Source organism: Saccopteryx bilineata, chromosome 5 (genome assembly GCF_036850765.1).
Source record: "Saccopteryx bilineata isolate mSacBil1 chromosome 5, mSacBil1_pri_phased_curated, whole genome shotgun sequence".
NCBI lineage: Eukaryota > Metazoa > Chordata > Mammalia > Chiroptera > Emballonuridae > Saccopteryx > Saccopteryx bilineata.
The window spans coordinates 194517336-194578283 of record NC_089494.1 but is presented as its reverse complement, the minus strand read 5'-3'; the positions used below and the strand labels follow the sequence as shown (position 1 = coordinate 194578283).

Genomic DNA, 60948 nt, shown 5'->3' with positions numbered 1-60948 from the left:
GGGCATCGCTCTGTCATGACCAGAGCCACTCTAGCGCCTGGGGCAGAGGCCAAGGAGCCATCCCCAGCGCCCGGGCCATCCTTGCTCCAATGGAGCCTCGCTGCCGGAGGAGAAGAGAGAGACAGAGAGGAAGGAGAGGGGGAGGGGTGGAGAAGCAGATGGGCGCTTCTCCTGTGTGCCCTGGCCGGGAATCTAACCCAGGACTCCCGCATGCCAGGCCGACACTCTACCACTGAGCCAACTGGCCAGGGCCCAAAATAGACTTTAATACTAAGTTTATAACAAGGGACAGAGATATTTTATAATGATAGAGAGTCAATTCAACAAGATATAAGCCTTGTAAACATTTATGCACCCTCTCCCTTCCTGTCTGTCCCTAGCTGTCCTTCTCTATTGCTAAAAATAAAAACCCAGTAATACACCAATGTTAATTTCTTAGTTTTGACATGTACCATGGTATATAAAATGCCAAGATTAACAAAAGCTTCGCAAAGGGTATATAGGAACTTTGTACACTATTTTTGCAACTTTCCTGTAAGTGTAAAATTACTCTAAAATTATTAGAAGAGGGAGAGGGACTTTACTAAGGATATACTTATGCAAACAAAAACATAAAACGGAGCTGTAGTGATGTTCTGATAATAGCAACAGAGGGTAGTATACAAGCTTCAGTTCAAAACTAACTCGGAGAGAAGTGGGGAAGCAGTGACTGGGAGAGGGTGCGAGGGAGGCTGCTGCGCACTGTGACGTCTCCTCTTGACCTGGACTGCTGGATGCACGCGGGGTTCCTTTCATGATAATTCACCGAGCTGTACTTTTCCCTACATACCTTTCAATAAAAAAGAAGTTAAGGACCTGGCCGGTTGGCTCAGTGGTAGAGCGTCAGCCTGGCGTGCAGAGGTCCTGGGTTCGATTCCCAGCCAGGGCACACAGGAGAAGCGCCCATCTGCTTCTCCACCCCTCCCCCTCTCCTTCCTTTCTGTCTGTCTCTTCCCCTCCCACAGCGAGGCTCCATTGGAGCAAAGATGGCCCGGGCGCTGGGGATGGCTCCTTAGCCTCTGTCCCAGGCGCTAGAGTGGCTCTGGTCACAGCAAAGCCACGCCCCGGAGGGGCAGAGCATCGCCCCCTGGTGGGCAGAGCGTCGCCCCCTGGTGGGCGTGCCGGGTGGATCCCGGTTGGGCGCATGCGGGAGTCTGTCTGTCTCTCCCCGTTTCCGGCTTCAGAAAAATACAAAAAAAAAAAAAAAAAAAATTAAAAAATCACTTCCTTATTGCCCTGGCCAAATAGCTCATTTGGTTAGAGCATCATCCTGAAGCGCAGAGGTTGCCAGTTAGATTCCTGGTCAGGGCACATTCAGAAACTAATCAATGCTCTCTCCCTCCCTTCCTCACTCTAAAATCAATAAAAACAAAACAGAAAACCACTTCCCTATTACTAGTAAAGGTTAGAATGAAGATGTATAAATAAATGAGATGTGAGGAAAGAAAACCTGTGTAGGGCCTGTTATACCAGTTATTATATCATAAGTCTAAGACTTGTAGAGCTGGGAAGGGTCTTGGAAATTACCGGCTCCCGGCAGCTCTTTACGGAGGGGCCCTGGGGACAGTGATACATCAAGGTCTCACAGGGCCCAGAGAGCTGCATCTGAGGAAGGTTCCCAGGTGATTCTCATGCATGTAAACCACTGAACTACCCCAGGAAGAGTAATTCACCAGGTCCTGGCTCTACACCTACAGTCTGAAGGCCTGAACTTCTCTACAGAGAAATCTCAGTGAACCCTTCAAAACTTAACAAAGCTTTTTCTATCATAATGACTTTTCTTACCCAATAAATAACACTGGGATTTTCAAACATGTTGAGATTTCATATTCCCACTACAGCACCAATACATTTGTTATTTATTTAATAATGGCATATCATACATTCTTATTATACTGAGCTGATGAACAACTGACAAGTATTCAGCTTAAAGATGTACAAACTGCTAACAGATGCTAGTGACTTGTCACAAGTTTCTAGAATTCAACTTTTTTTTTTATTAAATTTAATGCAGTGACATTGATAAATCAGGGTACATGTTGAGAGAAAACATCTCCAGATTATTTTGACATTTGATTGTGCTGTATACCCCTCCCCCAAAGTCAAATTATCTTGTCACCTTCTATCTGGTTTTATTTGTGCCCCTCCTCTCCCCACGCCCTCTCTCCTTCTTCACCCCATCCCCCCTCCACCCACCCCCGTTGCCAATTCAATACTTTTTTAGGTCAAATAGTTAAACTAGATTTCTCTCATGTATGTACTGTCTGACTAGATCTAATAAAAAGTACATAATATCACTAGTATATGCCTTGGGTTTTTTCATTATTCAGATCATTGTGATTTTTTTTAAGTGGGGGGGAGGCAGAGAGACAGACTTCTGCATGTGCCCAACTGGGATCTACCCAGCAATCCCCCTACCATGTAATGCTCTACCCATTTGGGGCCACTGCTCCATTGCTCAGCAACTGAGCTATTTTAGTGCCTGAGGCAGAGGCCATGGAGCCATCCTCAGTGTCCAGAGCCAACTTGCTCAAACCATTCAAGCCATGGCTGTGGGAAGGGAAGAGAGAGAAAAGAGAGGAGGAAGGGTAGAGAAGCAGATGGGCAGTTCTTTTGTGTTCCCTGACCCAGAATCTTAACCGACACTTCCACATGCCTGGCTGACACTCTACCACATAGCCAACTGGCCAGGACCTCGTTGTGATTTCAGTGAAGGTTATGTTGAGAATAATTGTCACTGGACAATTGTATGATGGCAAATGAAAAGAACAACAAAATAACTTAATTGGACACTTGCATCAAGATGCTCCTTGTATGTATTGATAAATCATGTAAATTAGAAAGAGATTTAAGAAAAAAATTGAGATTTTATTTATTTTTAAAGGAGAGAGAAAGGTGGGGTGAGGAAGAGTAGGAAGCATCAACTCATAGTTGCTTCTCATATGTGCCTTGACCAGGCAAGCCCAGAGGCTCGAGCCAGTGACTCAGCATTCTAGGCCAATGCCTTATCCACTGGGCCACCACAGGTCAGGCTAAGAAAATTTTTTAAGAAATAACAATTTTAGGTAGGCAATTGTAAGGAAGAAAACAGTTATACAAGCCAGGGCTACATGATTCTTCCACAGGCCCCAAGATGAGAGGTCAACACCCTGGCTTATCAAGAAGTCTTCTCCAGTACATCTGAAATTCAACAGAAAAAGAATACGACTTAATTCTCAGCATCTGTCCAATTTGACTCAATATATTTGCTGTTTTTATAGAAGCCTATAGGTCACTGAGTTGGAAATAATTATATTTTCATATATAATAGGTAAAAGCCAACGAGTACTTACAATTCTGCTAGACACCATTTTAAGCAACCTACATGTAGCAGTTTAGTTAATCTTCATACAACTCAATGGGGGTGGATATTATATGCATTTAAAAGACGACAAGATTAATATTTAAGGAATTTGACCAAGCTCAGACTCACACTTTGAACTAAGTTGCTACCCTCTCCAGATTCATTTGGTTCCAAATCTATGAAACTACTTTCTCCAAAAGGCAGAAATGTTTATCAAGTAAATGTTCACTTACTCTTGAAGAGGAAAACCTCAGCTTTACCAGATGACATCTAAGACCCTTACAAATATGACCCAAGTTCTTTATAGAACTCTTTACCCACAGCCAGCCACACAAAAGAATGCAGACTAAGAATTCTAAAACCAGGAAAGAGGTGGCAGGACTTCCTGACAACTGCCCTTGGTCAGCTCCTGCACTGAGACTGGAATGGGCACGGCCGGTGCTCGGCTACAAGACCTCACCAGGTGGCCCAGGTGTCAGGGAGAGGCCTTGCTGGGAGCTGGAGAAGCACAGGATGGAGGAGCCCTGCCACGGGGAGATCAGCACCTGGTACTAAAGACAACTGGCACAGCCGCTTGTCTGGTACCATTTTTGTATTGCTCTTGAAATTTATCTCTTCCCCAAATAATTTAATACCTAGATCAAAAGAGAGTTGAGTGGGCAGGATAAACAACGCTCTTCATAGAGGTGCCCTGAGAACACAGCTGACCCTTGAACAATGCAGTGGTTAAAGTAGCTGACCATCACACACAATCCAAAAATCTATAACTTTTGACTCCTGCCAAAATTTAACTAACAATAGACCACTGTTGACCCAAAGAAGCCTTACTGATAACATAACAGTCAGTTAACACATTTTGTATGTTGTATATATTATATATGTTATTCTTGCAATAAAATAAGCTGGAAAATACAAAATATTAAGAAAATAATAAGGGGCCCCAGCCAGGTTGCTCAGTGGATGAAGTGTTATTCTGGCATGCTGGAGGTTGTGAGTTCGACCTCCCTGTTAGGGTACATAGGAGAAGTAATCAGTGAGCATACAACTAAAGGGAACAACTAAAGTAAAACGAGTTGATGACCCCCTTCATTCTCTCTTGCTCTCTCTCAAATCAATAAAAAAATTTAAAAAAATAAAATCATAAGGAAAAAATGCATGTGCAGTATTTATTGAAAATCATTTACATATAGCAGACCCACACATTTCAAACGTATTGTTCAAGAGCCAACTGTATTTCAAAATAGCAGTTTGTGTTTTATTCAGAATTATTTCTGTTCCACTTGAATTGTCATATTCTGTTCTACTTGAAGTGTCATAAGCATTTTCCTTTCTTTTATTAGTTTATGTATCAAAAATCAAACCATTATCAAAAATCATCAAAAAGGACAGTGTCAATTTTTAAAACAGCATCTTAATTTTATTAAAAGTCTGCATTTCTGTTTCATTGACGTTACTCAACAAAATGGGATTTTCTTCTCAGTTTATTGAAATATGTGTTTGTTTCTCCAGGGGAAACATTCTTTGATACCTAGTATTCCTTCCAAGTCATTTTAAAAAACTAAAACGAAAGCTGTGCAGACTTTGATGCCATGACGTCTCCTCAATGCAGGAGGAAGAGATAAGTGCCAGGACCATGCAGGAAACCGTTCCCAGCTTTCCCACTGCTGCTGCCCTTTCAGCTCATCCGACTGGCTGTGGGGTGGGCTCTCAGGAAGCCGTAAATGTATGCACCCTACACTTTACATAACGCACACAGTGCAGATACTCTCTAACTTTGCAAAAATATCAAAGCAGCTTCTCTGTCTGTCTCTTTAAAATCAATGGAAATTAAAGAAAAAAGAAAGAAAGAAAAGAAACATTTCTCCAATTTAAACACAATTTTGACTACAGTAGAATATCTAGGACTTGTACCCTACTTTCATATGCATTAGTGGACAACTCATTTTACAAATAAGGAAATTTAGGCTCAGAAAGTCGGTGTCCCTGAAAGGACTCATACCAGCTAAGCCCATTAGCCTTTCTATATCACACCACACAGTGAGCAAACCCATTTCAACAGTGAATGCAAACTTACATTGCAAAGCTACAGGTATTGTTTGCTGTTACATTGAGTCCCGGGCAGAAGTTTTGTCCCAAAAATTCATTATGCTCCAAAGCCTATAACACAAGGGAGGATTAGGAAAGTTAGCTTTTTAATTTCAAACACATTCCAAAGAATTATCACAATTATATCCTCTTAGTTTCATCTTCATTGTTATTTCTGAAAACCCACCAAGCTTCACAGCAACAGTCTGTCATACCAGAGCAACTAAAATATTGCTCCTGACAATCAAGAGGCCTCAGGTTAGGATTCGGACTTCTAATACAAAGGAAATAAGATATTTGGCTAAATGGGGAGACGACTGGTTATATTACTCCCCAGCACATTCTTCCTTTTCTCCCCAATGTTATAGCCTCATAAACACTGTGATTAAAAGGATATGATGCCCTGGCTGGTTGGCTCAGTGGTAGAGCATTGGCCTGCTGTGTGGCAGTCCCAGGTTTGATTCCCAGTCAGGGCACACAGGAGAAGTGCCCATTTGCTTCTCCACCCATCCCCTCTCCTTTCTCTCTATCTCTTTTCCCCTTTGTTAGCCAAGTTTCCATTGGAGCAAAAGTTGGCCCGTGCACTGAGGATGGCTCCATGGCCTCTGCCTCAGGTGGTAGAATGGCTCTGGTTGCAACAGAGCAATGCCCCAGATGGGCAGAAGATTGCCCCCTAGTGGGAATGCCGAGTGGATTCTGGTATAACGCATGTGTGAGTCTGTCTCTCTGCCTCCCCACTTCTCACTCTAGAAAAATACAAAAAAAGGGGGTATGATGATATTTCATGGAAGTTGTTTAATTCTGTAATAATCTTTTGGGAGTTAGAAACACTTCATAAGACATTGTTTGCATTGGAATTGATTAGAATCTATAGCCACTAGTAGCTGTGAATATTAAATAGTCTTCATTTTTCTTCTAACTTCCCTTTCAATATAAAACACATATTCTAACCTGACCAGGCAGTGGCAAAATAAGAGTGTCAGCCTGGGATGCTGAGGACCTAGGTTCAAAACCCTAATATCACCAGGTTGAGCTCAGGCTCATCAGCTTGAGCGCCTGGTCACCAGCTTGAGCATGGATCATTGACATGACCCTATGGTCACTGACTTGAGCAACGGGTCACTGGCTCGGCTAGGGCCTTCCAGTCAAGGCACATATGAGAAGCATCAATGAACTAAGGTGCCAGAGTTGATGCTTCTCATCTCTCCCTACCTGTCTGTCTGTCTTTTTCACATGTGCGCCAAAAAAAAAAAAAAAAAAAAAAATTCTAGGATCCCATCCTCTTAAGTATTATTTCCTTACTTAAACAACTGAAACACAACTACAGTGGTCCCTTGTCATTCACTGGGGTTAGGTTCCTTAACCTAAGATAGGTAAAAATCCGCAAAGTAGCAACCCTAATTTTATTTTTATATATTTATACAATATATATAATTTATATTTACTTAATACACCTGGCTTATATTTGTTTTATTATTTATATATATTCTATGGCTTTATAAACCCTCCCACACTCTTATAAACCTTTCCCACACTTATTTTGCTTATTTTACAACAAAAAATATTTAAAATATATAAAAATACCTATATCCTACAAAATCCCATGACATAGCGAAAAATCCATGATACAAAATTAGATATACACAATTTAAAAATCTGTGATACAGTGAGATCATGAAAATTGAACTGTGATATGGCGAGGAACTACTGCACTTTTTCTTTTTAACATCATTTAGTCACTATTTCTCCCTCATTAAGAGTTATCTCCCCAACCTTCACCTCCCTCGAACAACTGGGGAAAACCAAGTAATCATGATGGTGACCCAAGGCTTAACAGGAAACTCCTTCACTGCTCCTGAAAGGAAATTCTTGGGAGACCTCCGCAGCTCTTGTCTGGGGACCTGAGATACTCAGGCTCCATTTTGGTTTTTCTTGGCTTGGGAACAGTGAACTAGCCGCAGGGACAGAAAAGGAAAACTTACCACATTGCCATATAGAGCAATGCTGAAGTACTCAAGCCACGAGATCCAAGGCCCAATTGTTCTGAGATTGACCAACAGCCCTGCAAAAATCTACAAAAAGCAAATACCAACAGTCAGAACTGGTGGAGTGATTCCATGATACACTCTGGAGATCACCCTCTAAGTCCCCTACAACTTTGTAAACATTTCTGCTAAGGACAATTCTTTCTTGAAATTCCTTCCACTACTCCAAATGCTTACCATATTCTCCTTGCTTGTTTATTTCTCTACAACTAAGGCTATTTATGGTTTTAAAGGAATAACAGCAATCCATCTATATTTCATTTAATTAGAAGATCCTTAATTGTCAAGGCTTTTACTTTGTAACTGCACACAATGGAAGGTCCATAGTCCTGACTGTTCTAATGATACAACCACTACACATTCCCATGAACAGACACACCAGAACATGACCTGAGCACCTCATACCCCTCTATACTTCCACAACACAGCAAGTGTTGTTATTTACAAGGGTTTGCATTCTATCTCTGTATGACTTTAGGAATAATATGGGGGTTCAGAATGCATTCTTAAAATAATCCAAAGCCTAGAACAAGTACAGCATAATGTAAAGTGCAGCATAAAATATAATCAACAAAACTTCTACCTGGCACTTGCCATATAAGAAGAGGAATAACAACGGCAGTGATGCTGGTATAAATACATATTTTTCATCTTGATGGAGTCAAGTGCTAATTATAAATATAACATCTCTCAATAAAGTACAGTTTTATGAGTGGTTTTAAAATTTTTTCACATAGCTTGACCAGGTGCTGGTGCAGTGGATAGAGCATTGACCTGGGATGCTGAGGACCCAGGTTCAAACCCCAAGGTCGCTAGCTTGAGTGTGGGGTCACCAGCTTGAGTGAGGGTTCTCTGGCTCTGCTAGAGCCCCCTGGTGAAGGCACGTCTGAGAAGCAATAAATGAACAACCAGGAGTGCCGCAACTACAAGCTGATGTTTCTCATCTCTCTCCCTTCCTATCTGTGTCTCTGTCTCTCTTTTGCTTAAAAAAAGTGTGTAATAATCCATAAATAAATAATAAATCAAAGAATTCAACATATCAACAAAATATTTTATATAGTGAAGGACATTTTGTTTATTGAATGACTAAAAATATATACAAGATTTACCAGTTTTTAATTATATTTAGGTTGATGATTTTCAAGTTTAGAAATGAAAATATAAACTTTGGCAAGAGTTTGGGCTAATTACCAAATTTATTTATTTATGATTTTTTTACTTATTCATTTTGAGAGAGAGGGAGAGAGAGGAGAGGAGGATCAGGAAGCATCAGGACCCTATGTGTGCCTCGACCAGGTGAGCCAGGGTTTCAAACCAGCAACCTCAGCATCCCAGGTCGACATTTTTTTTAATTTATTTTTTTATTTACTTTTTTAGATTTTATTTATTCATTTTTATTAGAGAGAGAGGGGAAAGAGAGAGAGAGAGGGAGAGATAGAGAGAGAACAGGGGGAGGAGCAAGAAGCATCAACTCCCATATGTGCCTTGACCAGGCAAGCCCAGGGTTTTGGACTGACGACCTCAGCATTCCGGGTCAACACTTTATCCACTGCGCCACCACAGGTCAGGCCAGGTCGACATTTTATCTACTGCGCCACCACAGGTCAGCACTAATTACCAAATTTAAAAGACATCTACTCCTACTCTAGCAGAAAAGACAGGTGTATTAAGTAAATAGGCTAAGCATTCCTGTTAACTTGATGTAGTATGGGGAAATATATAACTGGTGCCCTTCATATGTTCATCATGTATGTCAGTTAAAAATTTAAGGTCGGGCCTGACCTGTGGTGGCGCAGTGGATAAAGCGTCGACCTGGAATGCTGAGGTCGCCGGTTCGAAACCCTGGGCTTGCCTGGTCAAGGCACATATGGGAGTTGATGCTTCCAGCTCCTCCTCCCTTCTCTCTCCTCTCTAAAATGAATAAATAAATAAATAAAAATTAAAAAAAAAAGTTTAAGGTCGGCCCTGGCCAGTTGGCTCAGCGGTAGAGCATCGACCTGGCATGTGGAAGTCCCAGGTTCAAATCCTGGTCAGGGCACACAGGAGAAGCGCCCATCTGCTTCTCCACCCCTCCCCCTCCCCTTTCTCTCTCTCTCTTCCCCTCCCACAGCCAAGGCTCCATTGGAGCAAAGTTGGCCCAGGTGCTGAGGATGGCTCCATGGCCTCTGCCTCAAGCACTAGAATGGCTCAGGTTGCATCAGAGCAATGCCCAGATGGGCAGAGCATCTCCCCCTAGTGGGCATGCCAGATGGATCCTGGTCAGGCTCATGTGGGAGTCTGTTTGCCCCCACCCCCACCATTTCTCACTTCAGAAAAATACAAAAAGAAAAAAAATTAAGGTCAAGCTCTGGCCAGATAGATCAGTTGGTCAGAACATTGTCCCAAAGTGCAGAGGCTGCTGGTTTGATCCCAGATCAGGTTACATACAGGAACAGGTCAAAGTTCTTGTCATTCTCTCTCTCCCTTCCTCTCGCTGATGTTAATAAATAACAATAATAATAAAAAAAATTTAGGGCATTTAGAAAGGAACTTAGTACTATATAGACTTTGGCATTGTTCAGTGTATTAAGAACACTCCTGCTAGAGTACAGGAGTGACCGGGGGTAGACCTTGCATGCCACAAACTGCTCGTTTCCTCATGAAGAGGGGAAAGCATTAACTCATTGTTCCACTCTAGTTGTGCCATTAATTACTTCTCAAATGTGCCCTGAGCAGGCTCAAACCTCGGGGTCGAGTCAGCACCTTCAGGATAAAACCGGTGGCCCTATGCTCCAACCAGAATCCTCGGCATTCTGATGCAGTGCTCTATCCACTGTGCCACCAGCTAGGGCTCATGGAGCCCAGCTTTTCCCTTGGAAAATAGTTGATCCAAGCAAACCATCTTAGCCGCTGGGTAAATAAGCCATCAGTTCTCTAACACCAGCGCAGAAGTCAGGCAATTAACCTGTCATTATGAGGGAATCTTCCAATTGAAATATTTGTTTTTAAGTTACCATTCATCAAGTCACCAAGAAGCATCTTTTCAACTCTCACTTGTAACAACATGTTAACTAAAGTCTTAGTAACTTGCCCTGGCAGGATAGCTCGGTTGATTAGAGCATCATCTGGAAGCGCAAAAGTTGCCAGCTCAATCCCCAGTCAGGGCGCACACAAGAACAGATCAGTTTTCCTGTCTCTCTTTCACTCCCTTCCTCTCTCTAAAATCAGTAAAATTAACATTAAAGAAATTGTTGTAACTATATTAGAACAGTAGTAAAAAAAAAAAAAAAACACAAAAGCTGGATGCAGTTGAGAAAAAGCTGGTACATTCTTGCTAGAGAGAACGAGGGGAAAATATTACTTCTAAGAGGAGCACAGTTCCTACTCACCATCATAAATGCCAAGAAGATATTCATGATAAGTGTTGCTATAGCTACCACACTCTGACCTGCTGCTATGGCCAGCGCCATAGAACTGGCCGCATAAGCCACTGCCAGAAGAGTAAGCAACATGATTAAGAAGGCTTCCACCGTTGGTTTCAATCCTTAGGAAAAAAAGAGGGTTTTTATCCAACTGTGTAGTTCTCCATCTATTTGGGATGGTTTGTTGTGCAAATAACCTTACAGTATTTTGAGGAATGAATATCAAAATATCCAACCACCCCAGCTCATCAGTAACATGTTCCACCCCTATGACTATTAAATTATCATTCAGTTTTCTTTTTTAAAATAGTGTATGAGCAATTTATCATCTTAACACCTGTGCTTCTTGTGTAATTAACAATCCTGAGTACCTAGGACAGAGTTATCCTTGTGTGTGTATATCAGTGAAATACACGGAAATTCCAAAGCAATGAGCCTGGATTGGAGCCTAAACACAATGTGTACATGACTCTGTCTACATGTATAGAACAAGTATTTTTGTTAAACCAGTATGTCCCCAATTTTTAATCTTTCAGTACCCCCCCACACACAAGAATATAAATAGGTAATAAATATCACAGCTCTAGCTCCTCCTACATAGTCTCAAACATTTTTTTCAGAGACAGAGTCAGAGAGGGATAGATAGGGACAGACAGACAGGAACGGAGAGAGATGAGAAGTATCAATCACCAGTTTTTTGTTGCAACACCTTAGTTGTTCATTGATTGCTTTCTCATATGTGCCTTGACCACGGGCATTCAGCGGGCTTGAGCCAGCAACCTTGGGTATACAGTTTTTGATAAAGTCTTGACAAGAATGTCCTCAGAAAAGTTGTTTCAGAATGTGCACAATAGATAGACTCTCCCTTATCTTGAGGCTTATTTTAGCTGTGGAACCAAAAACATGCCTGCAAAAAGCAACTAGCTTCCCCTCACATCAGCGACTACACACACATACTTTCTGTCTTATTGCTTACCTAGCAAGAAGTATGTTATACAAGTAAATATAATACTTTCTATCGTCCTTATGGGTAGTACATCAGCTAACAGTTTCCCAAAGAAATAAGATGACACTCTGTAGTATCCACTGATATGTTCATGTCTAAAAAACAAAAATTCATACCATGCATTTAAGAAGGCAGAGACGAGATGATTAAACCACTTGCTGTAAAGATATTATTCCCCAGGAGCTCTAGACAATGACCCCTCTTCTCATTAAAGAAGTCCCTCCTACTGCTGCCCAATTTGCCCTCAGAGCCTCCACTCCAGGTAAACCCATTCTGCATCTCCTTCCTTTCTCAAACCCTGGATTCCTTTGCAAGGCAGTACTTCTGTAGTTGATCTCAGTGGGCACACAGCTTTGCTTCCTTCCTACTTCTGATTATAAAGCACTATTCTCCACGCCCCCCAGGCTAGCATCAGATCACTAACCCCCTTTTCACTTCTCTATTCTCGTGATGAAGGAAGACATGGCACTTTCTTCCTTCAATGATCATCCCTCCCAATCGTAGTGTACCTCCCTCTATTGCTGTCAGCTACCAAAACCTATCTCTTCCCCAGTGACGGACGACCTTGATCCCTCTTCCACCAATATCTTCATTCTTTCCCTCTCTAATGATTCCTTTCCGCAAGCAGGTAAATACAGGCAGATCTCTTCCAACATTATAGAACATGGGAAACAAACCAGCCCTCACTTAACTTCAAGCTTTCTCCTGGCTCTTCCCATGCTCCATCCACTGAGGGCTAAGCTTGTCAACATTCTTTGTCAACGTTACCTCCCACCTTCCATTTACTGTTTAACCCAGTACTTTCTCTCCACCAAGCCCTTCAGACTTTTCTTGTGAAGGTCATCATGACTTCTTATTAGCTCAAACGAAAGACCCTTTCAGCCTCTGTTGCTCACACTGTCTGTAGCATTTGCAGCTATGCCCTAGTCTGGAAACTCCTTTTCCCCTTGGACTCAGGCCCCACATGCTCATGAGTTCCTTCCAGCTCCTGGCTGTGTTTTCTCAGTGAACACTGGTAATCCCCAGGAACCAATCAGTGGCCCAGTTCCCTATGTGACCAGTTTGACCCTCAGCCCTGACATTGGCAGCCCCCTCTCCAGAACAGAGACATCCTCACATAAAGAGCTTCTTCTCAGCCACAAAGAGTTCCAGGAAGGCCATACTAGTGAAACACTGTTTGTCTGTCAGGAAGAAGAGCACTCCAGCTCTGTAATGAAAGAAGGAGAACAAAACCACCAGTCAATTAAACATTCTCAGATCAATTTCCTACCCATAAACCAGTTTCCTCTAATGCTAACCGTTACGCGACTGTTCAGGTTAAAACAGTGAGGAAAGGGAAGCGTGAGTCTGGCATCTCCACAGAGCTGTCCAGGACTCCATATAGCACAGTTAGAAATGCACAGTCAGGGTTACCATGGATTAAATGCTGTCTTCCTCATATCCTATGTTGAAGCATTAACTCTCAATGTGATGGTAATTGGAGGTGGCATCTTTGGAAGCCAATTTAAGTTTAGATGAGGTCATAGGGCTGGAGGGGCTCATGAGAGAATTAGTATCCCCGGAATTAAAGGAAGAGACATCAGAGCTTTCTCTGACACGCAAGGACTTAGCCAAAAGGCAGCAATCCAGAAGAGGGCCCTCATCAGAAACTGGCCATGCTGGCCCCCAAATCTCCAGAATTGTAAGAAATAAATTAGTTGTTTAAGCCATCTAGTCTGTGGTTCTGTGTTATAGCAGCCAAGATGACAATTACATGAATCACAAAAAGATTATAACCTTGAATTTTAACTAACAAAAAGACAAGTTCCATTCCTAATATATAAATAGAAACACAGTCAAATATAACCTACAAAAGTTTGACCAGTCCTAGCCATTTAGTTAAAGTTGAGTGAAGAAGCAACTAAAACCTGAGGAGGCAAAATGAAAAAGTGAAGAGAACCTGTATGGACACCTCATTATATACGTTCATCACACAATCATCAGAAGAAACTTCATAATATCTTTGACAACTCACTGCCAACATGGTTTCCAATGGGCTCAAAAAGAAAGTAAATCATGCTTCTAAAGAAAATATTGCCCTGGCCGGTTGGCTCAGTGGTAGAGCGTCGGCCTGGCGTGCAGGAGTCCTGGGTTCGATTCCCAGCCAGGGCACACAGGAGAAGTGCCCATCTGCTTCTCCACCCCTACCCCTCTCCTTCTTCTCTGTCTCTCTCTTCCCCTCCCGCAGCCAAGGCTCCATTGGAGCAAAGTTGCCCAGGCGCTGAGGATGGCTCTATGGCCTCTGCCTCAGGCGCTAGAATGTCTCTGGATGCAACAGAACAACGCCCCAGATGGGCAGAGCATCGCCCCCTGGTGGGCATGCCGAGTGGATCCCAGTCGGGTGCATGCGGGCTTGCCTGGTCAAGACACATATGGGAGTTGATGCTTCCTGCTCCCCCCCGCATTCTCTCTCCTCTCTAAAAATTAATAAAAGTTAAAAAACATTGATTTGTTGTTCCACTTATTTATGCACTAATTGGCTGATTCTTGTATGTGTCCTGACCAGGGATGAAACCTGCAATCTGGTTGTATTGGGAAGAGGCTCTAACCAACTGAACTACTAAGCCAGGGCTACTCTTTGACAGAACAATAAATTTTATTTTTTTGCAAGATTGAGAGTGAGGCACAGACAGGAAAGGAGAGACATGAGGAGTGTCAGCTCATAGTTGTGGCACCTTAGTTCTCATTGATTGCTTTTAATATGTGCCTTGACTGGGGTTGGGGGATCCAGCTGAGCCAGTGGCCCCTTGCTCAAGCCAATGACAATTGGGTCATGTCTACAATCTCATGCTCAAGCAGGATGAGCTGGCACTCAAGCCAGAGACCTCAGGGTTTCGAACCTGGGTCCTCAGCATCCCAGGCTGATGCTCTATCTGCTGTGCTACCGCCTGGTCAGGCCAGAACTATAAATTTTATGGAAGCATGGCAGCATCCCTGAAACAGTGGTGTACCTCTCTGCACAACCAAACAATTTACTTGACATTGAGGATGTGAGTGGAAACTAAAAGACATAAAGTGGTACAGTATTTAAATGACATGCCATTAAGAGGACACTTTAAAAAATGTAAGCCCAGGTACACAACCTGAAAACAAAGAGTGCATAGACATTAAGTAATTGTTTTTAACACCAGTAGTAAGAATAATCAAAATCATAACAAAGAACAGAACTTAGCCCTGGCCAGACAGCATAGTTGGTTGGAGCGACATCCAGATGCGCCAAGATCATGGGTTTGATCCCGTCAGGGCACATACAAGAGCCATCAATGAATGCACAGCTAGGTGGAACAATAAGTTGGTATTTCTCTTTCTCTCTCTTCCTCCCTCTTTCTTCCTCTCACTGTAAAATCAATAAATAAATTCTTTTAAGAACAGAATGTAAACAATATTTAAATTAAATGTTGTCCTGGCCAGTGACATCAGTGGATAGGGCATCGGCCTGGTGTATGGATGTCCCAGGTTTGATCCCTGGTCAGGGCAAACATGAGAAGTGACCATCTGCTTCTCTTCCCCTTCTCTGTCTTTTCCACTCTTGCAGACAGTGGCTCGATTGGTCTGTGCATCAACCCAGGCACTGAGGATAGCTCGGTTGATTTGAGCATCGGCCCGAGACAGGAGTTGCCAGGTGGATCCCAGTTGGGGCACATGCGGGAGTCTGCCTCTCTATCTTCCCTCCTCTCACTTAAAAAATTAATTTTTGCCCTGGCTGGTTGGCTCAGTGGTAGAGCATCAGCCTGGCATGCAGAAGTCCCAGGTTCGATTCCTGGCCAGGGCACACAGGATAAGTGCCCATCTGCTTCTCCACCCCCTTCCCCCTCTCCTTCCTCTGTCTCTCTCTTCCCCTCCCTCAGCCAAGGCTCCATTGGAGCAAAGATGGCCTGGGCACTGGGGATGGCTCCTTGGCCTCTGCCCCAGGCGCTAGAGTGGCTCTATAGCGCCCGGAGGGGCAGAGCATTGCCCCCTGGTGGGCATGCCGGGTGGATCCTGGTCGGACGCATGCGGGAGTCTGTCTGACTGTCTCTCCCCGTTTCCAGCTTCAGAAAAATACAAAAAAAAATTTTTTTTAAGGTAGAAAAGTTATTTAAAAGGAAGAAATTCTGACACATGTTACAACATGGATGAACCTTGAAGATATTATGCTCAGGAAAATAAGTTAGTCTCCAAGGACAAATACTGTTATGATTCCACTTATATGGCATGCATAGAGTAGTGAAATTCAGAGACAGAAAGTATAATGGTGGTTTCTAGGGACTTAAAAAGGAGGAATGTCAAGTTATTGTTAAAAAGGTACAGAGATTCAGTTTGGGAATATAAAAGATATTCAGGAGTTAGATGGTGGTGATGGTTGAACAACAATGTAATTAATGCCACTGAATTGTAACCTAAACCTGGATAGAAGGGTTAATTTTATGTTCTGTATATTTTACCATTTTATATACACAGTGGTCCTTCGTCCATCGTGGGGGTTAGGTTCCAGAAAATCCAAGAGGCAGCAACCTTATATTTATTTTGTTATTTATCTATATTTTAAGGCTTTATAAAACTTCCTCACATTCTTATAAACTTTTCCTACACTGGGGTGTGTGTGTGTGTGTGTGTTTGTGTGTGTGCGTGTGACAGAGATAGAAACAGACAGACAGGAAGGGAGAGATGAGAATCAATTCTTCATTGCAGCACCTTAGTTATTCATTGATTGCTTTCTCATATGTGCCTTGACTGGGGAGCTACAGCAGACCGAGTGACCCCTTGCTCAAGCCAGCAAACGTTGGGCTCAAGCTGGTGAGCCTAGCTCAACCAGATAAGCCCGCACTCAAGCTGGCGACCTCAGGGTTTTGAACCTGGGTCCTCCACAACCTAGTCCGATGCTCTATCCACTGAGCCACTGCCTATTCAGGCTCCCACACTGTTATTAACTTTTCCCACGCTCTTATAAACACTTTCTATACTCTTAAACCTACGTAATTTTAACAACATATAAAATTCTATATGGTCAATCACCAGTGAATATACAGTAATATTATTTTAATATGTTTTAATTTATATTTTTATATTGTTTTTATTTCTTAGCCTAGAAAATGTTTATTTTACCACAAAAATTATTAAAATAATAAATATATAAAAATACCTCTATACCACAAAATCCCGCAATATAGTGATAAATCCGTGATACAAAATTAGATATATACAATTTTAAAATCCACAATACAGTGAGACTGCGAAAAGTGAACTACGATTTGGCAAGGGACAGCTGTATAGAAACTTCAGCCTGACCAGGTGGTGGCACAGTGGATAGAGCATGGACCTGGGATGCAGAAAACCCAGGTTTGAAACCCCATGGTCACATACTTGAACGCAGGGTTGCTGACTTGAGCTCAAGGTCACTGGACTGACCACGGGGTCACTGGCTCAACTGAAGTCTCCACCCCCTAAACCCTTGGTCAAGGCACATATGAGAAAATAATAAATGAATAACAAAGGTGCCACAACTATGAGTTGATGCTTGTCATCTCTCTTCCTTCCTGTCTGTCCCCATCTGTCCCTCTCACTATCTCTTGCCCTTTTCTCTCTCTCTCTCTCTTTCACTATCTCTCCCTCTAAAAGAAATTTCATATATATGTATTATATTCACATTTACATATAGAGTCAAATTAACCCTCCTAAGCAGCTTTCAATTCAGTGACTTATCCTACTCCTCAAACAGTCTTGTACTTGTCTGAAATTCAAGTTTGGTTTTTTTTGTTCTGTTTTGTTTTTGACAGAGAGTAATGGAGAGAGAGAAGTATCAACTCGTTGCTCTACTTTAGTTGTGTATCCATTAATTGATTCTTATATTGACCAGATTGAACTCAACACGACGGCTCAAGCCAATGACCCCAGGTTTTGAACCGGTGACCTTGCTGCTCTGACCAAGTTGAAATTGAAACTCTTAGTGCATTTTTATAACCTTGAAAAAAGTAACAGCACTTTCTTAATAAACAAGATTCAAATGTACTTACCTATTCTGGATTCCTGTAGGGTCATTTTTTAGATCATAGGAAATGACACCAAGAGCCAGTGCTAGGAAAATTGTTACGATTATCTTTTCAAAAAGAAAAAGACAAGAAAAAAAATTTCAATTAAAAGGTAAAAACTTAATATACCATTTATTATTACAGTATCTATGGCGACATAGCAAATCACTTTGTTGACATGGATACTTTAAATAATTTGGGAAAATATAAATCAGTGTATGTTATTACATAGCCTTATAACTTAAAATAAAAAATGACTGTGTGTTGGGGAGGCTGAGGGAGAACAGAGTAGACTACTGGAAAAGCTAAGTTCCTCCCAGGGCCTCCGGGCACTGCCAGATCAGGGTCCTGCTCAGGCTGCGGGGCTGGGAATGCCCTACAGAGTAGGGGAGCAGTGCAAGCATCTAACAAAGTTGTTCATGGAGTAAAATAAAATTCAAATGGCTAAGAATTTTGTCCTAAATTCTCAATCTTGGTACTAGTAAACAAGCATGATTTTATAAATTTCAAAAGGTTCAAATAAAAACAGATTTAAAATATACTTAACCTTAAAAGCACACAAAAGTGAATACATTTTTTTTGTTTTGTTTTGAGAGAGACAAAGGGGGAGAGGTATGAGGAGAGAGAGAGTGGGGGGGGGGGGGGAGAGGGAGAAAGCATCAGTTCATTGTTCCACTTAGTTGTACCACTGATTGCTTCTCATCTGTGCCCTGACTGAGGCTTGAGCCAGGGAACTCAGGGGTTCAGCCAGCACCCTCCAGACTGAACCAGGAACTCTGGCATCGCACTGGCGATCTCAGGATCAGCTTGAGCCAGCGACACCAGGATCAAATCAGCAACCTCAGTGACCTCTGCACTCCCAGATGACACTTATCCACTGCACCACTCGCTAGGGTTCATAAATACAATTTTTAAAGCTCATATAACAAAATTTCTAATAATTAAATATTGCATGATAAAGAAGTAAGGGTAAGCTGGGGCCTACCCATGTGGTAGGGGGCGGGAGGCTCCATGCCTCCATGGAAAAGGGCACTGTTGTCACCAAAGCATTCAGCCAGGTGCTTCCATTACCCACTCTCTTCACTGCTTCTCCAGCAAGTTCAGCCTGTAGGGCCTGAGGCCCATCGTGGAGAACTAAGCTGCCGATTCTTTCCCACTCTTTCTACCTTCACTAAGTCACTTTGATGAGTCCTAAGAGATTGGATGGACACCACTTTTTTTTTTTTAAGTGAGAAGGAAGATAGGCACAGTCCCACATGCACCCCAACCAGTCAACTCGCATCTACGGCCAATGCTTGAATCAACCAAGCTATTCTCAGCACCTGGGGTCAATACTCAAACCAATTGAACCACTGGATGCAATAGAGGAAGAGAGAGAAGGGAGAGAGGGAGGGGAGGAGAAGCAGATGGTTGCTTCTCATGTGGGCCCTGACAAAGGACCGAATCTGGGACCTCCACACATAGGGCCTATGTTCTATCCACTGATCAAACCAACCAGGGTCCACAAATTTTTTTTTTACAGAGTCAGAGAGAGGGACAGACAGACAGGAATGGAGAAAGATGAGAAGCATTAATCATCAGTCTTTCGTTGTGACACCTTAGTTGTTCATTGATGGCTTTCTCATATGTGCCTTGACCATGGGCCTTCAGCAGACTAAGTAACCCCTTGTTCAAGCCAGCGACCTTGGGTCCAAGCTGGTGAGCTTTTTGCTCAAACCAGATGAGCCTGCACTCAAGCCGGCGACCTCGGGTCTCAAACCTGGGTCCTTCCGCATCCCAGTCCAATTGATGCTCTATCCACTGCGCCACCGCCTGGTCAGGTTTCACATGCTTTCTTTTTTTTTTTTGCATTCAACCCTGGATCTTATACTAATAGATTATCAGTATTATCAGTTAGGATGTTTCCTAAATATTTTAAAATTCTAAAAGTATTTTCAAAATCAGCTTTCAAATATATTGACAAAATGATTAATCCCAGCTTTCAAATATACTGGCAAAATAATTAAATGATTAATACTGCCTTGCTTTTACAAGGTGCATGCCTCTGTGTTATTCTTTCTTACATTATAAAAAAGGAAACAGAGACAAAGTGAACTTTGCACAACTGAACAAGAAGACCCTGTTCATGTATCTGTGTATCTGACTCCTGTTTTAACCAACCCCTCAAAAAAGTCCCCTAAATAAGTGATTATATCTTTGTTCAAAAGTGTTTTCCAACATTTCTCAAGGTGAGTTCTAAAGGATGTTTATGGCCATCCCTAGAAAAATTAATTCATAGTCAAATGTTTAATACGCTAATAGGAATGATGAGCTATGATAATGTTTTCTAAGTGGATTTGATCAGAAAACCCTTAGCACACTGTATGAGCATTAAATCTTATACAGATAATCTATTTATTCCAGCATTTTTCAGATACCAACCTTGGATTAAATCATTATAAGCAAGTCTGACTTGTGTAATGACGAGTTCAAGTACAGCTGTAAGACTACATATACAAGATTTATCAGCGAAAAGGAGAGTAGGAGTTTTTATTTATACCCATTGTTCACTGCTGTGCACAACTTCCCGAATGCTGCACATAATCAATAGGAACTTATTGAGCAAATCAGGAAATGAACAAGGGCAGCTACCACACAACCACAAACATGGCTAAACAATTCCTTTACTTCACAATATTTGAAAAAATTTTTCTCTAAAAAGATAATCTATATACCCCTCAGCGAGATCTTCTGAGCATGGCTTTTAAGATACCTAGAGGGAGAAAAAGCCCAGTAGAGATCAGGGGAACTACCAGCTTTTAGGATACACCCTTAAAGGCTCCAACACCCCAAAGGGGTCTCATAGGATGCCATCTGGGTCCTGCTTCAATAGTGGAAAGGAAGGTCATTGAGTTAAAGCCTGCCAGGCTTACATGCCTCTGCTGTGAGGAAACAGGGACACTGGAAGGTAGGCTTCCCCCTCGCTCCTCTAAGGGAGGGTTCAGTCTCTTCCAGCCCTGCTCCAGCCACCTATGACCTAACCTTGCCCAGAATGCTGGGGTTTGCCACTGAAGGCTGAAGGTGCCCAGGGCCATCGGCCCCATCTACGACACTGTGGACGAGCCTAGGGTATTTCTTCCAAGAAGCAGGTAAGCCTGACCAGGTGGTGGCGCAGTGGATAGAGCATCCGACTGGGATGCAGAACGACCCAGGTTTGAGACCCCGAGGTCGCCAGCTTGAGCGCGGGCTCATCTGGCTTGAGCAAAAAACTCACCAGCTTGGACCCAAGGTCGCTGGCTCCAGCAAGGGGTTACTTGGTCTGCTGAAGGCCCGCGGTCAGGGCACATGTGAGAAAGCAATCAATGAACAACTAAGAGGTCGCAATGCACAACGAAAGACTAATGGTTGATGCTTCTCATCTCTCTCTCCGTTCCTGTCTGTCTGTCTCTGTCTATCTCTGCCTATGTAAAAAAAAAAAAAAAAAAAAAAAAAAGAAGCAGGTAAACTGATCTCATTTGAACAAGGGCCACTTAACTATGTTTTGCCTGAATAGTCAGATTTTTTATTCTTTCCTCAAAGATCTCTGTTGTGGGTGTTGACAGTCCTATTTTCTGCTGCTTTGCTTAATATATAGTGTTTCCTTTATCCCTCCTACCTCAATGCCCCACTCATATTTCAGGCTGGGACCTACTTCTAATGTAGAGCTCTCCTTCCCCCTTTTGCCAACTTATATTATGGATTTACCTTTGCCACCCAGCTTAGTGTATCCCAAGGTTCTCTTTACCATGCCACAAAGAAAAAAAAAGAAGAAAAAAGATAATCTATTACAGCTTTTCTAAACCAAAATTCTGAATCAGGTAGTCTAAAATACCACTCTAAAAAGTTTCTATAGCCCTGACCTGGTAGCTCAGTTGGTTAGAGTGTCATCCCAACATGCCAAGGTTATAGGTTTGATACCCAGTCAGGGCACGTACAAGACAACCAATGAATGCATAAATATAAATAAGTGGAATAAGTCAATGTTTCTCTCTCTCCCTCTACTTAAAAATGTTTCTGGGAGAGACAAGATGGCGCTGGAGTAGGCGGACGTACCAGCATCTACCTCCCAGAACCAAAGTGGATTACAAACTAATTTTATGAACTATCAGCTGGAAAAACCAACTTTGGACTAAACTAAAAGGACTCTTCAACCAAGGAATGCTGAAGAAGCCACACAGAGACTGATAGGAAAAGCGGAAACGCGGAGAGGGCTGCCCAGCTTCTCGGAGCAAACGGCAGCAGGGAGAGACTCGCGTGGCGGGAAGTGAGTTTAGCAGAGGGGAAAGGGTCCTGAGCCCCAGGAACAAAGCTCCAGCCTGCAGCCCCAGAGCCCAGAAGAAGCGTAAGGACAGTATTTAGCTGGAAACAAGTCAGAATACTGTTTGTGAGAGAGTCTGATTTCGCAGACCCTGGATCCTTCTTAAAGGGACCGCGCAGAACATCTCTCTCACAAACACTCACCCGGGGCTCCTGGGGATGGAGGGAGAGGGGAGAGAACCACAGTAACAGGAAGAGAGTGCAATCTAGGAGGCATAGGGAAAACATTTTGGGAGATATCCACCCTAACCCCTGGGACGAGTCACTCCCCAAAGCTGAAGTGAATATTTCCCCCGGAAGCAGCAATACCAGCAAAGGGAAGCAGGAGAGCAGCCAAACAAGCTCCCCCACAGCATTCAGAGCAGAGTCGCATAGAAGGAGGGAGCTTTTGGGTCTACAGTAGTGAGTCTTAGGGTCCGAGCTGCAACGCCCCCACCCACACGGCTGAGGGCGCGCCGGAGGGCAGGCGGCAGCGGGAGACAAAAGCGTGGTTCTGCTGGCAGGGTTAGAAGCCAGCTGGCCACCACTGGGCTCAGGTGTGAGCTCAATCTTGCCCAGCTAGGGAGAAGGGGGCATGCAAAAGCGGCCAAGCTCAGCTGCTGGCAGCCTGTAATCCAGCCTCCGGGAGAAGGGCGGGAAACCCGGAAAGAGTAGAAACCAGCCCCGGAGCAAGGGCAGAGGAGCACATCCCTGCCCCGCCCGTGCAACCCAGGCTTGCGGTCTGACTTGGTAGCAGGCTCCTCCCGCAGGGGTGGAGCCAAAAGCCCAGAAGAGGCAGAGTTCTGCTACGGAGCTGAGCTTGGGCACGCAGCCCTGCCTGGTGGTAGAGCCAAGGCTAGCAGCTGTTCCTTGAGTGGGATCATCCTGCAAAGGCAGGGCGAAAGCTCGGAAACAGGCGGAGACCAGCAGCTGAGCAAAGGTGCTCGCCAGTGCCCTCAGGACCGAGCATAACGTCACACACGGGGGCAGGGCAAAGGCCAAGGCCACCAACCCTTGTGCACCCCAGCAAGTGATCACAGCCACTCCCGTGAAGAGAAAATGCAGAGGCAGAGAAATACAACACAAATAAACCAAGAGAAATCCCCAGAAAAGGACCTAAGTGAATCAGATATAACCAAACTACCAGATGCAGAGTTTAAAATAACGATTGTTAGGATGCTCAAAGATATTAGAAAAACCATAGATGGCCATTACAAAAACCTAAATAAAGAGATAACAAATATAAAAGAGGACATTGAAATAATAAAAAAGAATCAGACAGAAATGACAAATACAATATCTGAAATAAAGAATACAATGGAAGGAATTAAAAGCAGGATGGATGAAGCAGAGAATTGAATCAGTGAGTTAGAGGACACAATAAATAAAGGCACGGAAGCAGAGCAGAAAAAAGAAAAGAGACTCAAAAAGTCTGAGGAAACTCTAAGAGAGCTCTGTGACAACATGAAGAGAAATAACATCCGCATCATAGGGGTTCCTGAAGAAGAAGAGAAAGAACAAGGGATAGAGACTGTGTTCAAACATATTATAGCGGAAAACTTCCCCCAATTAAGGCAGGAAAACATTTCACATGTTCAGGAAGCACAGAGAACTCCATTAAGGAGAAACCCAAAGAAACCAACACCAAGACACATCATAATTAAAATACCAAAGCTAAATGATAAAGAGAAAATATTAAAAGCTGCTAGAGAAAAAAAGACTATCACTTACAAAGGAGCCCCCATAAAGATGACTTCTGACTTCTCAACAGAAACACTGGAGGCCAGAAGAGCATGGCAAGAAATATTCAAAGTAATGCAGAACAAGAACCTACAACCAAGACTACTTTATCCAGCAAGGCTATCATTTAAAATTGAAGGAGAAATAAAAAGCTTTACAGACAAAAAAAAAACTCAAGGATTTCACTGCAACCAAACCAAGGCTGCAAGAAATGCTAAGGGACCTGTTGTAAACAGATCAAAGGAAAAAAAGAATATAGCAAAAGAGAAAAACAGTTTTAAAGAAAAAAAATGGCAATAAACAATTACATATCAGTAATAACCTTAAATGTTAATGGATTAAATGATCCGATCAAGAGACATAGGGTAGCTGCGTGGATAAGAAAACAGGACCCATACATATGCTGTCTACAAGAGACACACCTTAAATAAAAAGATGCACCATTATAAATATCTACGCACCTAATATAGGAGCACCTAAATATATAAAGCAGACTTTGATAGACTTAAAGGGCGAGATCAACAGCAATACTATAATAGTAGGAGATTTCAATACCCCATTAACATCATTAGATAGATCCTCAAGAAAGAAAATTAACAAAGAAACAGCAGACTTAAAGGACATATTAGATGAACTCGATTTAATAGATATCTTCAGAACCTGTCACCCTAAAACAGCAGAATATACATTCTTTTCAAGCGCTCATGGTACATTCACTAGAATAGACCACATGTTAGGGCACAAAAGCGGGCTCAACAAATTTAAGAAGATTGATATCATATCGAGCACTTTCTCTGATCACAATGGCATTAAACTAGAAATCAACCACAATAGAAAAATTGAAAAACTTTCAAACACTTGGAAACTAAATAGCACACTATTAAACAATGAATGGGTTAACATTGAGATCAAAGAAGAAATTAAAAAATTCCTAGAAACAGACGATAATGAGCATACATCAACTCAAAATTTATGGGACACAGCAAAAGCAGTACTGAGAGGGAAGTTTATAGCATTACAGGCATACCTCAAGAAGCTAGAAAAAGCTCAAATAAACAACTTAACCCTGCATCTAAAAGAACTAGAAAAAGAACAGCAAGGAAAGCCCAGAGCTAGTAGAAGGAAGGAAATAATAAAGATCAGAGCAGAAATAAATGACATAGAGGCTAAAGAAACAATACAGAGGATCAATGACACCAGGAGCTGGTTCTTTGAAAAGGTAAACAAGATCGATGAACCTTTAACAAGACTCACCAAGAAAAAAAGAGAGAGGACTCAAATAAATAAAATTAGAAATGAGAGTGGAGAAATAACAACTGACACAACAGAAATACAAAATATTGTAAGAAAATATTATGAAGAACTGTACGCCAAAAAACTAGACAACCTAGATGAAATGGACAAATTCCTTGAATCATATAATCTTCCAAAAATCAATCTGGAAGAATCAGAAAACCTAAACAGACCAATTACAACAAATGAGATTGAAACAGCTATCAAAAAACTCCCAAAAAAGAAAAGTCCTGGGCCTGATGGCTTCACAAGTGAATTCTACCAAATATTCAAAGAAGAACTAACTCCTATCCTTCTCAAGCTATTTCAAAAAATTCAAGAGGAAGGAAGACTTCCAAACTCCTTTTATGAGGCGAGCATAATTCTGATTCCAAAACCAGGCAAAGACAACACAAAAAAAGAAAATTATAGGCCAATATCCCTGATGAACTTAGATGCAAAAATCCTCAACAAAATATTAGCAAACCGGATCCAGCAATATATGGAAAAAATCATACACCATGATCAAGTAGGATTTATTCTTGGGAGGCAAGGCTGGTACAATATTCGCAAATCAATCAATGTGATTCATCACATAAACAAAAGAAAGGAGAAAAACCACATGATAATTTCAATAGATGCAGAAAAAGCATTTGATAAAGTCCAGCACCCATTCATGATCAAAACTCTCAGCAAAGTGGGAATACAGGGAACATACCTCAACATGATAAAGGCCATCTATGACAAACCCACAGCCAACATCATACTCAATGGGCAAAAATTAAAAGCAATCCCCTTAAGATCAGGAACAAGGCAGGGGTGCCCCCTTTCACCACTCTTATTCAACATAATTCTGGAAGACCTCGCCACAGCAATCAGACAAGGAAAAGAAATAAAAGGCATCCAAATTGGAAAAGAAGAAGTAAAGCTATCATTATTTGCAGATGACATGATATTGTATATAGAAAACCCTAAAGTCTCAGTCAAAAAACTACTAGACCTGATCAAAGAATTTGGCAAGGTGGCAGGATATAAAATCAATACTCAGAAATCAGAGGCATTTTTATACACTAATAATGAACTGTCAGAAAGAGAAATCAGGGAATCAATCCCCTTTACCATTGCAACCAAAAAAATAAAGTACCTAGGAATAAATCTAACCAAGGAGATTAAAGACTTGTACTCGGAAAATTATAAAACATTGATAAAAGAAATCAGGGAAGATACGAATAAGTGGAGGCATATACCGTGCTCATGGTTAGGAAGAATAAACATCATTAAAATGTCTATATTACCCAAAGCAATTTATAAATTCAATGCAATACCAATGAAAATACCAATGACTTACTTCAAAGACATAGAACACATATTCCAAAAATTTATATGGAACCAAAAAAGAACACAAATAGCCTCAGCAATCCTGAAAAGGAAGAAAAAAGCGGGAGGTATCACACTTCCAGATATCAAGTTATATTATAAGGCCATTGTACTCAAAACAGCATGGTACTGGCATAAGAACAGGCACATAAATCAATGGAACAGAACAGAGAACTCAGAAATAAACCCACAGCTCTATGGACAACTGATATTTGACAAAGGAGGTAAGGAAATACAATGGAGTAAAGACAGCCTCTTCAACAAATGGTGTTGGGAAAACTGGACAGTACCTGCAAAAAAATGAAACTAGACCACCAACTTACACCACTCACAAAAATAAACTCAAAATGGATAAAAGACTTGAATGTAAACCGTGAAACCATAAGCATCTTAGAAGAAAACATAGGCAGTAAGCCCTCTGACATCTCTCGCAGCAATATATTTGCTGATTTGTCTCCACAGGCAAGTGAAATAAAAGACAGGATAAACAAATGGGACTTTATCAAACTAAAAAGCTTCTGCACAGTTAAAGACAATAAGAACAGAATAAAAAGACAAACTACACAATGGGAGAATATATTTGACACAGCGTCTGACAAGGGGTTAATAACCAAAATTTATAAAGAACTTGTAAAACTTAATACCAGGAAGACAAACAATCCAATCCAAAAATGGGCAAAAGAAATGAATAGACACTTATCCAAAGAGGACACACAGATGGCCAATAGGCATATGAAAAAATGTTCAACATCACTAATGATTAGAGAAATGCAAATTAAAACCACAATGAGATATCACCTCACACCAGTCAGAATGGCGCTCATCAATAAAACAACACAGAATAAGTGCTGGCGAGGATGTGGAGAAAAGGGAACCCTCCTGCACTGCTGGTGGGAATGCAGACTGGTGCAGCCACTGTGGAAAACAGTATGGAGATTCCTCAAGAAATTAAAAATCGAACTGCCTTTTGACCCAGCTATACCACTATTAGGAATATACCCCAAGAACACCATAGCACCGTTTGAAAAGAAGAAATGCACCCCCATGTTTATGGCAACATTGTTCACAATAGCAAAGATTTGGAAACAGCCCAAGTGTCCATCAGAGGACAAGTGGATTAAAAAGCTTTGGTATATATATACTATGGAATACTACTCAGCCATAAGAAATGATGACATAGGATCTTTTACAACAACATGGATGGGCCTTGATAACATTATACTGAGTGAAAGAAGTAAATCAGAAAAAACTAAGAACTATATGTTTCCATACATAGGTGGGACATAAAGATGAGACTCAGAGACATGAACAACAGTGTTGGGGTTACAGGGTGGGGGGAGGAGGGAGGGGGTTGGGGGAAGGGAGGGGCACAAAGATCATGGCTTTTCAGCATTTGCCATATTCCCCCCTTAATCTATAGACAGACAGCAAATAATTACGTATGGTGTTCCCACTATAAAGACTGCTGTCTTAGGGACAAAGGCTGATAAACTATTTCAGCAGTTCCTCCTTCTTCAAAGACTTGTATGTAAACATAGAGCTCCATGGTTCATAGGACATACTCAAGCTCACTCCATGCTCCCTGGAGCTTTAGCACAAGGGAATGCCCCCCCCTTTTTTTTTTAGTATTTTTTCTTTTATTTATTTATTTTTTGTATATTTCTGAGGATGGGGATGGGGAGGCAGTCAGACAGGCTCCTGCATGCGCCTGACTGGGATCCACCTGGCATGCCTACCGGGGGGAATGCTCTGCCCGTCTGGGATGTTGCTCTGTTACAACCGGAGCCATTCTAGCGACTGGGGCGGAGGCCATGGGGCCATCCTTAGTGCCCAGGGTGGATTTGCTCCGGTGGAGCCTTGGCTGTGGGCGGGAGGAGAGAGACGAAGAGGAAGGAGAGGGGGAGGAGTGGAGAGGTAGATGGGCGCTTCTCCTGTGTGCTCTGGCCAGGAATCGAACCCAGGAATCCTGCACACCAGGCCAATGACTCTGACAGGTCTACCATATCATGCTTTTTACTTAAAAAAAAAAATTTACATTTCTTTTGATTACTGATGAACAGGAGACACCAAATCTTTTTTGCCTGCAAACTACTACCTTCTTTATTAGATCTAGCTAATAACACTGTTCTGTCTTTTTTCCAAATAGCTCCAGATATATGGAAAAGATTTATATAGGCAGATGGGGATCCTCAAACCCCTCAGCGAGATCTTCTGAGAATGGCTTTTAAGATACCTAGAGGCAGAAAAAGCCCAATAGAGATCAGGGGAACTACCAGCTTTTAGGATACACCCTTAAAGGCTCCAACACCCCAAAGGGGTCTCATAGGATGCCATCTGGGTCCTGCTTCAATAGTGGAAAGGAAGTCATTGAGCTAAAGCCTGCCAGACTTATATGCCTCTGCTGCGAGGAAACAGGGACACTGGAAGGTGGGCTTCCCCCTCGCTCCTCTAAGGGAGGGTTCAGTCTTTTCCAGCCCTGCTCCAGCCACCTATGACCTAACCTTGCCCAGAAAGCTGGGGTTTGCCACTGAAGGCTGAAGGTGCCCAGGGCCGTCGGCCCCATCTACGACACTGTGGACGAGCCTAGGGTATTTCTTCCAAGAAGCAGGTAAACTGATCTCATTCGCATAAGGGCCACTTAACTATGTTTTGCCTGAATAGTCAGGTTTTTTATTCTTCCCTCAAAGATCTCTGTTGTGGGTGTTGATAGTCCTATTTTCTGCTGCTTTGCTTAATATATAGTGTTTCCTTTATCCCTCCTACCTCAATGCCCCACTCATATTTCAGGCTGGGACCTACTCCTAATTTAGAGCTCTCTTTCCTCCTTTTGCCAACTTGTATTATGGATTTACCTTTGCCACCCAGCTTAGTGTATCCCAAGGTTCTCTTTACCAGGCCACAGTCACAGAGCTCCAGGGAAAAGCAACCTGGTCTCAACTCTCCAGGCAGAGGAGAACAGAAGCTCCATATCCACGCATGCTGCAAATGGCTTTTTCCAATCTACCTGAATTATTACCAGCTAGAAGCAGCGGTCATTGGGACTTGGTCATGAGCTGCAAAGTATAGAATGGTGACAACAATTCCAGAGCCATGCGGACTTTTCCTGTGGGGATCTTTCCTGGACTCCTGCTCCCTGAGACAGCTCCTAACAGACTGAACTGTGGTTGGGTTGCATTTTTCAGGGATTTGGCATGGTGATGGGGCCAACTTGGACTTGGTGAACTTGTGAAGGACACTACTCATTTATGGATTCTTGCTGTATTGGCCAAGAGTTTGCTTAAAGGCTTTTAATCACTGTAAAAAAAAAAATAGAGGACTGGATGAAGATGGGGCACATATACACCATGGTATACTATTCAGCTAGGAGAAATGGTGACATCGGATCACTTATAGAGGAATGGTGGAGTCTTGGTAGCATTGTGCGGGGTGAAATAAGCGAATCAGAAAAAAACAGGAACTGCAGGATTCTATACATTGGTGGGACATAAAAGCGAGACAAAGAGGCATGGACAGGAGTGTGGTGGCTATGGGGGTGGGGGGAGGGAAGGAGGAAGAGGGGGAGGGGGAGGGGTACAGAGAGAACTGGATGCAGGGTGGCAGAGGATGATCTGTCTTCGGGTGATGGGTATGCAACAGAACTAAATGACAAGATAACTTGAAAATGTTTTCTTTGAATGTATGTACCCTGATTTATTAATGTCACCCCATTAAAATAAAAATTTAAAAAAAAAGAAGCCAAGCACAAAAGAGTAAAAAAAAAAAAAAAAAAAAAAAAAAGAAAACATGAGCAGCTATGCAAATTGAGTTCAAGAACTGTATTCTATAGCTAAGATGCTTTTAAAGGGAAAAGACCTTCAGTTTGTGTGTTGTAAGACAATGATAATGCTACTTCTTTACCCAGATACAGTAAGGCCAAAATCATTTAAACCTGAGCCAGCCCTCCTTCAGAAAAGATGGAAATCACCCTCCCAGCTCTAACACAATTGTTTGCTTATGTAAAATTACTAATTTTTAACTAACTTGAATTTGTGCTATATATGATATGTGTTGTTGAATGATAATGTTGTCTATTTATTCAATTACCATTTTAACAAAAATTTATTTACTTAAGTCCTAGGCATGTGGAAGTAGCAGTGAATAAGACCAGTGGGGTCTCTGACCTTGACGAGTTTTCATTCTGTATTGGGTGATCACTGTGGTTTTCTCAGCTATTACACAATAATAGGCTATGACTATAATTGGACATAAATATAGAAATATGAGTTATAAGTGAAAAAAAATTGAGAGAACATATGCATTATATTAATGTAGCTGTCTTTATGGCCTTTAAATGAATATTTTCCAAAATTAGCATGTATTACTCTTTTGAAAAAATATACAGAACCAGTAAAAATATGGCAGAGTGAATTTATGTGGCTTTTTTTATTCTATGAAATTTTAGAGTTTCACATATATGTTCAATCTGATGGGTAGCTATATAAATTTGAGGTTCTTCTACCCTTGTTAAGGATTTCATTGTCTAATTATTGCAACATTTTTCATGATATATATTTCTGTTTATTTCTCTTTGTTATTTGTTATGGGTGTCATAAATTATATTTACATTTAAAAAAAAAGAAATTAAACTTTTACAAACTCAGATTTTAAAAGTAAAAAAAAAAAAAAAAATGTTTCTGCCTGACCAGGCGGTGGTGCAGTGGATAGAGCATCAGACTGGGTTGCGGAGGACCCGGTTTCAAGACCCCGAGGTCGCCAACTTGAGCGCAGGCTCATCTGGTTGGAACAAAAGCTCACCAGCTTGGACCCAGGGTCACTGGCTTCAGCAAGGGATTACTCAGTCTGCGGTAGCCCCACAGTCAGGGCACATATGAGAAAGCATTCAATGAACAACTAAAGTGTCACAATGCGCAACGAAAAACTGATGATTGATGCTTTTCATCTCTCTGTTCCTGTCTGTCCCTGTCTATCCCTTTCACTGACTCTCTCTCTCTCTGTAAAAAAATAAAATAAATTAAAAAAAATAGGTTTAAAAATGTTTCTATAAGTGACAGCTTAATTGTGTTTAATTTGTGCTATTGTCTGTTTCTACCTCCCAAATAGAGTGAGGACAGAGGAGAAATATAAGTTATATCAACATCTAATGTTTCCACACTAGTACCCAGCATAATTGGAAGAATCTGTCAGGTTACCTCAGCTATAGATGCCTGGGGATTACCCAGCAAGTTCTTGAAGGAACGCCTGGAAATCCATCTGACTTGATGACAGAAGGAGGTAGCATAGGTGATCTCCTTGAAGCCCTCGCTCTTCTTCTTCTGAACCCCTGAGAGTTGATCTAACTCAACTTTCACTTCTCTGAAGAAAGTAGAGTTGACATAGAGCTCAGCTAATTTTTCCACGAGTGGCTTATCTCTCTTGGAAGGCTCTTCAGTATCGTTTGCTTTGGAATAAAAGTGGACAAAGGGAAACATGAACAAAATAACTGATTTAGATCATTTTTCTGTAACCCTTTTCTAAGAATCTTCCCTAACATTTAACTCTAAGTTTGAGATTTAAAAAAAATGTTCCATCTGTGATTGCTTTACCATTAAAAAAATGTAGTTAATTGCCTGACTACTTCCATAAATTTATGGATACAGCAAACCCACTCCCCAATTCCTAGTTATATTTGTACCCTTCTAACTATAAAATAAACTTCTTACCATAAGGAGTTATAATTCTTAATAGAAAAGTCTCTGCCTTTCTATTATGTGCAAATGCATAAATAGTGAAGTTTTTTTATTTCAAGACACTATATAGAAATATTTTTGATGAAAAGTCCCACGGAACACACTATCATAGAAATGCTCATTTATAAATTACATGAAAAATACAGCACTCATGGAGGACAACAGAATCTGTGCTGACTATTGCTTTAGATTGAGTGTTTGTGTTTCCCCAAAATTCATAATCTGAAACCCAGTCCCCAAAATGATGGCATATGAAGGTGGGTCTTTTGAGGAGTGATTAGGTCATGAGGGTGGAGCCCATGTGAATGAGAGTAGTGCCCTTAGAGGTCCCAAGTTTCCTCCCTGCTATCCACCATGTCCCGAGGCAATGAGGAGATGGTGGTTGATCTGTGAACCAAGAAGAGGGCCCTCAACAAACACTGACTTGCTGGAGACCTGATCTTAGACTTCCCAGACTCTAGAACCCTGAGAAATGTTTGTTGTTTATGCCACTTACCTATAGTATTCTTGTTACAGCAGCCTGAACAATCAAAGGCAACTGGTATCAGAGGGCAGCATTAGTAATATAAATTCACAAGCCTCATTTTAATGACATATTATACTTCATTAACTTCGGCCAATTCAATTAGGTGATAATCTATGACTCTCAACAGATTCACATACCTTCTCCATCCTTGTCCTCTCTGGTTAATACCACAGCAGAGGATTCTCCATTGATGATATCCAGGAGGAAGTCTGCAGGGTTATTATAAGGCTCACGGTGGTAACCTACAAAACAAGGCAATTCAGGTACCTACTCTTGATGGTCTTGAAAAATAGAGACTCACTATTATTAACAGATGAGTAAGGTGAAGCGAAAGGAGACAGAATTTGACTTCTCTTTTATCTTCTTCACTTCTCCTACCACTAAGTTATTTTCTCTTTTCTTTTTTTAAAATTTATTTTTTTATTTTTCTACAGAGCCAGAGAGAGAGTCAGAGTGAGGGATAGACAGGGACAGACAGACAGGAACAAAGAGATGAGAAGCATCAATCATCAGTCTTGCGTTGCGCATTGTGACACCTTAGTTGTTCATTGACTGCTCTCCCATATGCGCCTTGAACATGGGCCTCCAGCAGACCGAGCAACCCCCTGCCCAAGCCAGCGACCCTGGTCCAAACTGGTGAATTTTTGCTCAAACCAGATGAGCCCACACTCAAGCTGGTGACCTCGGGGTCTCGGACCTGGGTCCTCCTCATCCCAGTCCGACGCTCTATCCACTGTGCCACCACCTGGCCAGGCTATTTTTTCTTTTTATATATTCAAACTCACAAAATGTCAACAATTCTGTCTCCTGGCACAAAGCCTACTCCTAACCCACCTAGGACTTCCAGATAGCCTTCCTCATCATAATTCTTGAGACATGAAGCACCCACTTAACAATATGCTCTAGATATTACCAGTACTTTTTCAAAAAATGAAATAGCCTGACTGGGCGGTGGCGCAGTGGATAGAGTGTTGGACTGGGATGCGGAGGACCCAGGTTCAAGACCTTGAGGTCGCCAGCTTGAGCGCGGGCTCATCTGGTTTGAGCAAAAAGCTCACCAGCTTGAACCCAAGGTCGCTGGCTCTAGCAAGGGGTTACTCGGTCTGCTGAAGGCCCGTGGTCAAGGCACGTATGAGAAAGCAATCAATGAAAAACAAAGGTGTTGCAATACGCAATGGAAAACTAATGATTGATGCTTCTCATCTCATTTCCTGTCTGTCTGTCCCTGTCTATCCCTCTCTCTGACTCTCTGTCTCTGTAAAAAAAGAAACAAACAAACGAACAATTTTATTGTTTTCTGTTAGTATTATTTAATATTTTTTCATTAATTTAAAATTCTTTCTAATAACAATCTATATCATCTAATAACAAAACCGTACACAATGGTTTGTGTACCATTTCATTGTTCTTATTTAAGTATTAAATGCATGAAGTAATAAACTACATTTTGGTATATCATTTTTTTTATGCTTAAAACTCTTATTAGAGCAGAGAACTGGTTGTGAAGTTATTTGAGTCCCATCACTGGGTGGAACCCATATTATCTCTACTAAAATATCATAAAGCACTCTCGTCTACCTTCTCTGCTCTCTTTCAGGATTCTACTAATGAAAGATCTCACTGTATGAAAAAGCAATCAGCCTGAGCAGGCGGTGGTGCAGTGGATAGAGTGCCGGACTGAGTTGCAGAAGGACCCAGGTTCGAGACTCTGAGGTCGCCAGCTTGAGCGGAGGCTCATCTGGCTTGAGCAAAAAGCTCACCAGCTTGAACCCAAGGTCGCTGGCTTGAGCAAGGGGTCACTCAGTCTGCTGTAGCCCCACGGACAAGGCACATATGAGAAAGCAATCAATGAACAAGGAAGGTGTCGCAACGAACATCTGATGATTGATGCTTCTTATCTCTCTCCATTCCTGCTGTCTATCCCTCTCTCTGAATCTCTTTTAGTAACTGTAAAAAAATGAATAAAAAAAAATTAAAAAAAAAAGAAAAAAGAAAAGACAACCGTACCAGCTGAGGCAAAGTATCCCAAGGCCTCAAGAGCAGGCCCATGGAACACCAGTCTTCCTGAGGCCAGTAAGGTGAGGCTATCAAACAACTTGAAGATGGAATAACGAGGCTGATGAATGGAGAAGATGATGGTTCGTCCCTGTTGAGACATCCTAAAGTGAAAGTGAGAAAGTAATGAGTCATTAAACATCTGAATGTTTCATTTCTTTGCAATAAAAGTTTAGTCCTGCCTTTTGCTCAGTTGTTCCTGGTTCAACTTGATTTCTCCTTGCCAAAATCATATCTCATATTATCTTTCTAATATTTAAGAAACCTAAATTCAACACTGTTATGAAAGGAGTTTTTTTAAACTGTTTCCGTAGCCTGACCAGGTGGTGGTGCAGTGGGTAGAGCATCGGACTGGGATGCGGAAGGACCCAGGTTCCAGACCCCAGGGGTTGCCCCCTTGAGTGCAGGATCATCTGGTTTGAGCAAAAAGCTCACTAGTATGGACCCAAGGTCACTGGCTTGAGTGGGGGGGGGGGGTACTCAAAAGAGAAAGAAAGAAACCAAAATAAACAAAGAAACAAAAACCAACAACATAGGTATGAAGGAGGAAGAGGACAGAAGGAGATCAAAAGCAGTTACCGTATTTCTCCATATATAAGATGCACCATTTTTCAAAAAATTTGGAGTCTAAGAACTGGGTGCATCTTATACAGTGGTTGTAGATGTTTTTACTTGTATTTCCTGCGTTTTCACACTCATTTTTGCGCTCAATGTTGCCTTTTTTTTTTTTTTTTTTTTTTTTTACTGAGACAGGGAGAGAGAGAGGGATAGACAGGGACAGACAGACAGACAGGAACAGAGAGATGAGAAGCATCAACCATTAGTTTTTCGTTGCGCATTGCGACACCTTAGTTGTTCATTGATTGCTTTCTCATGTGTGCCTTGAGTGCGGGCCTTCAGCAGACTGAGTAACCCCTTGCTGGAGCCAGAGACCTTGGGTCCAAGCTGGTGAGCTTTTGCTCAAACCAGATGAGCCCACACTCAAGCTGGCGACCTTGGGGTCTCGAACCTGGGTCCTCTGCATCCCAGTCCAATGCTCTATCCACTGCGCCACCACCTGGTCAGGCTTTTTTTGTGTGTGCTCATTGTTGAAGACATGATTTGTCAGACAGATGGGGACAAGCTAATCAATGGGAATTTTGACAGTGATGATTGTATGAATTTTATGATGAATAAAACTTGATTTCAATAACTTTATGTAATACATTTTCCCCCCAAATTTTGAGCCCCAAAATTAAGGTGTGTCTTATACATGGGGAAATACAGTAAATGTCAAGACTTGGGGAATTTAGGCAAGGAGACATGGCATTTCTTTTATTATTTCTGTAAGATTGAAACTGAATGGTTTCCTCGTCATGAAATTATTCATATGCTGAATTTTTAAGCTCCAGTACTTCAGAATGTGCCTGTATTTGTAGTTAGAACCTTTAAGGAGGTGACTAAGGCTATATAGAAGGTCACATGGGTGAGCCTTAAGCCAATAAGAACTAGTCTTCTTACTTTGAGTTTTGAACACACAGTGCAGCATGAAGATGGTACACTGTAGAATTGTGCCCCCGAAACTTGTGTAATCTTAGTAATCAGTATCACCCCAATAAATTCAATAGATAATTTCTTAAAAGTAAGAAAGGAATAAAGATAAGATATATTTAAAAAGAAAAGAACTAGTGTTCCTGCATAAAGAGGAAATAAGATACACTAAATATATGAAGTGAAGACACAGTGAGAAGACAGCTACCTATGAGCCAAGGAGAGAGTCTCCAGAGAAACAATCTTGATAATAACTTCAGTTTGGACCTCTGGGCCCCAAGCCTGTGAAAAAATTAATTTCTGTTGCTTAAGCCACCCAATCTGGGCACCAGCCTGTGGTACCCAGACTATGTGATGGCAGCCCAAGCAAACTAATTCACTAACCAACTTTCTACTCATCTTAGATCACTGGGTTCCATTCCCTCTGGCCTCTTAAAGTTTCAACCACATTGGGAACACTCTGCCTCAGGGCCATTTTCTGTTCCTTCCAACTAGAACTCTCTCTCACCCAACAACTCTCATATCCAGAGCCCACTCATAGCTCAAATGGCACATTACTGATGTCTTTCCTGATCATCCTGCTATGTAATATGGCACATCCCACCCCCACCACATTCGTCTTCCCTATACGCTTGCCCTGCTTCAGTTTTCTTGAAGCATTTATATTTGTTAATTGACTATTCCCTTCCAGCAAAGAAAGGAGAAATGTTTGTTGTGCTCACTGCTAAATCCTCAGCATCAAGAATAATACCTGGTACATAGCAGGTCATCACATACTTCACGAATGTAAGGATAATGTTCCCATAGCACTTACCTCTTCAAGAGCAAAAGGACAGCATTTGCTGTGCTTGAGTCTAAGCCAGTTGTGGGCTCATCCAGGAACAAGATGGACGGATTGATGATGAGCTCCATTCCAATACTCGTCCTTTTCCTTTCTCCTCCAGACACTCCACGGGTGAAGTGAGTTCCAACCTAACACACAAATATTATTATTAACAATAACAACCACAGCCACTACTGTTTGTTGAGCTCCTAACATGTGCTAACCCTGTAAGAGGCACTTTATCTTGCCTGAACTGTGGTGGTGCAGGGGATAAAGCGTTGACCTGGAATGCTGAGGTCACCAGTACATAGGCCGAGACTTTCCTGGTCAAGGCACATGCAAGAAGAAACTAAAAGTTGATGCTTCCTGCTTCTCCCTCATCACTTCCACTCCCTGACTTTCTCTCTCTCTCCCTCCCCTCTCTAAAATCAATAAACAAAATTTTATGCCTGACCAGGCGGTGGTGCAGTGGATAGAACATAGGACTGGGATGCAAAGGACAAAGGTTCGAGACCCCGAGGTCGCCAGCTTGAGAGCGGGCTCATCTGGTTTGAGCAAAAAGCCCACCAGCTTGAACCCAAGGTTGCTGGCTCCAGCAAGGGGTTACTTGGTCTGCTGAAGGCCCGCGGTCAAGACACATATGAGAAAGCAATCAATGAACAACTAAGGTGTTGCAACACGCAATGAAAAACTAATGATTGATGCTTCTCATCCCTCTCCGTTCCTGTCTGTCTGTCCGTGTCTATCCCTCTCTCTGACTCACTCTCTGTCTCTGTAAAAAATAAATAAATAAATAAAATTTTTAAAAAGAAAAGCATCATATAGTCTAACCAGGTGGTGGCACAGTGGATAGAGCATCAAACCCTAAGGTTGCTGGCTTGAGCACAGTCTCAGCAGCTTGAGCATGTGATCGTCACCTTGATCCCACGGTTGCTGGCTTGAGCAAAGGGTCACTGGTTTGGCTGGAAGCCCCTCAACCCCTGCTCAAGGCATATATGAAAAAGCAATTAATGAATAACTAAATAATGCCAACACTACAAGTTGATGCTTCTCATCTCCCTCCCTTCCTGTCTGTCTGTGTCTGTTTCTCTCTCTCACTAAAAAAAAGTATCATATTAAAAAAAAAAAGATAGTATATTAAGCAGCAGTCAGAGAAATCCCCAATTGTCACCCCCTCTAAGTAAGGGATATCACAGAGATTAAACTAGAGCCATGAAAATTCTGAAAAGCTCATCTTCACCCAAAGCTTCAAATGCCTTCCCAGCAATCTTCCGGGCTAGTCATCAACTGTAAATATTCACTCGTTCATCTCATTGCTTCTACCTGATCCTGCACACCCCACATAGGGAGTAGTTTTGTCACTCTTGCCCACAACTGTCATCTATAAAACCTAAGGGGGGGGCCTGACCTGTGGTGGTGCAGTGGATAAAGCGTCAACTTGGAAATGCTGTCACTGGTTCGAAACCCTGGGCTTGCCTGGTCAAGGCACACATGGGAGTTGATGCTTCCAGCTCCTCCCCCCTTCTCTCTCTCTGTCTCTTCTCTCTCTCTCTCTCTCTGTCTCTCCCTCTCCTCTCAAAAATGAATAAAAAAAACAAAACAAACCAAAAAAAAAATTAAGGGAGCCCAGCACCGGACAGTCTAAGCAACACTGGCAGGAGGAAGGGTGAGAGGAAGGGGGGAGGGGGGGAGGGGAGACAAAGTGCCACAAGACCTTGGACGCTACACAAACTAGAAATACTCACTGATTTCACTGAAAATAATTTTAGAAGACAAAGTGAATACAGAGGAATTTTCATTGTTTATGAAATATATCTCCAACGCAACAGAACAAGTTCCCGGGAGGAAGAGAGGAAGACAAGCTACAAGGGTGAAGAGAGAACAGGAAGCAAGAGAATTAGTGAACAGACACTGAATGAGACAGTTAGTTGGGGGAGGATCAAGAGCTGGAACCACAGGAAGGGGCACGTGGTCTTTGAAAGAACGCTAGCCCACACTGACACACTGCACTTCCGGGATTGGGTCATCTCTTTATTTTCTTTTCCTGGTTACTTTTTTTTCTTTAAGATTTTACTTATTCATTTTAGAGAGGAGAGAGAGAGAAAGAAAGAGAAGGAGGGGAGGGAGGAGCAGGAAGCATCCACCTCTATATGTTTATTGACCAGGTGACCAGGTTAGCCCAGGGTTTTGAACCAGCACCCTTAGCATTCCAAATCAAGGCTTTATCTAAACATTGTGCCACGCCGCAAGTTAAGCTCCTGGTTAAATTACACCTTGGTATTATGTAACTAGTCATTATTATTCTCATTGTTATAGGAAGCAGGCAGTTTTGACCACACACCTGATAGAAAACTTCTGAATGAGTTACACTATCCACACAGGGGAGGTCTTATTTACTGGTGATGATGCCATTGGTTTTATTCCACATTACCTTGGAATCTGCCACTTCCGTCAGACCTAACTCTTGAATGACCATGTTTATCCGTTCATTTTTTTCATGATTCGTCATAGTGGTTGGAAGCCGAACTGCTGCTGAGAACTGTAAGTTTTCTCTCACTGTCAGAGTTCCCATTACAACATCATCCTTAGGACAAAATGGCATTTTAACAAGATATATCAGGTCTTTTCTAATACTGTCAGTCTTCAGTATACATAACTTAATCCACAAAATGACATGCCCAACACAGAGTTGTTTTTTTTTTTCCAACACAGAGTTTTAACTAATGATAAACCCATAATTGCTATATAAGTTATATAAATAACTCCATATACAGATAGCTGCAAACCCCAATGGAATAATTCTCATTCGCTATTTGTACCACCAAATAGAGCACTGGTCATTATAGTTACATTAGCAGACATTTCCACACTTCTTTATACAAGAATTTGCCAATATCTTTCGAAGTTAGGGCAAGGATAGAAGTGATGGTAAAAAAAAAAGTAAAGTATGAGTTATTTTGGGAATATGATAACAAGAATTGATATCATTGACCTTCGAAAGGTCATATTTCATATCTAAAATTGTTATTATGGGCCCTGGCCAGTTGGCTCATTGGTAGAGCGTCAGCCTGGCGTGCAGGAATCCTGGGTTTGATTCCCGGCCAGGGCACACAGGAGAAGCACCCATCTGCTTTTCCACCCCTTCCCCTCTCCTTCCTCTCTGTCTCTCTCTTCCCCTCCCGCAGCCAAGGCTCCACTGGAACAGGGTTGACCCAGGCGCTGAGGATGGCACTGTGACCTCTGCCTCAGGCGCTAGGAATGGCTCTGGTTGCAGCAGGGCAGAGCCCCAGATGGGCAGAGCATCGCCCCCTGGTGGGCATGCCGGGTGGATCCCGGTTGGGCACATGCAGGAGTCTGTCTGCCTCCCCGTTTCCAACTTCAGAAAAAAAAATACAAAAAAATAAAAATAAAAATAAAATTGTTATTATGGTCCTAGCCAGTGGCTCAGTGGTTAGATTCTCAAACTGGCCTATGGATGTCCCAGGTTTGATTCTGTTCAGGGCACACAGGAGGAGACCATCTGCTTCTCTCCCCCTCCCTCTTCCCTTGCCACAGCCAGTGGCTCAACTGGTTAGAGCATTGGCCCTGGGCACTGAGGATAGCTCACTAGAGCATCAGCCTTAGGGGCTAGAAATAGCTCAGTTGGTTCGAGTATTGACCCCAGATGGGTGTTGCTAGGTGGATCCCGGTCAGGGCACAGGTGAGAGTCTGTCTTACTAGCTCTCCTCCTCTCACTTAAAAAAAATAATTATCATTATTCTTACAAGGGTCACACCCTAGATCAGGGGTAGTCAACAATTTTATACCTACTGCCCACTTTTGTATCTCTGTTAGTAATTTTCTAACTGCCCACCGGTTCCACAGTAATGTTGATTTATAAAGTAGGAAAGTAACTTTACTTTATAAAATTTATAAAGCAGAGTTATAGCAAGTTAAAGCATATAATAATAATTACTTACCAAATACTTTATGTTGGATTTTCACTAAGTTTGGCATAAGAAATCTTTATAAAACAACTTACTATACTTAAATCTATCTTTTTATTTATACTTTGGTTGCTACACTACCGCCCACCATGAAAGCTGGAATGCCCACTAGTGGGCGGTAGGGACCAGGTTGACTACCACTGCCCTAGATTCTCCCTGTCTTTTCATTTCTCACTATTCTATACTTTATGGGAAATTATAAAACAGTGCCCAACCAGGCAGTGGCGCAGTGGATAGAGCATCGAACTGGAACACAGAGGACCCCGGTTTGAGACCCCAAGGTCGCCAGCTTGAGTGTGGGTTCATCTGGTTTGAGCAAAGCTCACCAGTTTGAACCCATTTTTGCTGGATTGAGCAATGGGTTACTCGGTCTGCTGTAACCCCAGTCAAGGCACATATGAGAGAGCAGTCAATGAACAACTAAAGTGCCACAACAAAGAAGTGATTCTTCTCATCTCTCTCTCTTCCTGTCTGTCTGTCCCTATCTATCCTTCTCTCTGATTCTCTATCAAGAAGAAAAAAAGGCCCTGGCCAGTTGGCTCAGTGGTAGAGCGTCAGCCTGGCATGCGGGGGACCAGGGTTTGATTCCCGGCCAGGGCACATAGGAGAAGTGCCCACTTGTTTCTCCACCTCCACCCCCTCCTTCCTCTCTGTCTCTCTCTTTCCCTCCCACAGCCAAGGCTCCATTGGAGCAAAGATGGCCCGGGCGCTGGGGATGGCTCCTTGGCCTCTGCCCCAGGTGCTAGAGTGGCTCTGGTCGCGGCAGAGTGACGCCCCAGAGGGGCAGAGCATCGCCCCCTGGTGGGCAGAGTGTCGCCCCTGGTGGGTGTGCCGGGTGGATCCTGGTCGGGCGCATGCGGGAGTCTGTCTGTCTCTCCCCGTTTCCAGCTTCAGAAAAATAAATAAAGAAAAAAATAAAAATAAAAAAAAGAAGAAAAAAGTTGGTGCTATGCTCATGTCATGTAATTAATCAAGAGGAAGCACACTGAACTATCAGCAAAGGAACTTGTTCACACAAATCCAGAGAAATCTAAAATGGAAACCCATGACTACTTACTTGTACCACGTAACCTGAGTTACACTTGAAATTGGCAGGTCGAGGTGCTCCGTTTATCAAAACATCTCCAGATAATCCTTGTGGATCTTTCCTTGCAGCTAAGATATCTAATAACCTATAAAAGGACACAGATGTGGGTACAAGACATAAAAGGATAATCACTTCGCAAAGTATATAAATGTCTAATCACCAGACTTTACACATGTAATTAATATATTATATATGTAACAATTAAAAAATAAATTTTTAAAAATTGTCTTTAAAAAAAATAATTTTTTTTTTTTGTCCAGCTCAGGATATGTCTCTCAGCTACTCTAAATCCAAATTCTGTTCAAGTTAGAAAATTAACTGATCGCCTGACCAGGCAGTGGTGCAGTGGATAGAGCCTCGGACTGGGATGCGGAAGACTCAGGTTTGAGACCTCGAGGTCACCAGCTTGAGTGTGGGCTCATCTGGTTTGAGCAAAGCTCACCAGCTTGGACCCAAGGTCACTGGTTTGAGCAAGGGGTTACTCGGTCTGCTGAAGGCCCACAATCAAGGCACATATGAGAAAGCAATCAATGAACAACTAAGGTGTCGCAACGAAAAACTTATGATTGATGCTTCTCATATCTCTCCCTTCCTGTCTGTCTGTCCCTATCTATCCCTCTCTAGGACTCTCTGTAAAAAAAAAAAAAAGTGTTACACATTACCATTTAGTGTATCTATTACTCTCAATTCATAATTCAAAAAAAAAACTGATCAAAAAATTCTATAGCTTAACTAAAATTATGTTGTTGTTTTTTATTTCTCACCTTCCTTTTTTTTTTTTTTTACAGAGACGGAGAGTCAGAGAGAGGGATAGGTAGGGACAGACAGACAGGAACGGAGAGAGATGAGAAGCATCAATCAATAGGTTTTTTTTTTTGCGATACCTTAGTTGTTCATTGATTGTCTTCTCATATGTGCCTTGACCGTGGGTCTTTACCGCGGGCCTTCAGCAGACCGAGTAACCCCTTGCTCGAGCCAATGACCTTGGGTCCAAACTGGTGAGCTTTGCTCAAACCAGATGAGTTTGCGCTGGAGCTGGCGACCTCGGGATCTCGAACCTGGGTCCTCCACATCCCAGTCTGATGCTCTATCCACACTGTGCCACCGCCTGGTCAGGCTCACTTTCCTTTTTTTAAATCTATGCTGCAAAGTCCAGAAACATCACAGCAAGGCACTGTTGGCTAACCCAGCTTAAACTACCAAACCGCCCTTCAGGTTTTCGAACCTTGGGGGTCTCAACACAGCAACATGCTTCTTTACTAAAACTCAGCCCAGTTATGACTCGACTCCATCTCCCACTTCCAATATGATGACATTGCTACTGCAAAAACAATTATTGTAAATCATAGCTGACAAGCTGTACGTCAATCACCTTATCATGTGCTGTTAGTAAAGCTGACCTACTAAGACTTCCTGCTTCTCAGGACAGAATCACAGCTGGCAAAACTGCATGCCATCCATAGTGCCTGGAACCAGACTAGACATGCAGCAAATACTCAACCAGTACCATCCCTCATGAAGGTGATTCCCGAAAGCACATTAAAACTGTAAAGGAAAAGCTCACTGATACTCTGTTATACTCACGAAGATTTGCCTCCACCTGTGGGTCCCAGAATGGCGTTGAGGCCAGGTCTCATGATCCCACTGTAAATGCAGAAACAGACCGATTTACTGGTTCCCTTAAAAACTGGTTCTACTTGTGAAAAAAACACACACAAAAAACTGGTTCTACTGCCTGACTGGGTGGTGGCGCAGTGGATAGTGTTGGACTGGGATGCTGAAGACCCAGGTTCGACACCCCGCGGTCGCCAGTTTGAGCGAGGGCTCATCTGGTTTGAGCAAAAGCTCGCCAGCTTAAGCCCAAGGTCGCTAGCTTGAGCAAGGGGTTACTCGGTCTGCTGAAGACCCACGGTCAAGGCGCGTATAAGAAGGCAATCAATGAACAATTAAGTTGTTGCAATGAGCAATGAAAAACTAATGATTGATGCTTCTCATCTCTCTGTTTCTGTCTGTCCCTGTCTATCCCTTTCTCTGACTCTCTGTCTATCTCTGTAAAAAACAACAACAAAAAAACCCTGGTTCTACTAATTTAGGGTCTGCACTTAATACACTCAATGAAAGTAAAGAAACTAGATCTGAAAAAAAACCAACTTAAAAAAAAAACCAGCCAAATTGTTGATTGCTAAAATTCTAATATAAAAAGGATATCATCACTATTCCCTTTTTTTATCCCCTTTTCTCCACAGAGGACCTCAGGATCTACTTACTTAGTTCTACAAATGAGATTACAAAATGTCCAGAAGAAAAACAAAATTCAAGATTCTCATCAGGCCTGATCAGGCAATGGCACAGTGGATAGAACATCGGACTGAGATGTGGAAGGACCCCGGTTCGAGACCCCAAGGTTGCCAGCTTGAGCGCGGGCTCATCTGGTTTGAGCAAAGCTCACCAGCTTGGACCTAAGGTCACTGGCTCGAGCAAGGGGTTACTCAGTCCGCTGAAGGCCTGTGGTCATGGCACATATGAGAAAGCAATCAATGAACAACTAAGGTGTCGCAACAAAAAACTGATGATTGATGCTTCTCATCTCTCTCCATTCCTGTCTGACTCTCTGTGTCCTTGCAAAAAAAAAAAAAATTCTCACCAGCTGTTATAAAATATAATCACTATTTTGAATGGTAGTGGTGCTATCAAACACAAGTCAAAAATAAGATAAGTGAGAGCAACCTTTCTCTCATCCCAGAAATGCTATTCAGTAGACACAAGCAGATAAGAGAGAAATTAGAAATGCTACCTCAAATAAGAGAAATGGTTATTCTCATGGATGCCTAAACCAAAAATATGAGTAAGTAAGAAATATGAGTAAGGTGTATAAATGTCTAATCACTATGTTGGACTCCTGAAACTAATAATAGTGTATGTCAATTGTAATTAATAAGTTTTTTAAAATATGGAACAAAAAAGATTTGACAAAGTTTTTATGAATGTAAGAATGCAAGGAAAAGAACTCATCTATTATTGGAATGTTGAACCATAAAAACATGAAGCCTTAAACAGATCACACTTTTAGTGCACCTACTAAAATGTAAGCAAGATAAATGTACAATTGTCCAGTATGCATTTTAAATCCATTCAACCTGCACATATTCAAATCATGTGTTACTTCAACTTAGCACAAGCTCTGATGTAACCAACATTTTCATGACTATTATGTTACACAAAAAAAAATGTCATCTTTCAAAAAGGTCACTCAATCCATCTAAGCATGTCATAAAACATCAAAGCTTTGCACCTGACTAGGCGGTGGTGCAGTGGATAGAGCGTCTGACTGGGATGCGGAGGACCCAGGTTCGAGACCCCGAGGTTGCCAGCTTGAGCGCAGGCTCATATGCTTTGAGCAAAGCTCACCAGCTTGGACCCAAGGTCTCTGGCTTGAGCAAGGGGTTAGTTCTCTGCTGAAGGCCCGCAGCCAAGGCACATATGAGAAAGCTGAATCAATGAACAACTAAGGTGTCGCAACAAAAAACTAATGATTGATGCTTCTCATCTCTCCGTTCCTATCTGTCTGACCCTACCTATCCCTCTCTCTGAATCTCTCTCTGCCTCTGTAAAAAAATATCAAAGCTTTGTGTCTACCTTTTCTCTCATTTTCCCAGTCAGGGTCTCTTAATCAAAATACTAAAGCAGCAGGAAAGTAGCTATGTATAAAAGAAGGTGTTGCTACATAAAACAAACTCTATCTAACCCTACATAGCCCCTGATCTCACTACCACCCAATCAATCAATCTCAGGTCTCTGTCATTTATATTCTACCCACATGCAAAAGTTTTCTCCCTTATTTGTCATTTCCTAGCTTTCTGGGTGCAGTTGGTTGCTACTAACAGAAAAGACTACAATCCCATAAAATGCATCAAGAACACCTGAGACGCTTCAGTTTAGGGGCCATACCTGACCAAAGAGCTCTTATAACCACTCCTCCAGTCTCAGAAAGCTAGAAAAGGTGCTTGCTTTATCTAAGAATAATTATTTCCCCTACTAAGCAAACACATTAACAAAAGAAAACACATAAGCCATGGTGTTTGAGCAAACCTAGAGGTACTTCCTGCTCCTGAGACTCCAGTAAAAGAAAGAATCAGTGTCAAGCCTCTAGAAATTATAAAAGCATGAACAATCCCAATGACTATCAGATTGTGACAGAATAGAGCTATATGGTCTCAAGTAGGTTCTGTTCTCATTTCTCTCCTCACTCTACTGCCCATTCCACAATCACGTTGGACTTCCACTGCATAACTGAAGCAAAGCTAGAGCTTCCTTGTATTTAAGTAGTTTCTGTCTGTCTGTGTAATGGGGAAAGACATTAGGTAAATTGTTAAAGATGATAAATGACTATATATACAGGCTACTCATTAAAAACAAATCTATTTGAAAACTGAAGTACTTTCATGATATATTATCATTTCAACCTCCTAACTCTTGCTTCTAGAACATTAAGGACACAAGGTGCACACATACCAAGTATCCAGCTCATAAACTACAGTGACAGATCTTTTATTTCACAGATTAGAAAACCAAAGCTCAATTCTGCCCTTAAAATTGGGCAGCTGGAAATCACACAACCAGCCTCTCTCCACGAAACCACCGGCTTACCCAGGAAAGCCTGAAAGATACACTAATTATTCAGTTTCTCAAACAGAAGTTTACACACATGGGACAACCAGTTTAAAAATACTTTGGCTATTTTTTTCAATTAAACATATATCTAACATGTTATCCAACCATTTCACTCCCAGTTGAGCCAAAAGGAATAAAGTATGTGTCTATGTATCTGTACAGACATGTACACAAATGTTCACAGCATCTGTACTTGTATAGGCTAAACTTGTGAAGATCACCATTGTCAATAAAGCTATTTTAACAAAAGTTCATGTACATACTTGACATTCATTAGTATTTCTTTCTCAACTGTTTTTTGACAAAGTAGAAAGCCACTCTTCATTTTCACACGATAGCAGATGTTATGAAAACTTAACACAGCTCCTTCAGTAAACGTCTCCAGGTCGTTGGGGGTCCTCCTTGGGCAGCTGCTAGTTTTCCTCTGTGACATTGGGATAAAAACTTGGTCATTACTGGAAGCCATCTGGAGAGTTTCTGCCTTTCTGTAGAGAGAAAAGCAATAGTAAGTAGATAGCCCAGAAAATGAGATTGTAAACACTAGGTAAGGATACACATAAAACAAGTCCATTTTGGTACAAACTTCCAGTTATTAAATAAAAAAGTGTTGGGGCTGTAATGTACAGCCTGGTGAGTATAGTTAATAATACTGTATTACATATTTGAAACTGGGTAAGAATAGACCTTTAAAGTTCTCATGCCCTGGCCAGATAGCTCGGTTCTTAGAGCATCATCCCCGAAGCACAGAGGTTGCTGGTTTGATCCCTGGTCAGGGCACATATAGGAACAGATGAATGTTCCTGTCTCTTTCTCATTCTCTCCCTTCTTTTCTCTAAATTAATAAAATAAATATTTAAAGTTCTCATCATGTGAAAATTTTTTTTTAACTGTGTGGTGATAGATGTTAACTATACTTACTGTGGTGATCATTTCACTATACATACAATTATTGATTCATTACTGTACACCAGAAACTAATGTAATGTGACAGTTATATATCTAATAAAAAATAATATAAAAAATAGAGATCCAGCCTGACTGGTGGTGACGCAGTGGATCAAGCATTGACCTGGAACGCTGAGGTCACTGGTTCAAAACCCTGGGCTTTCCTGACCTGTGGTGGCGCAGTGGATAAAGCATCAACCTGGAAATGCTGAGGTCGCCGGTTCGAAACCCTGGGCTTGCCTGGTCAAGGCACATATGGGAGTTGATCAAGTACAAACTATGATCACCATCACCCCATTTTTGTTTGTTTTGCTTAATTTTCTTAATTTGGGAGTTAGTCACATGGTTATTACAAAAAGGAAGTTAGCCAGGCGGTAAAGAACGAGAGATATTTCTTTGAATTTATAGCACCAGGCTTTATATCACTGGTTGGAATACTCCTTCAATCAGCTAAGAAAAAAATCCAAAAACCTAACACAAAAAATAAGATAAACTCCAAATTTGTTTAGGATACCGCAACCATTTCCTTAACAAGTTAACATATTTAAATTTCACAGAGACATGGAATTAAGTATAAAAATGATTTAAGAAAATCAAACAAATAGTTAAGCTGTCAAAGAGCCTAAAAGAAAAACTGAGTATTAAATTAATATAGTTTAAAATGTTTCATTAAGGAAGTTACAAAATGCCCCTCTTTTTATTTAAAAAAGATTTATTGATTGATTTTAGTGAGAGAGGAAAGGAGAGAGAGAGAGAGAGAGAGAGAAAGAAAGAGAGAGACAGGAACATCAATCTATTCCTGTACATGCCCTGACCAGAGATCAAACCAGCAACCTCTTCGCTTCAGGATAACACTGTCCACAGAGCTATATGGCCAGGGCACAAAAAGCCCCATTAAAAGATGTGTAATTAGACCCTGGCATGATAGCTCAGTTGGTTAGAGCATAATCTGGAAGCACAGAGGTTGCCGGTTTGATCCCTGGTCAGGGCACATACTGGAACAGATAGATGTTCCTGTCTCTCCCACACACACTCTCTCTCCCCTTTCCTCTCTCTTCAAAATCAATAAAGTAAAACAAAGAAGATTTAATTAGGGTAAGAAATTAAGATGAGACTGACCTGTGGTGGCACAGTGGGTAATTGACCTGGAATGCTGAGGTCCAGGGTTTGCAGCCTCTGGCTAGCTTAGTCAAGGCACATATAAGAAGCAGCTAGGAAACTATGAGTTGGTGCTTCCTGCTCCACCTCCCTTCTCTTTCTTTCTCTCTGCTCTTTACAATCAATCCATAAAATCTTTTTTTTTAAAGAAGAAATTAAGGTGAATTTAGCAGCTTGTAAATAGGTTGGAAATGTGAAACTTCTATAAACATAGTTTTAACTTAAGTAATGTATGAAGAACTTTCTATCATGGAGTAGCTGTTCAAAAGCAATCATCTTCCTAAGAACAACTATAAAAGTAGGTAAAAGCAACTGTTTCAAGAGTTTTGTCTGATGAAAGCAACCAAAGCAGCCAGGACTTGAGAAGCCAAAATCCTGGGAAGGTGAAAACCACACAAAAGGAAAGCCAGCATTCTGCACCCTTTCCTCTGGAGGCAAAGTGCACACACCTGGGGCAAAACTCTGAAAAAAAAAAAACAGGTAGAAAGAAGCTGCTAGAGGCTAAAAACCTGAGCAAATATTTCAGCAGTCTCTCAGTGCTAGGGAGATAAAATTTGCAGTTGCAAGCATACCAGAGAGGAAGGGCCCAGAAAACCTCAAGCTTTGGAGATTCCAGAGGACTATGCTTTGGTAATAATGTGAATAACCCCAAAATAGACTAGCTTCTACTATGAACAGAGTAATCAGTTTGTCCACTAGGAGACAGTTAAATCCACTCTCAAATAAGACATAATCATCCAAAATTTTAATAAAAAATTACCAGGCATTTCCAAAAAACAGAACCTAATGTTCCAAATACAATACAAAAGAAAAAGAAAAAAAGGAATAACCTGGTCGGGACAGCTCAGTTGGTTAAAGCATACCAATACACAGAGGTCGCTGGTTTGATCCCCAGTCAGGGGACATACAGAAACTGATTGATGTTTCTGTCTCTTTCTCTCTCACTGCCTCTCTCTCTAAATCAATTTTAAAAATTAAAAGAGCCTGACCTGTGGTGGTGCAGTGGATAAAGCATCGCCGGTTCGAAACCCTGGGCTTGCCTGGTCAAGGCACATATGGGAGTTGATGCTTCCAGCTCCTCCCCCCTTCTCTCTCTGTCCCTCTCTCCTCTCTCTCCCTCTCTGTCTCTCTCTCTCCCTCTCTCTTTCCTCTCTAAAAATGAATAAATAAAATTACATTAAAAAAATTAAAAGAAAACAATAATAGACTCATGGTAATACAGATTGCAAATCGTCAAGCATTGACATTAAAATTTCTGCTTACTAGCCTGTGGTGGCACAGAGGATAGAGCACCGACCTGGAATGCTGAGGTCACCTTGGGCTTGCGGACACAAGACACATATGCCAAGAAAAATATTTACTTAATGTATTTAATAAAGTAAATGAAAGATAGACTAGGTATATTACCAAACAATGAGTCCTTTCTATATATTTTTAGTAATCAATAGATGAGTTTGACAGAAGGTTAGTGGTAGAAGGGTATGCTGAAATCAAGCAGACTTTATGGATAAAAATTAGCCCTATGGAAGCACACACATCCACACTCACATACTCTGAAAAAAAATTTTTTTTAAGCCTAATAAACTGTTCACTCTCTGCGGCCGGCAGAGGGCGCATCCTTCAACACCATGCCAGGCATCAGACATCAACAATCTAGGCAGGAGCTGAGGTCACCACAGCTGCTCTTGGCTGCTGTCCTGGGCAGTCCGGTTCCTGAGGGGAGCGGACTCCACCGGTGGACACATGTGGTCACGCTCCTGGAGCTACAGCCGCAGGAGGGAGAGGATGGCAGAGTCCTTGGACAAGCTCTACCAGGTGGAGTATGCCAAGAGTGGGCATACTAGGTCACAAATCTATTGAACTTAAAAGGCTCTAAATTACTTCAGCAGCACATTTAGTGCTCAGATTTACACAGTCAACAGTTCAAATGCTATAGAGATGTTCACCTAAAACTATGTACTCTTATTGATCGATATCACCCATTAAATTTAATTTCAAAATAAAAAATTCATGAAAGTAAAATAATAAAAAATAAATTAAAACGTTAAGAAAAAGAGAGAGGCGCCCTGGCCGGTTGGCTCAGCGGTAGAGCGTCGGCCTAGCGTGCGGAGGACCCAGGTTCGATTCCCGGCCAGGGCACACGGGGGAGGCACCCATTTGCTTCTCCACCCCTCCGCCGTGCTTTCCTCTCTGTCTCTCTCTTCCCCTCCCGCAGCCAAGGCTCCATTGGAGCAAAGATGGCCCGGGTGCTGGGGATGGCTCTGTGGCCTCTGCCTCAGGCACTGGAGTGGCTCTGGTCGCAACATGGCAATGCCCAGGATGGGCAGAGCATCGCCCCCTGGTGGGCAGAGCTTCACCCCTGGTGGGCGTGCCGGGTGGATCCCGGTCGGACGCATGCAGGAGTCTGTCTGACTGTCTCTCCCTGTTTCCAGCTTCGGAAAAATGAAAAGAGAGGCCTGACCAGTCAGTGGTGCAGTGGATAGAGCGTCCAACTGGGATGCAGAGGACTCAGGTTCGAGACCCCAAGGTCGCCAGCTTGAGCGCGGGCTCATCTGGCTTGAGCAAAGCTCGCCAGCTTGGACCCAAGGTCGCTGGCTCAAGCAAGGGGTTACTCAGTCTGCTGAAGACCCACGGTCAAGGCACATATGAGAAAGCAATCAATGAACAACTAAGGTGTCGTAACAAAAAACTGATGATTGATGCTTCTCATCTCTCTTTGTTCCTGTCTGTCTGTCCCTATCTATCCGTCTCTCTGACTCTCTCTCTCTGTCCCTGTAAAAGAAAAAAAAAGAAAAGAAAGAAAGAGAGAGAGATGTGGCCAGGCCCATTAAGATGTGCTGTACAAGCCCTGGCTGGTTTGCTCAGTGGTAGAGCGTTGGCCTGGCGTGTGGGAGTCCCGGGTTCGATTTCCAGCCAGGGCACACAGGAGAAGCATCCATCTGCTTCTCCATCCCTCCCCCTCTCCTTCCTCTCTGTCTCTCTCTTCCCCTCCCGCAGCCAAGGCTCCATTGGAGAAAAGTTGGCCCCAGGCCTGAGGCTGGCTCCATGGCCTCTGCCTCAGGCGCTAGAATGGCTCTGGTTGCGACAGAGCAACGCCCCAGATGGGCAGAGCATCGCCCCCTGGTGGGCATGCCAGGTGAATCCCGGTCGGGTGCATGCGGGAGTCTGACTGTCTCCCCGTTTCCAACTTCAGAAAAATACCAAAAAAAAAAAAGATATGCTGTACAGCCTGATCAGGCGATGGCGCAGTGGATAGAGCATCAGACTGGGACATGGAGGACCCATGTTCAAAACCCCGAGGTCGCCAGCTTGAGTGCAAGCTCATCTGGTTTGAGCAAGGCTCACTAGCTTGAGCCCAAGGTCACTGGCTTGAGCAAGGGGTCACTCAGTTTGCTGTAGCCCCCGGGTCAAGGCACATATGAGAAAGTAATCAATGAACAACTAAGGTACCGCAATGAAGAATTGATGCTTCCTGCCTGACCAGGTGGTGGCGCAGTGGATAGAGCGTCGGACTGGGATGCCAAGGACCCAGGTTCGAGACCCCGAGGTCGCCGGCTTGAGTGCGGGCTCATCTGGTTTGAGCAAGGCTCACTTCAAAAAAGGGGTTACTCAGTCTGCCGAAGGCCCACAGTCAAGGCACATATGAGAAAGCAATCAACGAACAACTAAGATGTCACAATGAAAAACTAATGATTGATGCTTCTAATCTCTCCTTTCCTGTCTGTCTGTCCCTATCCCTCTCTTTGACTCTGTCTCTGAAAAAGAAAATTAAAAAAAAAAAAAAAAAAAAGAATCGATGCTTCCCATCTTATCTGTCTGTCCCTATTTGTCCCTCTCTGTTTCTGCCACAAAAAAAAAAAAAAAAAAGATGTGCTGTACATGTAGGATTCACCTCAGATTTTGAAGACTTTCTATGAATAAAACGTAAAATATTTCTGCCTGACCAGGCAGTGGTACAGGAGATAGAGTGTCAATCTAGGATGCTGAGGAACCAGGTTAGAAACCCCAAGGTTGCAGGCTTGATCCTGGGATCATAGACATGACCCTGTGGTTGCTGGCTTGAGCCCAAAGGTCGCTGGCTTGAGCAAGGGGTCACTGGCTCAGCTGGTGCCCCGGGGGTCAAGACACATATGAGAAAGCAATCAATGAACAACTAAAGTGCTGCAACTGCCTGACCAGGCGGTGGCGCAGTGGACAGTGTCAGACTGGGATGCGGAGGACCAGGGTTCGAGACCCCAAGGTTGCCAGCTTGAGCATGGGCTCATTGGGTTTGAGCAAGGCTCACCAGCTTGAGCCCAAGGTTGCTGGCTCAAGCAAGGGGTCACTCGGCCTGCTGTAGCCCCCCGGTCAAGGCACATATGAGAAATCAGTCAATGGACAACTAAGGAACTGCAACGAAGAATTGATGTTTCTCTCTCATCTCTCTCCCTTCTTGTCTGTCTGTCCCTATCTGTCCCTCTCTGACTGTCTCTGCCACAAAAATAAATAAATAAATAAAACTAAAGTCCTGCAACTACCAGTTGATCTCTCTCCCTTCCTGTCTGTCTGTCCCCGCCTGTTCTTTTCTCTCTTGTATTAAAAAAAAAAAGTAAAATGTCTCTCATGACTAATTTTATATGCATTACATATTGAAATTATATATTAAATATATTGTTTATATGGAAGATAGAGGTAGTGTTTTACAGTTTCCATGTTATATGATCTCATTTTGTCATAAAAAAGCAAGGCTAGTAATCCAGGTCCTGAGGGAGAATGGTGTGGAATTAAGAAAATAGACTAACCGAGCCTGACCTGTGGTGGCGCAGTGGATAAAGCGTCGACCTGGAAATGCTGAGGTCGCCAGTTCGAAACCCTGGGCTTGCCTGGTCAAGGCACATATGGGAGTTGATGCCTCCAGCTCCTCCCCCCTTCTGTCTCTCCTCTCTCTCCCTCTCTGTCTGTCTCTCTCTCCTCTCTAAAAATGAATAAATAAAATTAAAAAAAAAAAAAAAAAAAAAAGAAAATAGACTAACCGAGAAAAGAGGATGGGATCAGGAGGCCTCTTCAATGCTGCTGGCAATATCAGAGAGAGCGAGTCCCCGTCTTTGCTTTATTATATAGCATAGACAATTAAAGCCTTTAATCTGATATACAAATAGGGAAGTCTCTGATATAAAGCCACTCATCTGAGGCAAAAATTGGATTCCTCATAAGAGTGCACCACCCACTTGACCGGGTGGTAGGTCAGTGGATAGAGCATTGGACTGGGATGTGGAGGACCCAGGTTCAAGACCTCCAGGTCACCAGCTTGAGTGAGGGCTCATCTGGTTTGAACAAAAGCTCACCAGCTTGAGCCCAAGGTTGCTGGCTCAAGCAAGGGGTTGCTATGTCTGCTGAAGGCCCGCGGTCAAGGCACATATGAGAAAGCAATCAATGAACAATTAAGGTATTGCAATGCGCAACAAAAAACTAATGATTGATGCTTCTCATCTCTCTCCATTTCTGTCTGTCTGTCCATGTCTATCCCTCTCTCTGACTCTGTCTCTGTAAAAAAAAAAAAAAAAAAAAAAAGAGTGCACCACCCTACATCATGCAACAGTCAAGGGTGTGGAGAAAAGCTTAGTGTTGAAAAGATCTTAGTATTAAGAGAGTGGGGAAGGCTCAGTCCAAAACCAAGCCTTAGGCTACAATGACCCCACCAGCACACAGCCCGTCTCCCACATCATTTGATCTGCATAACTTGTGCTGAGTTACACCATTTTACGGAAGAGACTATGAGCTAATATTAACACTCCAGGATGAGATCCTAGGTCTTTAGACTTTCACTGGGTAATGACTCTATTGGCTGGCTGAACACTTATGTAACAGATCACTTCAACAGTATTTATTCATAATAGAATAATAATTGAATGCCTTTTGCATTCCCAGTGATGGTCAGATAAGGATACGAAGTGTTGGCCTGACCTTTGGTGATGCAGTGGCTTATGAACCCAGAACCCTGAGGTCACCTGTTGGAGACCCTGGGCTTGCCTGGTCTAGGTACATACAACAAGCAATCAATAAACAACTAAAGGAAAGCAACTATGCATTGATACTTTTTATTTCTCACCCACCTCTGTAAAATCAATAAATAAAATATTAAAAAAAGAGAAATGAAAGCTACCTAATGCCATCCAGGCCTAAGAAGAACTAGCTCAAAGGGCCTGGGCTAGTGATCAGTGTGAGTTCAGAACAGCTCACCCCAAGATGTGCCAGTGTGACACCCAGATTTTGGGGGCTAAAGGAAACTTTAGCCTCAGGCTGAGAGAAACTTCTGCCCTTACATTAAGTACCTACAAGAACTTGAATTAGGGGCCTTGTCCAGAGTAAGAGATTATCAATCGTAATCTCTTAGACCTACCTGTATGACAGGACAAACTTCTGTTTTTGTTTTAATTTTGAAAGTACATTTATTAAAGTTGGGGACAGCACAACAAGGAAAGGCTTGGGATAGAGGAAGCAACAGAAGAGAGCCTAGGCGGAGCTGCTCTTCCTCTCTAGACATGTAATAGGAGAAAAAGGAGTCTAGGCAGGGCTGTTTTGACTCAGTGAGAAGTCAGAGAAAAGGGGGACTTGGAAACAGGTTAAGGGGGTTAGCCCAGGATAAGCTGCTGCTACCCATTGCTTCCCTGGTTGCAGACCTCATGGGGTCCCTTAGACTGAGATTAGGAGATGCACACCTGAGAGGGAAGATGGGGAAGGGAAAGGCATGAGTGTGCTAGTAGGAGGAAAGGCACCCAGGGAAAACCTCCATTTACTAAGCATTGGCTCTTCTTATCATTCTGCAAGGACCCTTTGAAACCCCCAAGGCACCTTACCTCACCCCTAGCTCAGGATGTCATCTGTACCTAAATTCCACTTTCTATTTCTGAACCTCCTGTGCACATCTCTGACTCATGTATGGAAGGGTCCCATACATATGTAATTAATAAATTTGGTTCTTTTCTCTTATTAATCTGTCTCACATCATTTAATTATTAGACCAGCCAAAGAACCTTGAGGGTAAAGTTTCTCTCTCCATATCAGAAAAGTGCAAGAAACTGTTCAACAGGGTTTCTGACCTGGCTAAGACTTTACTCTATCATCTTGCCAAAAACAAAACTTTCTCACTGAAATCAAGGTGGAAGCAGCAATTTTACTTTCGCCATACCTATCCATCCCCAGTTTAAACAACCTGTACGGTGCTCTCCAGGGAGCACGCCTGTGCCTTTCCACACCCCTCTCCCCTACTAGGTGCTTGCCTCTGTAACTTGGTTCCTGACTCCCTTCTTCTAGAGCTCACTTCTACTTCTGTGATTTTCTAAATAAACTTTCTCTTATAGTTTGAAATAAATAACCAGTATACTACTCACCTTCCATGCTATAATTCTCTGAATATTTTATCTATAAATTAACTATGTGACTCTAAAATGAGATATTCAATATCTCAGTCTCCTAGTGAAGTAGAATACTTGCTTTAAAATCTTATGGGGTGGGGAGAATTATCATGAGAAGGAGGAATAACTAATAATGGATTTTTAAATGAGGATGGCCTGACTTGTGGTTGTGCAGTGTGGATGGACTATCGACCTGGAAGACTTAGGCTACCAGTTCAAAACCCCACGCTTGGTTGGCCCTGGCTGGATAGGTTGGTTACAGCAGGTCCGAAATGTGGAGGTTGCAGGTTTGATCCCCAGGGAGGGGACATACAGGAATAGATCCATGTTCCCATCTCTCTCTAGCAAAAGACAGAAAAGAAAAAACAAAAACACAGAGACTTCCTTAGCCTCGCCTGTGGTGATGCAGTGGATAAAGCATCAACCAAAAATGGTTCAAAACCCTGTGCTTGCCTGGTTAAGGCACATACAACAAGCAATCAGTTTACAACTAAAGTGAAGAAACTATGAGTTGATACTTCACCTGTCCCATCTTCCCCCAGCCCCTCTTCTCTGTAAAATTAATAAGTAAAATCTTTTATCCTAATTACTTACCTGAAAGATTTGTCTACCAGGGGATTAACAGATACAGTAATTGTTTTCATTTTATTTATTCATTTTAGAGGGAAGGGGAGGAAGAGAGAGAAAGCGGAGAGAGAGAGAGAGAGATGGGGGGGCAGGCAGGAAGCATCAACTCCTATATGTGCCTTGACCAGTCAAGCCCAGGGTTCAAACTAGCGACCTCAGCCTTCCAAGTCGACGCTATATCCACTGCACAACCACAGGTCAGGCTAATAAATAGTCTTTTTTTTTTTTTTTACAGAGAGAGTCAGAGAGAGGGATAGATAGGGACAGACAGACAGGAATGGAGGGATGAGAAGCATCAATCATTAGTTTTTCGTTGCACATTGCGACACCTTAGTTGTTTTTTGTTTTTGTATTTTTCTGAAGCTGGATATGGGGAGAGACAGTCAGACAGACTCCCGCATGCGCCCGACCAGGATCCACCCGGCACGCCCACCAGGGGGCGATGCTCTGCCCCTCCAGGACCTCGCTCTGCTGACCAGAGCCACTCCAGCACCTGGGGCAGAGGCCAAGGAGCCATCCCCAGCGCCCGAGCCATCCCTGCTCCAATGGAGCCTTGGCTGCGGGAGGGGAAGAGAGAGACAGAGAGGAAGGAGGGGGGGTTGGAGAAGCAAATAGGTGCCTCTCCTATGTGCCCTGGTCAGGAATCGAACCCGGGTCCCCCGCACGCCAGGCCGATGCTCCACTGCTGAGCCAACCGGCCAGGACCCCTTAGTTGTTCTTTGATTGCTTTCTCATATGTGCCTTGACAATGGGCCTTCAGCAGACCAAGTAACCCCTGGCTCGAGCCAGCGACCTTGGGTCCAAGCTGGTGAGCTTTGCTCAAACCAGATGAGCCCGTGCTCAAGCTAGCAACCTTGGGGTCTCGAACCTGGGTCCTCGGCATCCCAGTCCGACGCTCTATCCACTGAGTCACTGCCTGGTCAGGCAAATAAAATCTTTTTTTTTTTTTTGTATTTTTTTTTCTGCAGTTGGAAACGGGGAGGCAGTCAGACAGACTCCCGCATGCACCCAACCGGGATCCACCTGGCACGCCCACCAGGGGGCAGGTTGGGGGGCATGACAGCATGATATAATCATTAAGATTAACATTTAACAAGAATTGTGTTACATTAACAAGATTAACATTTGTCTAGAAGGGGATTTACAAAGAACATTAAAATTTTCAAGGTAATACAATCAAAGATACTCACAAATCCTTTCAGTACCTATCTCTCCTCCTTTGCCTAGAGGTACACGTTAATCTCAGTATTCCAGGAATGGAGAGAGAGCTAAAATCAGTGTGGGGTGGTATGTAAATTTTGTCGCTTATTGAAAGGGAAAGGGAGTTCCTCAGATAACCTTAATCCTTTCAGAGAACTTAAAACCAAATGACCCTAGTTGTCCTTGTAAGTTATGAGACTTCTATATTCTTTTTCCTCCATTTTCCAAAGAAAGGACAGGAAAGCCCGACCTTTTCCTCCTAGAATATTAATATTAATTTTGCAGCTTTTTGGTACCTTACAACATTATCTTTGTCATAAAATTTGTCAGCAACAAAAATAATTCGGTATGATAAAATTTTGATATGTAACCCCCCCTCCTTCCTCTCTGTCTCTCTCTTCCCCTCCCACAGCCAAGGGTCCACTGGAGCAAAGATGGCCCGGGCGCTGGGGATGGCTCCTTGGCTTCTGCCTCAGGCGCTAGAATGGCTCTGGTTGCGGCAGACAGACGCCCCAGATGGGCAGAGCATCGCCCCCTGGTGGGCAGGCCGGTGGATCCCGGTCGGGCGCATGCAGGAGTCTGTCTGACTGCCTCCCCGTTTCCAGCTTCAGAATACAAAAAAAAAAAAAAAAAAAAAAAATCTTTAAAAAACAGGGTTGCCTGGTCAAGGCACAGATGAGAAGTAACTACTATTATGAGTTGATGCTTCTATCTCCTCACACACTGTCTCTCTCTTCTCTCTCTTCTCTCTCTCTCTCTCTCTCTCTCTCTCAAAATCAATAAATAGCCTGACCAGGTGGTGGCGCAGTAGATAGAGAGTCAGACTGGGATGTAGAGGGCCCAGGTTCGAGACCCCGAGGTTGCCAGCTTGAGCGCGGGTTCATCTGGTTTGAGCAAAAGCTCACCAACTTGGACCCAAGGTCGCTGGCTCTAGCAAGGGGTTACTCGGTCTGCTGGAGGCCCGCGGTCAAGGCACATATGAAAAAGCAATCAATGAACAATTAAGGTGTTGCAACAAAAAACTGATGATTGATGGTTCTCATCTCTCTCCATTCCTGTCTGTCCCTATCTATCCCTTTCTCTGACTCTCTCTCTCTGTCTCTGTAAATACATTAGTATTTTAAAATTAACCAATATATTCTAGTAATTTGAAAGGGATTAACCAATATATTGTCTACCAAAAGAATATATTGGTTAATCCCTTTTAAAGTAACAATATTAACAAACTTTTTTTCCCATCTTGTAGTAACTTCCATGCTCAATAACCTTTTATCTATCCATAATCAACTTTACTTTCACACATTTGAAGGCCCTTAACATACACTACTATACACAAAATTAGCTGCACCAACACATTGTTTTCTTAAAAAGCAGTCTGAATTTTCAGTTTGTGTTTCATATTTATTTTCAGATGAAAATGGGAGGGATTATTGAAAACCTAGTCATCCAAATTGAACTTTTCTATATTGTACCAAATGTACTCCCAACACCCACCAACATTTCAAGCCAAAGACACCTCAAAGGGCTGTCACCACTTATACACTCAGAAGTTCACCGGCTTGGATGTCAGGGTCCCTGAGCTCAGAGGCAGAGTGCTAATAATCAGTCGTGAAAATGCTAAATGTGGAAGAGTCCGCCAGACCTTCCCAACCCACCCTGAGGACGCAGCTCCTGCACTTCACAAAGACATCAAGCATTTACACTGTACTTTCCAAACCTGAAGTTTTTCCAAGATCTCCCAGCTCCTTTCCAGGCTGCCTACTCTTTACATCTCCCCAATTTCTGTCGAGTGGTCCGGAACTCTCTCTGCCCTCCTACAGGCTCTGGTCTTGGTCTGTAACCATGGACTCAGGACACAGCCCACGTGTGGAAAAGCCTGGCCCGAGGCGACCTTTCTGGGCCGATGTCCACAGCCCCGCGGCCAGCCCACCCACTCGGCCCTTGCGCTCCCCACGAGCCCAGCACTCACATACGCAAAGAACACCTGGGAAGACAGCGCCCTGGGGTCACGGTCACGGTCACGGTCAGGGTCACAAGCAATGAGCTTCCAGCAGGGACGTCAAGGAGGCAAATGCAGCAAGAGCCGATGCGGGCTTCGCCTCCCACGCTTCGGGCTACAAGCTGGCCACGGTCCCTTCCTCACGCCCAGACTCTCTGGGTTCCACGACCGTGGAAGGTGTGGAAGACGTGGTACCGCCTGCCTGGCTGGGATAAGTGCTGGATCCGAGCCCACGTCCAGCGTAGTGCAGGTACCGAGTCCCAGACTGGACCCGCCGCCATCCGTTGGTGGGCTGGGGTCACAGACACGACTGTGCCGCAGCACGCAGGGAAAACCCGAAAGCTCAGTCTCCAGGGTTCGTACGAAATGAGCAGCTGGCAATTACAGGACGCCACCCCAGCTCATCAGTACCGGTCTGGTAGATGAAGTTGGTCAGCACTGGTGTCCCCTGCACTTAAGCACCAGGGGACGCTGACGCCAGGTTTTTATCAGTTTCCCTGTTGCTTATTCAGAACAAGTAGGCGGTCTCTACTGAATGAGCTTCTGAGAAAT

At 42.7% G+C, this 60948-nt stretch overlaps 1 protein-coding gene across 1 annotated transcript; it reads right to left on the bottom strand.

The window, feature by feature from the left end:
* Positions 1-2956: 2956 nt before the first annotated feature.
* Positions 2957-47539, bottom strand: LOC136337810 (broad substrate specificity ATP-binding cassette transporter ABCG2-like). The gene is made up of 15 exons (XM_066279638.1): positions 47337-47539; positions 43987-44046; positions 42373-42487; positions 39761-39913; positions 37321-37478; positions 34929-35080; positions 33059-33163; positions 31859-32106; positions 17952-18034; positions 13037-13126; positions 11890-12014; positions 10881-11035; positions 7450-7539; positions 5457-5539; positions 2957-3219 (listed from the first exon to the last, which is right to left on the bottom strand). Exons 1-15 carry the CDS (start codon positions 47537-47539, stop codon positions 3072-3074), a joined length of 1968 nt encoding a protein of 655 aa, XP_066135735.1. The 3' UTR covers positions 2957-3071.
* Between the last annotated feature and the right edge of the window lie 13409 nt (positions 47540-60948).

Bases quoted from the DNA above. Each gene is read 5' to 3' on its own strand.
- LOC136337810 (XM_066279638.1), bottom strand. From the start codon at position 47,539: ATGGCTTCCAGTAATGACCAAGTTTTTATCCCAATGTCACAGAGGAAA. The intron at 37,479-39,760 runs GTAATGTGGAAT...TTTGTGTGTTAG, and splicing joins CGGAAGTGGCAGATTCCAAG to GTTGGAACTCACTTCACCCG. The intron at 35,081-37,320 runs GTAAGTGCTATG...CTTTCACTTTAG, and splicing joins GTCCTTTTGCTCTTGAAGAG to GATGTCTCAACAGGGACGAA.